At 36.2% G+C, this 68,946-nt stretch overlaps 2 protein-coding genes and 1 long non-coding RNA gene across 3 annotated transcripts in view; 1 reads left to right on the top strand and 2 right to left on the bottom strand.

The window, feature by feature from the left end:
* Positions 1-18,568, bottom strand: part of LOC121389629 — a 20,456-nt gene extending 1,888 nt beyond the window's left edge. The window contains exons 1-3 of the mRNA XM_041521269.1: positions 18,440-18,568; positions 3,809-3,901; positions 2,423-2,530 (exon numbers count right to left, since the gene is read on the bottom strand). Coding sequence (XP_041377203.1) covers positions 2,423-2,530; positions 3,809-3,901; positions 18,440-18,500 — 262 coding nt within the window. The 5' untranslated portion in view covers positions 18,501-18,568. The remainder of the gene's footprint in view (positions 1-2,422; positions 2,531-3,808; positions 3,902-18,439) is intronic.
* Positions 10,345-35,486, top strand: LOC121389630. Its single transcript, XR_005960097.1, has 5 exons — positions 10,345-10,841; positions 24,012-24,095; positions 26,355-26,462; positions 33,806-33,927; positions 35,352-35,486. It is a non-coding gene; the product is annotated as an uncharacterized LOC121389630 (long non-coding RNA).
* Positions 35,487-41,286: 5,800 nt separating this feature from the next.
* Positions 41,287-66,810, bottom strand: LOC121389684 (chordin-like). The gene is made up of 21 exons (XM_041521334.1): positions 66,690-66,810; positions 64,087-64,187; positions 59,094-59,226; positions 55,146-55,238; positions 54,481-54,601; positions 54,089-54,182; positions 53,522-53,663; positions 52,076-52,204; positions 51,667-51,746; positions 51,162-51,303; positions 49,860-50,101; positions 49,206-49,356; positions 48,554-48,789; positions 48,004-48,117; positions 47,174-47,356; positions 46,453-46,665; positions 45,510-45,615; positions 44,694-44,848; positions 43,899-43,992; positions 43,223-43,453; positions 41,287-42,691 (listed from the first exon to the last, which is right to left on the bottom strand). The coding sequence occupies exons 1-21, from the start codon at positions 66,808-66,810 to the stop codon at positions 42,624-42,626; spliced, it is 2,949 nt and encodes a 982-aa protein (XP_041377268.1). The 3' UTR covers positions 41,287-42,623.
* Between the last annotated feature and the right edge of the window lie 2,136 nt (positions 66,811-68,946).

Below are 68,946 nucleotides of genomic sequence, written 5' to 3'. Positions count from 1 at the left end.
ATTTTGCCACCTTAATTGTGGTAAAACTAAATTGCATTGAAATGTGTTGTTTTTATTTATGCTTTAATGTCGGTTCATAAATAAGAAAGATACATAACCACATTGGGATATAATGGCATTATTATTAGTCAGACAGTCACATTCATTCGGTAATTCTCGGACTTCTTCGTTTACAGTTACGTATCCAATGCCGATGTCAATGGAAATAACTGTATATTCTAAAACGCGACCCTCTAAATACCGGATCCTTTCTATACTGGGTAAATAATTAGGTCCCCGACGTGATCCATGTTTGGTGCGCGTCGATGTCGTCGTAACAGGACTACGTATTGCTGAACGGTCGTGGTCGTATTTTGTGATTACGTACAGTTCTTCCACTAACTGGCCTTAAAGGTAGGGTAAACTCAAATAAGAGCCTTATGTGTTGGAAAGATGCATATCCGGACCACCAACACATACTGACACTTTAACAAATGAAAAACGCGTAATTTTAGAGTTAATAAAAAAACATGATTATTCCTGCTAACTGGGGGCAGCCATTTTGTTTCGTTTTTTTGTGACGTCCGGTGGTATAGCTTGGGGCGAAGTGACGTCAGCTCCGTCGAACTCCTCTTAAGCACAGTGTAGACAGATGTTCTAATTTACGACAAGGCACTTCGCTTTCATCAACCTGACTTGTAAAACAACATAAATGACTTGATAGTATAATAAACTATTTAACTAAATATATTTCATTTTGCATCAATAGAACGAAATGAAGTTATAGTATTTTTCTCTTTAAAAAAATCCAAAGAAAAAATGCTTATTATTAGGCCTATTGGTAGGATACGTTCGAGCAAAAACGACCACTCACGATACCCAAGTGATAAATTTCTTTTCTTTGGGACTACTTAATTGGTCAGTTTGTGATTTTAGATGGGAAAGTCTACTTAATGAAGGGTTTTACAGAATTACTTACAGTACTAAAGTGATAATGTCCATTACGAATTTGAGGGGCGTCCGCACGGCTATCAGACAATACCTTGTGATCTTAATAAAAAGAGGCACGTCTTTTTAGTGTGTCTAGACACAGTGTCTGGGGACCGTCTGAATATACACCTGTCAATCAGGAACCACAGGTACAGGCCACGGAAAGAAAAGACCAATTAACCAAGAACACACTCCGGTTATTATTTCAGTACGTGGGTTAAATTATGTACAAAACATAATAGTTATTTCAACACTTTGACAAGGGTGGCTTATTTTGTATTGAAAAATAATATATGTACTTGTTGCCGGCTTACTGGGATGGATATTATTAAAGAACATTGCGATGCATCCGCAAAAATCAGGTGCGTTTTGTTTCTTCACTTCGAAGACTAATTCCTGACGTGACACGTTAGGTATTACGTAACCACCAGCTCGCCAGAGGGCGTTTTCACTGGGATGGTACAAAATGGCTGCGCCCGTTATATATAATAGCCGTCACATTTATATGTTTTATTAATTAACTATACGATAATACTTGTTGATATTAAACAGTAATGTGCGTTATATATCGTTGAATATGCATACCAGGCCAAATGCCTTAATTGTCTCTTCCTTTAACTCAGGGATGTTTTGGGATATCAGAGATGATGTTTAAAATAACTATTCCTTAGGGGTACTAGCCTGATATATGCATTTTACAAACGTGACGTCAGACGTAGGTTCCCTGAATACAGAATATATCTAGTACTCCTAACTGTTGATAACATCTCCGCAGACACTGTACGCTGTTCAGATGAACGGTAATGAACACCACAACGTATAGCAACAATGTTGTGTTCCATTCCAACTTCAAGCATACTAATCTCTCGAAGACATTCATTTTCCGAGAAGCGTGACCTGTCGACAATCAGATACCAACCAAAGTTATTTTATCAGTTACGAGAAGCCATACAATCGTTTTGTAGTTCAGTGTTAAGGATAATGACACCAAACAAGATTACGTGAACCGAACTGCGCATAAGGCAAGTTGTGATCATAAAGCCTGAAGAGCATGTGCAATTGACAGAACACCTCTAAAATATCGAAGGGAATGGTTACCCAAAAGTTGTGTGACTTTCCGTGACCAGATTTCAAGTCAATGAAATTCTGTATTCATTCATTCATTTGGTGCAGAGGAACCTTTCCGCGAGTATATAAAGCACATCACAGCTCACGTCCAGTTTAGAAGTGTGTGTGTGTGTGTGTGTGTGTGTGTGTGTGTGTGTGTGTGTGTGTGTGTCTGTGTGTGTGTTTGCATATATATATATATATATATATATATATATATATATATATATATATATATATAAACACATATATATATATGCAAACACACACACACACACACACACACACACACACACACACACACACACACACACACACACACAGATATATATATATCGTAGCTTACGTCCGGTGCAGAGAGCACATGATAGCCTGCATGATTCTCTCACTTTTTTCACAGAACACATACTAGCCCATTGTCGTGCTATGAAAACAGCAAAGCTCTCGTCGCAATCTGGAAAATATACCGCAAACAGCGTGTCTGATCAACGAGCTTAGTAACAGCATAATAGGTAATTTTTTATTTGTAAAATCAGCAGTGTTAACAGTAATTAAGTACATACGAGTGCTGTGTGATGTTAAGTGATTGTGTCGTGTTAACACTAACTGTGTACAAGTGGTGCGTGCTGTGAGTGAGTAGTTTTAACAGTAATTAACTGTACAAGTGGTGCGTGATGACAGTGAGTAGCTATAACAGTAATTAAGTGTGTACAAATGGTGCCTCCTGTGAGTGAGTAGTTTTAACAGTAATTAACTGTGTACAAGTGGTGCGTGAAGTGAGTGAGTAGCTTTAACAGTATTTAAATGTGCACAAGTGGTGCGTGATGTGAGTGAGTAGCTATAACAGTAATTAAGTGTGTACAAATGGTGCCTCCTGTGAGTGAGTAGTTTTAACAGTAATTAACTGTGTACAAGTGGTGCGTGATGTGAGTGAGTAGCTTCAACAGTAATTAGCTGTGTACAAGTGGTGTGTGATGTGAGTAGTTTTAACAGTAATTAACTGTACAAGTGGTGCGTGACGTGAGTGAGTAGCTTTAACAGTAATTAGCTGTGTGCAAGTGGTGCATGAAGTGAGTGAGTAGCTTTAACAGTAATTAACTGTGTACAAGTAATGCGTGGTGTGAGTGAGTATCTTTAACAGTAATTAGTTGTTTACAAGTGGTGCGTGATGTGAGTGAGTAGCTTTAACGGTAATTAACTGTGTACAAGTGGTGTGTGATGTGAGGTGCGTGATGTGAGTGAGTAGCTTTAACAGTAATTAGCTGTGTACAAGTTGTGTGTGATGTGAGTAGTTTTAACAGTAATTAACTGTACAAGTGGTGCGTGATGTGAGTGAGTAGCTTTAACAGTAATTAGCTGTGTGCAAGTGGTGCGTGAAGTGAGTGAGTAGCTTTAACAGTAATTAACTGTGTACAAGTAATGCGTGGTGTGAGTGAGTATCTTTAACAGTAATTAGTTGTTTACAAGTGGTGCGTGATGTGAGTGAGTAGCTTTAACAGTAATTAACTGTGTACAAGTGGTGTGTGATGTGAGGTGCGTGATGTGAGTGAGTAGCTTTAACAGTATTTAAATGTGCACAAGTGGTGCGTGATGTGAGTGAGTAGCTATAACAGTAATTAAGTGTGTACAAATGGTGCCTCCTGTGAGTGAGTAGTTTTAACAGTAATTAACTGTAGACAATAAATGTATTTATGACACAGTAATATTTTAGAGAAACTCAAAACATACTTACAGTACTGACAACGGAGACCATAATATCCGGTCCTACAAAGACACTGGTGTCTATGCGTACCGCCCCGAATATATCTTCCACCATTACGGCAAGCTGCAAAAGGAAAATGTATTTAAGCGTGAGCTGCATGTACGTTTGAACATGTAGGCGATCAATATCCAAGTATTGAACGACAAAACAGATGTTGTACGACTGTCACATCATAGGTCAATACACCCTTCCAGCTTAGCTTGTATGACTGTCACAGCATAGGTCAATACAGCCTTCCAACTTAGCTTGTACGACTGTCACATCATAGGTCAATACAGCCTTCCAACTTAGCTTGTACGACTGTCACATCATAGGTCAATACAGCCTTCCAACTTAGCTTGTATGACTGTCACATCATAGGTCAATACAGCCTTCCAACTTAGCTTGTACGACTGTCACATCATAGGTCAATACAGCCTTCCAACTTAGCTTGTATGACTGTCACATCATAGGTCAATAAAGCCTCCCAACTTAGCTTGTACGACTGTCACATCATAGGTCGATACAGTCTTCCAAGTTAGCTTGTAGGATTTTCACATCATAGGTCAATACAGTCTTCCAATTTAGCCAGTACGACAGCCACATCATAGGTCAATACAACATCCCAACTTAGCTTGGAGGATTGTCACATCATAGGTCAATACAGCCTTCCAACTTAGTCTGTAGGGTTGTCACATCATAGGTCAATACAGCCTCCCAACTTAGCTTGTAGGACAGCCACACCATAGGTCAATACAGCTTCCAACTAAGCTTCTAGGACTGTCACATCGTAGTTCAATACATCCTCCCAACTTAGCTTGTAGGAAAGCCACATCATAAGTCAATACAGCTTCCCAACTTAGCTTGTAGGACAGACACGTCCTAGGTCAATACAGCCTCCCAACTTAGCTTGTAAGACAGACACATCATAGGTCAATACAGCCTTCCAACTAAGCTTCTAGGACTGTACATCATAGGTCAATACATCCTCCCAAATTAGCTTGTAGGAAAGCCACATCATAGGTCAATACAGCTTCCCAACTTAGCTTGTAGGACAGCCACATCGTAGGTCAATACAGCCTTCCAACGTAGCTTGTAGAACTGCCACATCATAGGTCAATACAGCCTTCCAACTAAGCTTCTAGGACTGTCACATCATAGGTCAATACATCCTCCCAAATTAGTTTGTAGGAAAGCCACATCATAGGTCAATACATCCTCCCAACTTAGCTTGTAGGAAAGCCACACCATAGGTCAATACAGTTTCCCAACTTAGCTTGTAGGAGAGACACATCCTAGGTCAATACAGCCTCCAACCTTAGCTTGTAGGAGAGACACATCCTAGGTCAATACAGCCTCCCACCTTAGCTTGTAGAACTGCCACATCATAGGTCAATACAGCCTCCCAACTGAGCTTGTAGAACTGCCACATCATAGGTCAATACAGCCTCCCAACTGAGCTTGTAGGATTGTCACATCATAGAGCAATAGTCTTCCAACTTAGCTTGTAGGACAGCCACATCATAGGTCAATACAGCCTCCTAACTTAGCTTATAGGATTTTCACATCATAGGTCAATATAGCCTACCAGCTTAGCTTGTAGGACAGCCACATCCTAGGTCAATACAACCTTGCAACTGGAGGAAGGTTCCAAAAGGGGTGGGATGTGTACCTCATCCAACTTCCAAGCGAATACCGACGTCTCGCCAGGGCCGGAGTTGCATTGGGCGAGGTGTGCCGGGGGGGGGGGGGGGAGAGAGGGTGGTCTAGTCCATCCTATCGCCCTATCGGCCGAAATCGCCTAAGCCCTACCGCTCCTCACAAATGTGTCCTCATTGAGGGAAATATTATCTATTTCTGTTTGTGTAGTTATTTTAGAAATATAGGTTATAAATGATTCTCCCACACCTTCAGTTGTTTAATATCTATCCAGCTCTCTCACATCTAGGGTATAAATAGTATTAGGATTAGCACAACTAAACGTTGACCCATACTGAAGGCATGAGACTATAATGGCATTAAAAATCATCATTAGTGATTTTGGTTGGTTCTTTTGTTTCAGTCGGCACCCCAAGCGGTACCAGAAAGGATCCTAGGTACGTTTATATAATATATTGTTTATTAATTTTAACACCTTCTGCAATATGGGTTCCAAAATTAAGTGATTGATCGAAGATGACTCCAAGGAATGTAACTGTTGAAACGTGTTTAATATTAGTATAAGAGTACGGTTAAGTCCGTGAAATTTATGTTTAAACAGCAAACAAACAGTTTTGCTGATAAACAGCTTCACCCTCAGGTGTAAGACAAGTGTTGGAGCCTGTCTACATCAATTTGAATATTTTTAAAAAAAATTAATTTTGGGAAGGCGTAGGCCTGAACGCCAAAGGATTGTGTCATCAGCAAAAAGCCCAATTTCAAAACAAGACCTTTAACGTTTAATTGGCTCAACCATTGTCTCAGCCAAATCGTTTATAAGAATACTAAATAAAGTTGGAGCAATGACTTGTCCTGTATCCTGCTTATTATGTAACGGTAAGGAAGGTCGCGATACGATACGTATTCCGATACTTGAGTCGCGATACGATACGTACTGTGATACTTAACTTTTCATACCAATCATCAATAATTAAACTGTTTAGTTCAGGTTTATGAAACATGATATCCTGAATCAAAATTTAAGACATGACACAAGCTGTATTAAAGGATAGTTTTATTGTGACCTGACAATAAAATAAAATAAAACTGTTTCGAAATACAAATAAATGTAACATACTTGCACAATGCAGTTCAATGGAAATTCAGGTTTTCTTCAGGAAAAAAATCAACTTGTTTACATATCTGGTTTTCAGTGCAGACCGCTGGGCAGTTACATTTCCTGCTGAATTGAAACCCCTTTCGGATGGTACAGACGTAGATGGAACGAATATATATATATATATAGATAGATAGATAGATAGATAGATACATAGATACATACATACATACATACACACACACACACACACACACACACACACAGTTACTGTCAAATAATTTGGATTTTCCTTTTTTGCTGTTAGATTTTGTGTTTATATATGGGTGTAGTGTTAACACCTTGTAACTCTGTATCCAATTAAAATGTGCCAAATGCCCATTTAAAATATCCTAGTAACTCCATTGGTTAATCAGTTAATCGTGATAAAACCTTGTATCTCAGTGATGAAACGGCATGGCGTCTGTTTGCTGTGAGAAAAGTTTGTATTTGTTCTGGACCGAACATTCTGAGGTAAGTAAAATGCTTTTTTAAATTACATTTGATGTTCCATTAAGTACTGAAACTAAAAGACAAACTTTATATGAATTATGATAGTAATTTATTTGGAAGTTTAAAAACTTTGTTTCTGCTAATTTACTGGAGATACAAGGTTTCATTATGACACAGTTTTAACACTGTTTAGATCAATTTAAATAAAATGAATGCTTGTTCAAAACATGAATACTTATCTTTGCTATCGATATTTCCTTTTTTGCTGTCCTATACTAAGTTTTAATATATTTTCAGTAATTTTGACTTGCTTATATTGATCACGCAAAAGAATAAATGGTTGACACAATCCGTGGAGTGTTCTCTTAAAGATAGTAGACCCCAAATATCAACAATGGTAACTAAATAATCGTTGTTTAATTTCAGATAATATGAATAACCTCAGCAGAGGACAGAAAATCCTGCAGCTTAGTCTTGCACAGCAAACTAATCAACCTGAAGAAAAAGTTAGGGAAAATGTGGATAACCCAGAAATACAAGCAACATGCGAAGAATTGCTGGAAATTATTGGTATACCTGTAACTACTCAAGACAATCCAGAAAACAATGAATTACCGAAAACAGATATTGAGACGTTCATGGAGCAAACACTTGATAGGTGGTCACAAAACTCCGAAATCAGTGTTGTGGATGAGCTACCTGAAGCAGACAAGAATCCAGTAGATGCTAAAGAAACAAATGATTGCATACCTGTTCTTACAAGTTCAGCGTCAGAGGATGATTGTCATCAAGAAGACACGTTTGAATCCCAAACACCACCCCGAAAAAAGGCAAAGAAAGGCAAATATGAACCCATGAACTGGAAGCAAAATAAAAATAAATATTTGCGAGAAAAGGGCCTGCCATATACTGGTTAGGCTAAGGATGATGTATCTGGGGGGAAATGTTCTATTGGTAAAGGTGCAAGAAACAAAAAAAGTCAAGATGCTGCAGTCATTTCACTGAAACCGACAGAAAATACATTTTCGAAAATGTTTGGAGAAACATGACATGGGAACAGAGAAAAACCTTTGTCAGGGGAATAGTTGACAGTTCGAAGGTAAAACAAAAGAAGATCAGTGTCATTATTTTATCACCTAAAGAAAGATAACATAAGAAAACCAAAAGACTTAAGTATTCATGTTTTCTTGCAAAAGAATGTTCCTTTCAACAATGGCAATTGGCGAATGGTCAGTTAGAAATTGGGTTACATAAGCTGATGATGGACTTGGCAAGGCTAAACAAATATCCTCTCATAATACAAGAGGCCATGATGACCGCGAGTTGAGAACCCATAATACAATCAATGACCGATCTTTACCGATTATATGAAGAAAAGTGCATGGATTTTAATAAAGCCCCTTTATGCCGGCAGATTCTTCAGGAAGAATTTGACAAGATGCATTTATCCATATATCATCCCCGAAATGATCGATGTGACACATGTGTTGTGAATGAAGTTGGAAATATCAGTGCTGAGGTGTGGGATCAACATATTTCTAGGAAAGAAGCGGCAAGAGCAGAAACAGCTGAAGACAAAAACAGGGCCATAAAATGCACAGTGGTGAACGGATCTTGATGGTCACAATGGATGTACAAGATGTGTTATTATATCCACGGTTGAATGCTTCTGCCCTTTATTACAAGACGAAACTTGCTGTTCATAATGTCACAATTTGCAATATTGCCAACAGTGATGTTGTTTATTATGTTTGGCATGATGATGAGGGTGGTCTTACTGCCAATGAGTTTGCTTCTTGCATTACTGATTTTCTATCAGAAAATCTTCAAACATATGACATCTTCATTCTTTATTCTGATGGGTGTACTTACCAAAACCGAAATGTCGTCTTGGCCAATACACTGCAACATTTTGCATAAATACACAAGAAAACAATCATACAAAATATATTAGAAAAAGGTCATACTCAAATTGAGGTTGACTCCATCCATTCACAGATTGAAAGAAAACTCAGCAACTAAACGTCGAAATTGCGTTTTCGTTGCTCTACTGTGCGTGTTCGTAAGTTCGTAAATTTCTGCTTCAACCTTTTTTTACCAAAAAACTATTAAAACATGAATTTATCGTATTGTATCGTGATACATCTGTCCTGAATCGATGTATCGTATCGTGGCCCTCGTATCCTCATACGATACTGTATCGCCACATCGCTACAGTTCTCGTATATGTATATCTACGTTCACATGTACATGTACATGGCCAGTATGTAGACTACGTGGCTAATAATAGAGTTACCTATTATTTTGAATAAAATCGTTTTGTAACAAAATTGCAAATTGGGTTTACAAAAAAAAAAAACCCCAACCACCCCCCCCCCCCCAACATTTCACCATTGATCACATTGTAAGTGTTCATATGCATACACAGATACATACATACATACATGCAATACATACATACATACATATATATAGGTAATAGTTATACCCACACTTTAGAGGTGTATTGGTGAATATCCCTACAGTTTTGATCAGGACCAAAACTGTTGGGATATTCACCGATACACCGAGTAAGTGTGGGTATAACTGACTTATATCCCACTTAAGTTCGAGTGAATTATTATATTAGTTTTATGGCTAATAAAATTAATAATTAGAAAGTAGTGAATAATAAAACAAAAATAACGGGGACCAGACGTCATGAACCTCACATTTTGTTCTGGTGCAGTAAAACCGTCAATTTCAGTTGTCCGTGCCGCACGTGCAAATGCAGTTTTATCGGTGTGTGTTAGGGCTGTACTGGTATGGAAATATATTAAAACTCAGGGACGTAGTTTATATATCTCCGATGGGAATAGTATGGATAATATTATTAAGTACTAACATGCTATTTCCGATAACATTTTTATATTTAGATCGTATATAAAAAAATTATAAAAATTGTGATATGTAGAACTAGAAATAATATTAACTGGGGTTGTTTTGTTTAAGTTTTGCGAATTTACTGGATAGGGGATAGTTGACACCTCTACCACATTAACTACAGCTCCGCACATTGCATGGTTTTTAACAGACTTATCGTAAACATCTCAAGGAAACTATTGTGAATAAGTGCGCATGTGTAATTTGATGGCTCTTTTTATTGGTTGAAATTTTACGAAAACACAATATGAACTGGTATATGCAAATAATGTCAGCCAGCAAACTATTCTTTTATAGATGGCTTGTTCTATTGGTTGAAATATTACGAAAACATAGTTTGAACTTTCTTATATTGAAATGATGTGTCACCAAGCAACACCGTGTTTGTCTTATTTTGTAACGGCGAATTGTGACACACGGTCATGAGTGTGAGGACTTTGAAGGCCAGAATGGAGATTTGTTTTATTTAGTTAAATGGACTTCCTTTTATGTGCATTTTAATTTGGACAATTAAGAAGATTTTAAATTCTAACTGCAGGAGGAGAAATGTTTTTTGGAGGCAGTTACGCTTCTGATTCCCGCAAACACGTCTAAGAACACGTGGTGTTGTATAAGGTTATGACAGCTCGACATGTACCACAAGTGGAAAATTCATCTATATTTCCCCAATATGGATACCTAAAGAGTTAGTCAAGTGTTGAAGGATTTAAAAGACAATGTGTTGTAACCGAACATCGCAAGTGTGAACGTGTCGGGAAGTGTTAGTAACGGTCGCGCAGTCGTGCGCTTCTCCAAATGTGAACACATGCTCATCAAACATAAGTGAAACAACGGAAATACCTTCCTGATTTAAATGTAAGTTATGATAATAAAAGTTCATTATATTATTCTCTCTTTTTTTTTCTTTTCTTTTTTTTCTCTTTTTTTCAATTACAGGTGTAGTTAAACAAACATACATACAATACATAAACATAAATAAGCATACATACATACATACATGCATACATACATACATATATACATGCATACATCCATCCATGCATCCATGCATCCATACAATCCATACCATCCATACATCCAATACATGCATACATGCATACATACATACATACATACATGCATCCATACATGCATCCATACATACATCCATGCATACATCCATCCATACATACATACATACATACATACATATCTATTTGTGTAACAGTCAATCTCTAAATACAAACAATATATAGATATTCATACACCAATACATACAGAGAGAGAGAGAGAGAGAGAGAGAGACACAGAGAGAGAGAGAGACAGAGAGAGGGAGAGGGAGAGAGACAGAGACAGAGACAGAGAGACAGACAGAGACAGAGACCGTGTTTCGGTATTATCGACATAATATATTAGGAACAAAAATGCATTGTTTGTTGCATAACAGTTCTGTTTTCTTATGTTAAACCATGAGATGCAATCGGCGGTAATCATTATTAAGAAAATCGGAAATATTTATTTACCACTAGACTCCCTTTTTAAGGCATATGATCATACGATTATACCAAAGTAAAGTAAAGTTTGTTTTATTTAAAGACGCCACTAGAGCACATTGATTTTTTTTATATCTTATCATCGGCTATTGGACGTCAAACATATGGTCATTCTAACACTGTTGTTTTGGGTGTTTTTAGAGGAAAGCTGCTGTCGCCACATAGGCTACTCTTTTAGGATAGGCAGCAAGGGATCTTTTATTTGCGCTTCCCACAAGCAGGATAACACAAACCATGGTCTTTGTTGAACCAGTTATGGATCACTGGTTGGTGCAAGTGGTTTACACCTACCCATTGAGCCTTGCGGAGCACTCACTCAGGGTTTGGAGTCGGTATCTGGATTAAAACTCCCATGCCTCGACTGGGATCCGAACCCAGTACCTACCAGCCTGTAGATCGATGGCTGTCACGGGGATCCTATAATACCCGTAACTGAATGAAACACGAGTGTCCAAATATCTCTCCCAACTGTATATCTATTAGATCTCTCTGTAACAGGCAGTTATACCCGCTGGCTCGTCTAGGTATGATCAGAGATAAGATCTTATATAAAGTATATATTATTATAGCACGTTTAGTTCACTAGAAAACACAACAAAAACACAATACACTTTGGAATCTGTATTAACCTACGCTGACAAATGTACTGCCGCAGTAGTTAATTAATAACAACAAATAATAACAACCCAGAACTGATCACTTAATTAGTTAATCTCTAGGTGTCTAGTTTACACAATATGCTAATCACTTCACCGTGACACAACACCCACACGTGTGATAATTGAGAAACGCTTCCAGGAGAACTTAATTAATAAAGGAATTACAACTCTATTCCTAACATCAAGGTTATACAACAGAGCAGAAAATATATAATTACCAAGTCCAAACGGACTAACGTTCCCCCTGGAAGCCTTCCTATGTTTCTCCCCGATATCTCTAAAACCCTAGCTATTTATCATAAACCCGAATATCGCCTGGGGGCACAACGCGGTACCTCACGTATCATGAGATATTTCCCCAACTCCCAGAGACGCATTTTTCTCTTTGAAGACCAGACTTACTAACGCCTAGTCGCCAAAATCACGGTCGTCGAAACCGCACTCGCAGAGGTATTACGTAACTACTGGCCACATGGCCTCCACATCTGGACTAAGTGCATATTGGGATGCACGGTCGCGCGAAGGTATTACGTAACAAGGTGCCCACCTGGCTAAGTGCATATTGGAACTGCACACGGCCCTCTAAAACAATTAATATCGCCACAGGCGAAAACAAAATTAAGAGCATGTTCCGTCACAATGGCCTAACCACGACGCCACCGAGGCCGGTATGACTATACCAATAATAACATATGGCTCTGGAATTTGCTGATACAGTAATATTTATATATTAGAGCGTCTGCAAAGTAATTTCATTAAAATTTGTTTACACTTAAAGAAAAGTACTCCTAATTATATGCTCTATGGAGAAACTTGTAAAATGCATATACGTTTATATATTAACAAAAGGATAATATATTGGTGTACAATTATCTCGGACAAGGACAATAAATAAATATATTTATTATATAATAATATGTTTGTATAAATATTACAATGGCACATGTAAATCTTTATGGTTACATAGTGTTAAGAATATTTTAGATAACTGTGGCTTAAGTTTTGTATGGCAACAACAGTGTTTTTTCAAGTACGGGATGGTTACTATCCACAATGGAAACAAGACTTAAGGATCAGTTTCGGCAACAGTGAAATAGTAATAAGTTGAATACTTCAAAGGGTAAAATGTATATGATTTTATTAAACCAGTATTTAGTCAAGAAACATATATATTTGCCAAACAATTTGACACTTCCATTACTTAAATTTCGTACTGCTAATCATTCATTATCAGTAGAACGAGGATAATGGAGCGACTTCCCTTACCACGAGAGATATTGTACAATATGCCAGAATCAATGTGTATGAGATGAATACCATGCCCTCTTTGAATTCCCTGCATTTTTGATAGAAAGACAATTATATCTTAAAAACGAATTTATTACGAGACCAAATTTGTATAAGTTTACTTTGTTATTTAAACAGAACAGCTGTCAAAAGTAAGGAAACTTAGGAAATTTGTAAGTATTATAATGACAAAATAAAGAGACCAATAGTAATCTATTTGTGTGGATGTATGCCTATGTATATAGTTTTTCTTTCTCTCCTTTGTTTTTTTTTTTTTTTTTTTTTTTTTGGTCATTCACTGTCACACATGTACCACCGTTGGTGGTCTTTATGTGAATAAAGTGATTGTTGTTGTTATTAAATGCACTTGTTGGGAGTCTTATTATCTAAGACATCTGTAGTTGCACGTCAACTCTTGAAGATTTACTATTTGCAGATAATGTTGATGATTTACAGAAAAAAAATTAGATTCTGTATTGTATTGTAAACTATGGAAATTGAAACTGAATGTTGACAAAACAAACATTTTAGTGTTTTGATCTAAGAGAAGTAAACTTCAAAATAAATAATAATAATAATGTAGAGGTAGTCGATTATAATAAATGCTTAGATATTGTATTTAAAACCCACCAGTAAATCTGCTTATTGCTAAAACAGCCATAATGAATCAGAAACAAAACACACAAAAAAAACCCAATGTGCATGCATTTACTTCTCGTTAGAATAAGAAATTTGAATTTACCTTTGGATTACCAGTTGTTGCTTTGAGACCAACCAATACTCCCTATTCTTATTTATGGTTCGGAAATAATATGGTGTTTTAGTAAAATTGACATGATAAAGTTTCATACGGATTTTTAAAAATACATATTGAATGTTAAAAAGAAGTACACCCCGAATATATCTTATATGGAGAACTTGGTACACAGCCTATCTCGGGTATAATAAGACAACAAATTATAATGTATTGGGCTAAACCTGTATCTGACAAGTAGCATAAAATGTCAGTAATTATATATAGTTTATTAAAGCAAAAAACCCGACCTTGATTCTGAATAGTTAAAGTATATTAAAACCTTTAAAAGACTTTACTACTTATTGTTATATAATTTGTACAAAACTGGCACGCCTTAGTGTCCGATTCCCCCAAATCTGTTTTATCGTATTATTAAATATAATATTAATTTTGAAATCAATCTTCTTTTTTTACCTAAAAGAAAATAGACCACGAGCAAAAACGAAATGTACTCTTTGTAATCAAAATGAATTAAGTGATGAATATTATTATACTTATCTTCGACCATTTTGTATCGATACTCGTAAGAAATATATTAAGTCAAAATACTTGTTCAGGCCAAACATTCTAAAAGTTCACGAATTGCTTAATACTAATAGTTTGCCAGTATTAAGAAATCTATCTCAGTTTGTAAGAATCATCTTTAAAACAACCTCGTTAAAAGGACATTCCTCAGTTTTCTGCATTGTAAGATGCTTCCGACTAACAAATGTCTACGATTAAACTTACATATTACATATATTTTCTTGTTTAGAATATCAGCGTCTGTATATTCAGTGTGTTTCTGGTCATCTTAATATTTGTAAAAAGCCCAAACTGGATTTTGTCTTCAAATAATTTCGTACGTACCAAAAAAATATATATTTTAGGAAATAAAATGAAATTTAACCTAGTACAAATATTAGAACGATCAAAAACACGTTTAATATACAGCCACTAATATTTTATGCAGACAAATAGATTTCATGTGTAATTACAATCTTTAAAAAGTCTGTTAGTCGATAACATCTTAAAAAATTGCAGCAAACTCAGGAATGTTCCTTTAAAAAACGTGCTGCATCCCTAACTGCGTTATGCTTCAAATACCGTTCATTTTGTTTTCTCGTGAATGGTTCGCGCAATCAACATCCGATTTGTTGTCATCGGCATGTCGTTCATTTATGAGGTTTTTCTTCACAGTTCAGGAATATTTTCATAAACAATAAAATTCTGAAAAGTAAATATCTAAATACAAAACTTTACAAACCCCTAAAACCATTAATTTTACTAAGTCGTTTTTGTTTATTGCTTAGAATTACCGATATCGGGTCCACATGACTCGTAGACAATGACTTAAAATGGAGAAAGATGAATTAACATTCGGTGCGTGTCACATGACCTCACACGTGCCTGATCAACAAGCCAAAGCATTTAATTTTTACGATTTTTAAGACACCTGTTGTTAGAATGAATTATTACATTCGATCTGCTATATTTGTGTGCCTCTATTGTAGTGAATAGTATTCATAATCCATTTATAATAATTGTAAATAATTTTGAGTGTATAAATTGTGTTAATTATGAATCAATTCATTTAAAAAATGATATTTTACAAACTATTCACTGGTATAAACGTAATGACTATCAGTATTGTGACGGAACATGCTCTTAAAATTGTTTTCGCCTGTGGCGATTTTAATTGTGTTAGAGGGCCGTGTGCAGTTTAATTGCACTTAGCTAGCTGGGCAACTTGTTACGTAATACTTCGCGCGATCGGGCATTCCAATATGCACTTAGTCCAGATGTGGAGGCCATGTGGCGAGTAGTTACGTAATACCTCTGCGAGTGCGGTTTTTACAACCGTGATTTGGCGACGATGGCGTCAGTAAGTCTGACGATCAGAGAGAAATATACCGACGCTAGTAGAGGTGAAATATCAGATGATAGGGGGAGGTACCGCCTTGTACCCCCAGGCCAATTCTGATTTTATAATAAATAGCTAGTTTTTAGAGATATCGAGGAGAACGAAAAGGAAGCTCCCAGGGAACGTAGTCCGTTGGACTTTGGTAAATATCATTTCTGCTCTGTGTATAACCTTGATGTGATTGATGTGACTTTAAATATTTTAATACTGTATTATACCAATATTCTTTAGACAGTGTCTTCGGTCATCTGACGAAGTAAATCGTAGACTTTTTGTTCTAACATTATACGAGTATTTGGTAATATAAAGCTTAGCCAGTCATCCTAGACGACCTAGGTAAACTGTAGGTTATTGTCTTTATTGTGATAGGTACCAGTATTAATTCTGTGTTACAAGATTACTGAATGAGTAGTTAGGGTTAATTAAAAATTAACCCGTTAGGAATAGAGCTGTAATTCCTTTATTAATTAAGTTCCCCAAGAAGCGTTTCTCAATTATCACACGTTACTGAACGAGTAGTAAGGGTTAACTAAAAATTAACCAGTTAGGAATGGTGTTGTAATTCCTTTATTAATTAACTTCTCCTGGAAGCGTTTCTCAATTATCACACGTGTGGGTGTGGTGTAACGGTGAAGTGATTCGCATATTGTGTAACTAGACACCTAGAGATTAACTAATTAAGTGATCAGTTCTGGGTTGTTATTATTGCTGTTATTAATTAACTACTACGGCTGTACATTTGTCAGCGTAGATTAATACAGATTCCAAAGTGTATTGTGTTTTTGTTGTGTTTCTAGAGAGCTAAACATGCTATAAATATATATACTTTATATAAGATCGTATGTCTGATCATACCTAGAGACGAGCCATACTAGGGTTTAACAGCCTGTTACAGAGAGATCTAATAGATATACAGTTAGGAGAGATATTTTGATAATCGTGTTTTATTCAGTTACGGGAATTATAGAATCCCCGTGACAAGTATCGACATCAAGTTTTAGCGATGTGTGTTGATAAAACGCGGACCGGACCAGAACGCTTCACAAATTGAATTTTTCCTTTTAAAAAAAATATTAAACTAAGTGTTCGTCAACTGTGCATAGTTAAGAAACATTTTTTTTGTTCATGTAGTGGACTTAAACATGAAAAATGACGAACCGCACATGCGTGTTACGATACTTTATGCAAACGCATGCGCTTGAACAAAGTTAAGCGACCCTCACATATCAACTGGCGTCCGCGCGATTTTTCTAATCGCAGGAGTCGCCGGGGGATTTCGGGCGAATTTCATGTCTGCGACGTGTGCCCTCACATATTAGACGGGGCCTGGGAGGTGCCCTTTGAACATTGGATCGCAGTGGAGACAGTGCGGACACCAGGGCGTCGGCCGGACGCCGCTAGATAATCTGGCGGGCGCTGGGTGATCAAAGAACAGATCGGTAGGCGTCCTGGCGGAACCCGGCCAAGCGACTGGTGATTGATGTCGGGCTTGCCGGGATCCGTGAGGGGGCAGTAAGGCTATCGTACGTTGGCCGTGAGAGTCCCGTGAAAATCCCACGGCGCCCGGCGGATTTTTTTCCAATGATTTTCGTCAAAATCTTCAGGCGGCTGCCAGATCACCGGTCGGTTTCCGGCAGGCTGCCGGGCGGGGGCTTAGCGACGTGTCTACGAGATTGCCACGACCTAAAATCGCGCTTGGAAAGTCGCAGATTTGGGAGTCAGGTTTTCATGCCCGCGGGTTCGGGCGACCTCTAAAAATCGCAGCGGAGCCCGAAGAAAGCAGTAAATACAAATAGCTTTTACTTTTGCGTTAACAATACAAAACGTGTATATATATATGTATGAATTAGAGTTTATAAACGCTTTTTGAATGTGACAGAATGTAGTCATGTACCTTGTATGGCAAAAGCCTTGCTAGGTTAACGGTACTCTATTTGTTTACACAAAAATGGAATACATAATGATTTTCCTACTATTCCCGTAGTGATAAAAGCAATAACATGTTACTGTCTTAAAATATCGGCTTGGCCCTGCTCAGGTCGAATGGCGAATTCCATATATATATATATATATATATATATATATATATATATATATATATATATATACACATGCATCCATGCATGCATACATACATACATACATAGAACGCAGTTGGTCTGATAGGTAGCGTTCCGGCCTAACAATTGCGGGCGATTGGGTGCCACGGATTCGGGTTTCGGTAACGGCATGAGGAAATTTGTGAAAGCAATGGCGAATTCCATATATATACTTACGGGAAGCAGTTGTGAGACCAAGCGCCAGCAGAAGACAGAACAGAACCAAGATCAGCCGCATGTTGTCGCTTCTTCGTAGTGACGTAATGAACGGTTTGTGTTTCGAGTTTTATAGTCTTTTGAAGTTTTACGTGGCAGCGTCCTTTCAGCACCAGATGTATTTAGATAATTACGAGGTGGCTGATTTTGATCAAACAGGCAATTAAATTATTAATATTAAATTACAGATAAGCAACAGTGTGTGCATCTAGTATACAAGAAATAAATTAGCAAATGAATACATTAAATCGCACAGTGGTTTCAATCTTCACTCCATGTGTATCTGTTACAGCGTAATAGGCGATGACGTTACAGCTGGATACACACGGCTCTACTCTGTAACGCCATCTCGTAGTACTAATCACGGTAGTGGTTAAATCATCGGAGATAAACCTGGCAGGTACTGAGTTCGCATCCCAGTTCCGGCTTCATCCCAGTGCGAGTTTAACGACTCAAGAAATTAACAGTAAAACATTTGATTTTTTTTTTCATCCAGTGTATATAGAAACACCAAAAACTATAACTTCCCGTGATAAAGCGCTCTCCTGATGCGCTGTCGGTCTACGATCAGTCCCCGTCGGTGGGCCCATTGGGCTATTTGTCGTTCCATCCAGTGAACCAAAAGTTTATTTGTTTTCAAGCACCTCAAGCGAGCACTCAAACGACTGAGCTAACCCCCCCCCCCCCCTCCCCCAGTGAACCACAACTGGTATATCAAAGACCGTGGTATATGCTATCCTATCTGTTGGATGGTGCATAGAACTGATCCCTTGCTTCTAACTTCTTAAAAGTGTAGCGGTTTTCAACGTATTTTCCAACAAATACACAGCGAACGTGTTCGCGAACATTTTGATGGCTTCAGAACTTGTAGTAATTCGGTGTAATGACAAAACAGGACAAGACAAATTGTTTATTAAACACTGAGCCACTCTGTATGGACTTAATATTAATAATCGACACACAAAATATATAAATATTACATTAAGACACATTTAAAACATTAAACATGAAATAAAATATATAAAAACATATATCTAACTAAAACCCCAAAATGCAGTTAATAATACAGTAACATACATTAAACTTATATATAAAATAATAGTAATAATAATAATAATAATAATAATAATAATAATAAAAATAATAATATTCAGTTAACGTAAAAACACCATGACGCTATTCTAAAATTAATGTGCATGTCTTGGCACTTAATCTGTTCAAAGTATGACTAGATAAGATATTTGGGGAAAAAAATCTGGGTCTGTAGCAGATATAAAACAATGTCATAATTCTATACATTCAATAAATAAAATATCCCTCAAATCTGTGTATATGGGGCAATGAAGCAGGGCGTGCTGTCCATCTTGTAGACAGTGGCGACAATTAACACAAACTCTCATCTACTGGGGTGTTATTGTAACGGCCGGTTTCTATATGGGGCAATGAAGCAGGGCGTGCTGTCCATCTTGTAGACAGTGGCGACAATTAACACAAACTCTCATCTGCTGGGGTGTTATTGTAACGACCGGTTTCTATATGGGGCAATGAAGCAGGGCGTGCTGTCCATCTTGTAGACAGTGGCGACAATTAACACAAACTCTCATCTGCTGGTGTGTTATTGTAACGGCCGGTTTCTATATGTATAGGGGGAGCGGGATGTAGCTCAAGCGGTACCGTGTCCGCCTGTGAAGCTGTCGGTCATCGGGTCGATCCTTCTCAGTAGACCCATTTGCAGTTTGGGCTAGTTTCCGTTCCAACCATTGATTCACAACTAGTTCATCAGAGGCCGTAGTATGTGATGTCCTGTCTGTGGCGAGGTGTATATAAAAGACACCTTACTGCTTATCGGAAAGAGTAGCCCATGTGGCGGCATCGGGTTTCCTCTAAAGAAATATGTCGATTTGACCATATGTTTGACGTCCAATAGCTGATTATAAGATAAAAATCAATGAGCTTTAGAGGTGTCGTTAAATAAAGAAAACTTTACTATATGTATAGGCGATACCCCACATCGAAACATAGCTAACGCTCTTCTATGAGATTTAATCATATCATTAAGTATAAGGTTCAAGCACGCTCTTCTGCGCACACTTCAGCTATCTGGGCTCTCTGTCCAGGACAGTGGGTTAGTTGTTAGTTGGTTGGTGGTTAGTAAGAGAGAAGAGGGTGCAGTGGCCATAGACCTACCCATCGAGCCATTAAGAAGTCGCTCTGGGCTGGAGGCGGTACTGGGCTGCGAACCCAGTCAGAGCGTGCTTGAACCTTAATTGGATATAAGGCCTCAGACCACAATTAATTTCGCTATATGTTTCTATATAGCCTTAGTGGCTATAATATTTTTATTAATATCAGCAGGCCCGTGAAGTTTTGTATGTACCTTTGCCTGCATGGGGGACACATACCCTGAAAAGGACAACCCCTGTTGTCCAGCTCTTTCTCCCAGCATATTGGTTTAAACAGACACACCCTCTAAACCTGGCCGGAGTACACCCATTTTACACAAAAAGCACTACTTTTGCATGGGCCGGAATTACCACAAACAAGTCTTCAATGTCAACAAGTTACACATGTTTACAAACTACATGCTATCCCCTGTCACTTCAGTCAAACAGTTGCCACTTCATAGCTGTCTGCCATGAAATAATCACAGTCAAACAGCAGACTACTTGCGCGGTGAAACTTCCGGATTTTGGACAACCAAATGGGAAGATAACTGTAATCTGAGGCCTATCAGTCAATTTTTTCCCCTAAAATCTGGCCCACACTAATGCATTCCAATGATATACATATTAAAGCAATGCTCGGTAAGTATCGGTATGTCACCTTTAAACTGAGAGTATACAGAGGCTGTGTTAAAAACACCTACCACAGTGCCTTGCCATGGCCAATTTTAGCAATGGAAACTTGAGTGACACCAACTTCAAAATGTAATAACTTTATCAAATTTTGGAATTTCTTCATACAATGAGCAGCTATTTTTTCTTCTACATATGTTCTATCTGCACAGTGTTGTCTTGGAAAGATTTTGAAATATTTAAAGGAAAAAAAATCAATCATTAGATTTTACTTCATTTTTAATGAAATATTAAACTTAAATTTAAATTTTTGAAAAACAAAAAAATCTAAAACTGTAAAATTTTGCATTTTAGATATGATAAGTGGAGGCTTAGTAAAGATATGGTGACTGAATTCATGATACATTATTAGAAATGTGTCAGAGGGATGGTGAAAGTCACAAAATTGGGGCCATTTGCAACAAATGTTTACACACTAATTTCAGGGAAAATTAGACATGATAGGCCTCATATTCAATTTTGACCTGCTGTATTTACTTAATCTACTTCATTTACTGTATTAGACATGTAGCCACTTTGTAAAAGGCAAAACAGTCCATATAAATGCATATTAATATGAATATGCCCTACAGATATTACTTAGGTATACACCATAATATTTTTTTTGTTGACGACAACTTTGAAAATGAAGATTTTGTCACAAAATGCTGATATAAATCCTACCAAGAGGTACTTGCACCATATTTTTCAGTTTCCAGTGATAACTGTTAACAAGTGTAGTCATGTGCCAGTGTCTGGGATACCTCAGTGTAGTATTTCTTGATTGGAAGGATGTTTGTAGTAATGACCACTGAATATGCATTATGGATTATTCTGCCATCTGTATTACAAGCCAAATGTTAACCTTTTTGGCACATTTTCTGCAATAAACTTGACAAGTATACCAGCATCTGATTACTGAACACAATAAATACATTCAGACAGCATAGAATATTAGCCTATTAGATTTTCTAAGGATAAAAGACCATTTTTGAAAAATTACTGAAGTGTGTAATTTACATAAATGTAGGTGAAATGTATTATTAGAGTACTTAATCTTGTTAAAAACTGTATACTATTTATTTAAAGTGTTTAATTACATTTAGTAGTGATATATTCATTATATTTAGATTTTCTGTCCAATTGCAATAATTGAGAAACTCATTAAAATTCAATATGTAAAAAAAAAAAAAATCTCAATATTGACTAACAAACCCAAGTTTTGCTCATTTTTACCAAATTATTAGCTCAAAACTGTTAAAAAATATTGCAACAACCTGTAGTAACATCAGAGGTCATTTTATGCTATTTTGGAGGATACTGAAATTTAAAAGTTGAAAATTTTAATTTTAATTTTTAATAAATTCAAAAAAAATGTTTTTTAATTTAATAAAATATTTAGAAAATAAATAAATTAGTTTTCATATTCCTTGTGGTATGCACAATCAGTCTGTGTAATTTCACCTCTCTGGTTATAATACTTTCATCAGAATCAAGCATTTAACCGGTGTAATGTGTGAACTATATCAGGCCTCAGACCACAATTAATTTCGCTATATGTTTCTATATAGCCTTAGTGGCTATAATATTTTTATTAATATCAGCAGGCCCGTGAAGTTTTGTATGTACCTTTGCCTGCATGGGGGACACATACCCTGAAAAGGACAACCCCTGTTGTCCAGCTCTTTCTCCCAGCATATTGGTTTAAACAGACACACCCTCTAAACCTGGCCGGAGTACACCCATTTTACACAAAAAGCACTACTTTTGCATGGGCCGGAATTACCACAAACAAGTCTTCAATGTCAACAAGTTACACATGTTTACAAACTACATGCTATCCCCTGTCACTTCAGTCAAACAGTTGCCACTTCATAGCTGTCTGCCATGAAATAATCACAGTCAAACAGCAGACTACTTGCGCGGTGAAACTTCCGGATTTTGGACAACCAAATGGGAAGATAACTGTAATCTGAGGCCATAAGCACGAAAATATGTTGAAATGACATTTAAATAGATCACCATCACAGAATACGTGTGGCATGTAGCCCGAGTACTCGGCCGTTCAAGAGTCAAACGGTCATGATCGCTCTCAGCCAAAGATAACTGCGAAAACACGGAATTGCTGTCTACCACCCGGTAAGCAAACATTCCCGCTCTAATACAGGAATAAGCCTATGTTTAATGATAAATACCATTACATTGATCATCTTCGAGTTCACCGATAACAAATATTTCACATGGTGACCACTAATACACACACTACAGGAAGAAACCCGACAGCACCCGATTTTTATCAAATAAAATACATAGGTGCTGATGGGTTTATTCCTGTAGTGCGTGGATATTAGTAGCAGATGATTAATAAATCAGTGTGCCCTGGTGGTATCGTCAAACAAACCAAACTTTAGATCCAGCTTTCAATACGCTAATGGAAGATTCATAACCGCCGGGTATGTTACGACTAATAACTCACACTTTATAATACAGTTGAATCCCGTTGGTTCGAACCTCATCGGTGTTCGATAAAGTGTTCGACCCATCGGGTGGTTCGACCTAACCATTCGGTTGATATCGTCTAAGCGTTGCGGTGTATGCGACCCTCCAGAGATCAACCCAGCGATTTCTACTGTAATGTATTTAAATATACTTTTAGTTATTTTAGTATCTTGCATGTTAAATTACTTTTCATTTTTTAGGGTGCAAGCATGGAGGCGAATACAATTTTTTAGACGGACGTTGTGTGTGTTCGGACGCATATTATGGTAGAAGATGTAATTTTCGTAAGTATGATTTTAGTTTTACTAAATTGTTACTGTGTTATACGGATAATGTCTTGTGACCGACATGTACAGGCTCCCTTCTTTGTTAATTATATACACATATTTGCTTTAATATATATATATATATATATATATATATATATATATATATATATATATATATATATATATACACACACACACACACACACACACACACACACACACACACACAGACAAATACGTTTTAAAACCGGACATTTTACGTGGTCCCAAGGGTTTCCGGTTTAGAGGGGTTATACATACACACATACATACACACATACATACATACATACATACATACATACATACATACATACATACATACATACATACATACATAGATAGATACAAGTATACAGTGAAACCCCTCTAACCCGGACACCCTTGGGACCACGTAAAAAAGGTATATAAATATAGATATAGATAGATAGATATAGATATATATGTATATGTATATGTATATGTATATGTATATATAGATATATAGATATAGATATAGATATAGATATAGATATAGATATAGATATAGATATGGATATATATAGATATATATTTATATATAGATAGATATAGACCGACATGTACAGGTTAATATATATATTAACGGAAATATGTGTACATAATTAACAAAGAAAGGAACCTGTACATGTCGGTCACAAGACAATATCCGTATATATACATACATACATAATTGTACTAACACATCTCACAACACTTGTGCACAGTTAAGTACTTTTAACACGCCACCGATGCACTTAACATCACAAAACACTAGTACAGTTAATTACTGTTAACACATCACGCAACACTTGAACACAGTAAATTCTTGATAAGAAACTGCTGACTCACTTCACAATACACAACACTCATGCACAGTTAATTACTTTTAAGACATCACACAACACCTGTACACAGTCAACTGCACGTAACTCGATACAGACTAAATTAACATCACACAACACCTGTACACAGTCAACTGCACGTAATTCGATACTGACTAAATTAACATCACACAACATCCGTATACAGTTATTTACTTCTACTTATGTTTTTGCTTATATCCAATTAAGGTTCAAGCATGCTGTCCTGGGCACACACTTCAGCTATCTGGCCTGTTTGTCCATGACAGTGGGTTAGTTGTTAGTGGTTAGTGAGAAAGAAGAGGGTGTATTGGCCTTGCACCTACCCACCTAGCCCTTAAGAACTCGCTCTGGGTTGGAGCCGGTACTGATAACACTTCTGACTCACTTAACATAACACAACGCACCTACGCAGTTAATTACTGTTTTAAAATGCTGACTACATATTTGTGTATGTGCGCGTGTGCTACTGTATACATTATGCAATAACCTATAGTGACTAGCAAGCTGATAGGTAGAAGACCACGGTTATTGTGAATCTTTAGCTGAGATTTAAGCATGCCAGCCCCAGGCATCCTACATTCCCACCTATGCTTTACAAATAATGATATGGTATGATATAGGGATTAACGTGCACATTCAGAGCAAGCTATTTTAGCGGACGCCTGTCATGGGCACATGTGCCTGCCTCGGCCGGCTCCTCCGTGCAGGATAGGAAAGGGTTGGGGTGGGTGGGAGAAGGAACTGGCAAGTGCAAGAGAGTACCGGCGGCCCGACCAGGGTGGGAGAGGGGGTTTGGTTTTGAGTGTTATGGAATTTGGAACGTCCCGTAGGATTAATGCCAAAGGGGAAAAGGTGTGCAGTTTAAATGAAGGAAATTTGGCGTATTTTTTATCGGTCCGCTGAACTCGAAAGGGGAAGCTATATATGTGTTGGAACTTAGTTGGCCGAGAGTAGCTCGTTACTAGGACCTAGTTGTTGTTAAGATGTCTCCCTAGGTTGCCCATAGGGTTATATTAAGAATTTACTTCATACTCCAAATAATTACCCTTCATTCATTTCAACTTATGTTCGTGCTTATATCCAAGTAAGGTTCAAACACGCTCTTCTGGTCACACACATTGGGTTGGTTGTTACTTAGTAGTGGTTAGTGAGAGAAAAAAGGTGTAGTGGTCTTACATCTATCCACTGAGTCAATAAAACTAGCTCTGGGTGAGAGCCGGTATCGGGATGCGAACCCAGTACCTACCAGCCTTATGTTCGTTGACCTAACCACAACACCACCGAGGCCGATTTTATATTGTACACAAGGGAGTTAACTGTATACTGCTATCGTATATCAATCATGTTTGTTTCTTGTTGGTTTATCTTTCAGACTGCCGATTGAACTATGTTCGAGCTGTAGGATACAAATGGCGGAGGACTTGTTTATCGAAGGCAATGAAGGCAAACTGCAGGAGGATGTGTGGTTTATGCAAAGGATGTAAGATACGAAGTTTTTTTTTATATATATATATAATATTAAACTACACAATTCATGTAAATTACGACGTGATTTATATACATGTAGATATAAAACTAAACTATACTAGTCATGTAAAATACAACGTGTTTTATATAAATAATACTAAACTACACAAGTCGTATAAAATACGACGTGTTTTATGTAACTAATACTAAATATAGTCGAAATATATATAATTATATAATACTAAATTACACAAGTGAAATAAAATACAACGTGTTTTATATAGATATAATACTAAACTACACAGGTCATGTAAAATACGACCTGTTTTATATAGACAGTACTAAACTACACAATTCTTTTAAAATACGACGTGTTTTATATGAATATAAAACTAAACTACACAGGTCATGTGCATGTACAATACGACGCGTTTTATATAGATATAATACTAAACTACACACGTCATGTAAAGTACGACGTGTTTTATATAGACAATACTAAATTACACAATTCTTTTAAAATACGACGTGTTTTATATAGATATAAAACTAAACTACACAAGTCACGTAAGATACGACCTGTTTTATATAAATAATACTAAACTACACACTTCATGTACGATACGACGTGGTTTATATAGATATAAAACTAAACTACACAAGTCATGTAAAATATGACGTGTTTTATATAAATAATACTAAACTGCACAAGTCATGTAAAATACGACGTGTTTTATATATATAATAATAAACTACAGAAGTCATGTAAGATACAACGTGTTGTATATAGATAATATTAAACTGCGGAAGCCATGCAAGATACAACGTCTTTATATAGATACTACTAAACTTCAAACGTCATTTAGTATACCTGTTATTTCAAACTGTTTATTGTTTCTTGGACCATTCCCTTGTTGACAAATGTCAAACCATGCAAAGGGAGATAACATGGGTTGTTACAGTAATTATATACATAATTTATACACACATAATGTAGCTATTACTTTATAGGCAGAATTAATTGAAATGATATATTCACAAGGACCTGTATTTAAAAAGTATCTAGAGTAAATGAAAGCAACTAACGCAATATGAGAATGAGAGTGAGATAGAAAGAGAAGGGGGTTGAAGAAATATTCACACACACGCACACACACAAAGAAATATATATATATATATATATATACATACACACACAGAGAGAGAGAGAGAGAGAGAGAGAGAGAGAGAGAGAGAGAGAGAGAGAGAGAGAGATGTTATATGAGAATGAGAGTGAGACAAAAAGAGAAGGGGGTAACGAAATATTCACACACTCACACACACACAGAGACAGAGACACAGAGAGAGAGAGAGAGAGAGAGAGAGAGAGAGAGGAGAGAGAGAGAGAGAGAGAGAGATGTATTATGAGAATGAGAGTGAGACAAAAAGAGAAGGGGGTAACGAAATATTCACACACTCACACACACACAGAGACAGAGACACAGAGAGAGAGAGAGAGAGAGAGAGAGAGAGAGAGAGAGAGAGAGAGAGAGAGAGAGAGAGAGACGCACTCATGCGCGCGCCCCTGCACTCGTTTTGATTGTGTACATAATATGTATCATTATTTATAACAGCATTTCAGTGGTCTGTAAATAGGCATACAAATATGAAGGCGTTTTACGTTACATCAATTCCATGTGACCTACTGGTGCTGATGAAAACAAATGGATGAACAAAAGTAATATTAAGATTGGATATCAAAGAGAGAATGGTACATTGCCCACTTGGTAACGAATTTATCAAAGCAGTTTTTACTGTAGTGAATGTGTTGTCAGTCAGATATCTTTGTTTAACTTCGTTTTGGAAATGAGTAATGTTTAACTGTACATTTTGCACTTTGCATTTACATGCATATATATATATATATATATATATATATATATATATATAAATGCGTAGCTAATAATAATAATAAATACAAAATATTATCTGTCTTAGTAGTATCTTTACATCCAAATATAGCAAGTTCAAGGTATAAATTTAGATTAAATATATGATTACCAGATTTTAATAACTAATTCAAAAAATTATTCCAAAAAAGCTGAACTTTATATTCACGAAATAGATGTTCTATAGATTCCCGCATATCACGAAAAAGTACACATTTCACTGTCAATAAGTTTTAGTTTATAAGCAAACGTGTTGTTAGTCAGTATTCTGTGTAATATTCTATATAGGAACCATCTTAATGTTATTTGGTGAGTGATCACAAATGGCTTTAAATAGATTACAGACCAGTTAAGGCTTGAAGTGAAACGAAGTTGCTATGTTAGTAAAGCAGTTTTCGAAACTTTCGACAACGTTAATGTGTAAAAAATATAATTTTGAGCCGTTGAATCGGAGAATCGACTAAGGACATATTTGTTTCAACATTTTTAATATTTATTTTCCTAAAATATGACTTGAACTGAATTAAATACGTCATGGTATTCTAGAAAAGAAACATCTAACTCGTATATATCATTAAATTCATTTAAAGTGGAAAAATGTCCTCGCTCATTAACGATATCGCAGATTTGAGAAATGCCTTTCTCAAACCATTAGTTTTTTTAAATGTTTTCCTGCCAATTTTTATTTCGGAATTATAAAAAAATTGGTTCAGATAAGAATAAGAAATCCTTAAATTATGATACTTTTATTGCTGTCGAGAAGTCATAAAAAGTCTGAATACAGTCCTTTCAAAACAGTTTATTTAGTTTTAAAACATGTAGAGGAGAAGACGTTACCAAATACAGAAATATTACGAAATTGAGGAAAAACAAGCATATAAAATAGGTTTCCATTTTGAATCTTTTGCTTCCAAGTTTCGAATCCACATAATCTTTAACGCCTTGCTATAATTAAATATATCTATCATACCTCTCTCGATGATAATACTCGATGCCTCTTTAACATGTTTCCATACAGTTAGTCTTTTCATCCTATCTGGTTTTTGGTTCCATACAAACTTGAATAATATTTTGTTTAATTCACATTGAAACGATTTGGTTGTGTTTAGGTATTAATAAGGCTTTTATTATCGCTATTCTGCCAAGTGTTGTTACAATAGTATCCAATAGTATCCAAGTTATAGACAGATGTGGCATATTGTCTCTTAACATTAGAAATAATAAAAAAAATATATTATTGACATACCGTACATGTATAAGATTTATTTTTAAGAGTGATTTATTAAATTTCCAATAGGTGTTGTGCCTTTCGTTTTCATTCAATACGAATTTTATACTGATAATGGTATGGTCAGTTTTATATCCACTATCTACATTGGGGATCAGTACAAAAGAATACAACATTTCGGATGTTAGGAAAAAATCTAATCGGGCTTGTGTTAGTGGGTTATTCTTCCTCCATGTGTAATTACGTAGTTCGGGAGTATGATCTCTCCAGATGTCCACAAGATCTAATTAAACTATTATAATTAACACTTCATTGAGAGCTTTTGGACTGTTTACATTTGCTTTGTTATATGTATCAACTTGTGGGTTTAGAACAAGATTCCAATATCCACCAAAAACATAATATTTATTTTAAGACTTTTTATTCTTGTAGAACTTGTAAAAGTTTGGACTATCTGCATTTGGACCATATAGGTTTACTGATGACATGCGTGTTTTCTAAATAGTTATATCAACAATAAGTAAATTTCCGCCGTCTTCTCTAAATACTTTATGCATTTGATATTCAAAATTGTTATTTAGTAATATAGTCACGCCACGAAGTGGGCTGTTGTTAAAATTATAAATACATTCATAGCCCCACTCCGCGCATATAAGAAGTTCCATCTCTTTAGTAAAGTGAGTGTCTTGCGGGATATAAACCGAATATTGTTTTGACCTTAAACAAATTAAACACATCTATCATTTTCGTTACATCAGCAGTTCACCGAACAACATATAAATCCTCTATCCATTTTCAAATATGAATATAATGCATAGTAATATATATAAGAGATGTACATTAATTAAATACACTATACCGTATACATTACACAGACCACTAACCAGGAGTATATAAACAATTATGTCACAATATAATTGCCTGCACATACATTCACCATAGATATGTAGATTACAAATACGTAAACATGTATAACAAATTAAAAAAAAAAAAAACCTACAGGATCAGAGGGAAACATTGCAATATTCATTACGACCTTACTCCACTTTTGTTATAATATCAACTGAAGAATGAGGAAACAAAAGTGAGAAATAATAGCAGCAATAGTACATTTAGTGGTGTTAGTAACAGTAAAAACTATTGTAAAACAGTAAAAACTGTGCTTAGACTAAACCAGGCTAAACACAGCCAGCTTAAAGTACCGTAATACACACTAAGAGTAACATAAGCATAAATAATATAAACGGTGACATATTTTAGCAGTAGATCTAACATACACACATAAAAGACACATACATACATACATACACACACATACATGCAGACGCACACACACACACACACACCTAACACAAAGACGCACACACATATATACATACACACGCGCGCGCGCGCGCGCGCACACACACACACACACACACATACACAAACACACACCAGGAAAAACACCCGATAAATACTATGTACTAATATGTATATTGACACGAAAAGCACACAAATAAAATATTGATGCAATAATACCCGTAAATAATCCAGAATAAAAACAAACAAACAAACAACAACAAACAAAAAACCCAACAACAACAACAACGTATTTGTTTTATATAGATATTAATAAACTACAGAAGCCATGTAATATACTAAGTGTTTTATATATATAATACTAAACTGCAGAAGCCATGTAATATACGACGTGTTTTATATAGATATTACTAAACTACAGAAGCCATGTAATATACGACGTGTTTTATATAGATATTACTAAACTACAGAAGTCATTCAATATACGACGTGTTTTATATAGATAATAACCGGCCTCGTTGGCGTCGTGGTAGACCATCGGTCTACAGGCTGGTAGGTACTGGGTTCGGAACCCAGTCGAGGCATGGGATTTTTAATCCAGATACCGACTCCAGTCGAGGCATGGAAATTTTAATCCAGATACCGACTCCAAACCCTGAGTGAGTGCTCCGCAAGGCATAACTGGTTCAACAAAGGCCACGGTTTGTGCTATCCTGCCTGTGGGAAGTGCAAATAAAAGATCCCTTGCTGCTAATCGGAAGAGTAGCCCATATAGTGGCTACAGCGGGTTTCCTCTCAAAATCTGTGTGGTCCTTAACCATATGTCTGACGCCATATAACCGTAAATAAAATGTGTTGAGTGCGTCGTTAAATAAAACATTTCTTTCTTTTATATAGATAATACTAAACTACAGAAGCCATATAAGATACAACGTGTTTTATATAGATAATACTAAACTGCAGAAGCCGTGTAATATACAAAGTTTTTTATATAGATAATACTAAACTACAGAAGCCCTGTAATATACAACGTGTTTTATATAGATAATACTAAACATACGTCATGTAAGCTACATGTTTTATATAGTTTATACTAAACTGCAGAAGTCATATAAGATACAACGTATTCTATATAGATAATACTAATCAGCAGAAGACATATGATACAAAATACAATATGTTTTATACACAAAATATTAATCAGCAGAAGTCATGAATTACATTATGAAATATACAACGTGTTTTAGATAGATAACACTAAACTACAGAAGCCAAGCCATGTAACCTACAACTTGTACATATAATGACGTGTTATATATAGATAACACTAAACTGCAGAAGCCATGCAACCTACAACTTGTACATATAATGACGTGTTATATATAGTTAACACTAAAGTGCAGAAGCCATGTAACCTACAACTTGTACATATAATGACGTGTTATATATAGTTAACACTAAAGTACAGAAGCCATGTAACCTACTTGTACAGATAATGACGTGTTATATATAGATAGGACTAAACTGCAGAAGCCATGTAACCTACAACTTGTACATATAATGACGTGTTATATATAGTTTATTTTTAAAGTTTTTTTTTTTTTATTTAACGACGCCACTAGAGCACATTGATTTTTTATCATATATCGGCTATTGGACGTCAAACATATGGTCATTCTGACACTGTTTTTTAGAGGAAACCCGCTGTCGCCACATAGGCTACTCTTTTACGACAGGCAGCAAGGGATCTTTTATTTGCGCTTCCCACAGGCAGGATAGCACAAATCATGGCCTTTGTTGAACCAGTTATGGATCACTGGTCGGTGCAAGTGGTTTACACCTACCCACTGAGCCTTGCGGATCACTCACTCAGGGTTTGGAGTCGGTATCTGGATTTTAAATTCCATGCCTCGACTGGGATCTGAACCCAGTACCTACCATCCTGTAGACCGATGGTCTAACCACGACGCCACCGAGGCCGGTTGTTATATATAGATAACACTAAACTGCAGAAGCCATGTAACCTACAATTGTACATATAATGACGTGTTTTATATAGATAATACTAAACTGCCGAAGCCATGTAACCTACAACTTGTACATATAATGACGTGTTATATATAGATAATACTAAACTGCAGAAGCCACGTAAGCTACAACGTGTTTTATATAAATTATACTAAACTGCAAAAGTAATGTAGGATACAGCGTGTTTTATATAGATAATACTAAACTACAGAAGTCATGTAATATACAACGTGTTTTGAATAGATTATACTAAACTGCAGAAGTCATGTAAGATACAACGTATTCTATAAAGGTAATACTAATCAGCAGGACATATATTGCATTATGTAATATACAACGTGTTTTACATAGATAACACTAAGCTGCAGAACTGTAAAAGCCATGTAAGATACAACGTGTCTATACAAATAATGACGTGTTATATATAGATAACACTAAACTGCAGAATCCATGTAATCTACACCATGTTTATATAGATAATACGAAACTGCAGAAGTCATGTAAGATACAACATGTTTTATATAGATAATACTAAACAGCAGAAATTATGTAAGATACAACGCGTTTTATTTTTATGATACTAAACTGCAGAAGTAATTTAAGATACAGCGTGTTTTATATAAATAATACTAAACTGCAGAAGTCATGTAGTAAATAATACTAAACTGCAGAAGTCATGTAAGATACAACATGTTTTATATAGATAACGCTAAACTGCAGATGTATAATATTATATGCAGTGTGAACTAGTGCATTTTGTAGAAACAGACCCCTGGTCCTATCGTTTACGCTGATAAAATTTCATTTGCATTACTGGTGGAGTACAATGTGTTGTGAATATCTGGGTTCACAATGTACGTATATTTACAGCCAGTTGCAGGAACAAGAACTGGAATTATTGTAGGCGCATGATCAAGAATATACCTGGTAAAGCAAAAAAGCTGTTGTGTAAAGCAGCGAGAGGCAACTGCCCGAATGAATGCCACTAGAATGTGAGTGCCTTATTATATTATTATTTTATTTTTACGCAGATTTATTTTAAATGTTTGGCATTTAGGGGTTACTCAGGCTTCTGACTGTCGATCATACATGACATGATTTTCATAGCTGACTTTCATACCTTGAAATATAGATAATACGATATCGTGACAAATATATCTATATCTATATCTATCTATATCTACATGTTTGTTCTTTCATCCGTCCATCCGTCCGTCCGTCTGTTCATGCGTTTATCCATCTACTAACACACTCACGAAATCCACCCATCCATTTACCAAAAAAAACGTTTAACATCCTCTCTCTCGTGGCGATACAGTTGTTGGAGAGGATCTTGATGTAGATTGTATCCGCCATTTGAAGCAAGGAAGGTGGATTGTTGCCTGTTGCGGATCAGAGTTCTAGTTTCTCTGTAAGATAGATCTGAGAGGAGCTGGTCTTTTTTGCTCCCCAGCAGCTCGGCGATTTCACTGCAGAACAGTCATTGTTGATTGGGCCAGTTCATTGAACCATCGAAACTCCGACCACTTCATTTGATCTTGGTGCAGGACGTAGACCAGGAGTAAAACATTCGCCTGATGAGCTGTCTTTCTAAAATAAATCAAGTTTGCTTTGTTTAGCTACACTACTGGAACATTATTTGAATGTCAAACATTTGGTAATTTTGACATATAGTCTTAGAGTGGAAACCCGCTACATATTTCCATTAGTAGCAAGGGATTTTTATATGAACCATCCCACAGGCTGGATAGCACATACCACGGCCTTTAATATACCAGACGTGATGCACTGGCTGGAACAAGAAATAGTCCAATGAGGCCACCGACGGGGATCGATCCAAAACCGAAATTACATTTGACAGGGTTCTGGTTTTGTCAGTGTCCGATTTAGACAGGAGTCACTATACGTGTATTCAGAAACGGTACATCGTGAAAAATGCAAGTAAACCATTGAATATTTCCGCATTTGTGAGGATGACATTTACTTGTAGAATGCAGGAACTTGAATGTCTGGACATCTATGTTTCAAAATTTCCGGCGAAGCTGGCCCCTAACCCCACCTAACACACCTAGGTTATTGGAAGTTATTATATCATTTGATCCACTAATTTGTTATTGGCATTGTCCGATTTAGATTGGTTTCAAAACACACACACACACACACACACACACACACACACACACACACACATGCATACAAACGTATACGCATACATACATACACACATGCATGCACATACATACATACATACATACATACATACATACACACATACATACATCAATAATACATACATCAATTCACACACACGCGCACGCACACACACGCATACACACACATACATAATGGATTTCATTATTTTGTGAAACGTAATACAAATGTAATGTTTTCATTTTATTTTTTGTTCTGTTTGCAGAAAAAAACATCTGAAATGATATTTACAAAAATATCAGAGAGATCAAAATTGAAAAATGGAATATCATCGATTTCAACTAAAAGTTTTAATTATTGTAATGTCTATAATATTGGCACGTTAAAATAAAACAATCTCAGCAGTTGCCATGTTCGTTGTTGATCTTTAACGCATAACAGACAAACATGACTCCATATGGAGTGGCTCAGTGCTATTTTACATTGTATGGTGTTTAGTGATGTTTTATGCTTTAACTAAGATGAGACTTTAAAAAACAATTTGTCTTGTCTTGTCTTGTCATTTAACCGAATTACTACGTTTTAAACCCATCAACAAGTTCGCGAACGTTACCGAAACGTTCGCTGGCTGCACTTGTGCAGATGTTTTTCGAAAATACGTTGAAACCCGCTACATGTTTACGATAGAAGCAAGGGATCAGTTCTATGCACCATCCAACAGACATAGAATATGCCACGCTCTTTGATATACCAGTCGTGGTTCACTGAAGCTCAGCCGGACAACCATGGTGGATCCCTTCAACTGATTGGGGGTTTTCTCGTTCCAGCCAGTGTCAGAGTCCCACAACTCATCAAAAGCCGTGGTATGTGCTTTCCTGTCTCTGGAAACGTGCACATAAAATATCCTTCGTGCATTAGGAATAATGTGGCGGGTTTCCACTGATGACTACTTGTCAGAATTTCCAAATGTTTGACATCAAGTAGCCGATGATTAATTAATCAATGTGCTCTAGTGGTGTCGTTAAGCAAAATAAATAAACTGTTGGTTCACTGGTGAGAGAGAGAGAGAGAGAGAGAGAGAGAGAGAGAGAGAGAGCGAGAGAGAGCGCGAGCGCGAGCGCGAGCGCGCGCGAGAGAGAGAGAGAGAGAGAGAGAGAGAGGGGGAGAGCGAGAGCGAGGGAGAGCGAGAGAGTGCGAGAGAGCGCGAGAGCGAGAGCGAGGGAGCGCGAGAGAGCGAGCCAAAACTACAATTTCCAGTGGTAAAGCGCTCTCCTGGTGTATATGTATATGTATTTTCTATCATCTATCTATCTAGATAGACAGACCGACACATAGACGGATACATAGACATATACATACACATACACATATATATATACGTGAAAAAAATTATATATCATATTTAATCTAATCTTAGTTTTATCTGAGGTGAGACTTTAATAAACAATGTGCCTGTCTGTCTATCTGTCTGTCTGTGTGTCTGACAAAGAGTGTTTTCGCCTTAAAGTCAAATATGAGCCTTATGTGTATCCGACACATACTGATACTTTACGAAATGAAACTGGGAGCAGCCATTTTGTTTCGTTTTCGTCCCCCCTCCCCCAAGCTAGATCCCGCCCAGAGATCATCATTAACAGAGAACAGCACAACCCTCTCCAAACATCCCTCGAAATGCCTTAACTTAAACATGGAAGGAAGGAAATGTTTTATTTAACGTCGCACTCAACACGTTTTATTTATGGTTATATGGCGTCGGACATATGGTTAAGGACCACAGTTATATTTAGAGAGGAAACCTACTGCCCTCACTGCATGTGCTACTCTTTTCGATTAGCAGCAAGGAATATTTTATATGTACCATCCCACAGAGTATAACACATACCACGGCCTATCGAAAACCAGTCGTGGTGTACTGGCTGAAGCGAGAAATAACCCAATGGGTCCACCGACGGGGATCGATCCCATACCGACCGCGCATCATGCGAACGCTGAACTTAAACATGGGGACAATGTCAGGATATCTCCACACGGCAACTCCCCAAAAATGGAAAAAAAAGAAAGAAAGAAGTGTTTTATTTAACGACGCACTCAACACATTTTATTTACGGTTATATGGCGTCAGACATATGGTTAAGGACCACACAGATTTTGAGAGGAAACCCGCTGTCGCCACTACATGGGCTACTCTTCCGATTGGCAGCAAGGGATCTTTTATTTGCGCTTCCCACAGGCAGGATAGCACAAACCATGGCCTTTGTTGAACCAGTTATGGATCACTGGTCGGTGTAAGTGGTTTACACCTACCCATTGAGCCTTGCGGGGCACTCACTCAGGGTTTAGAGTCGGTATCTGGATTAAAAATCCCATGCCTCGACTGGGATCCGAACCCAGTACCTACCAGCATGTAGACCGATGGCCTGCCACGACGCCACCGAGTCCGGTCCCAAAAATGGATGCATCTAAGTAAGACACATACCTGGACGGTATTTAGCTCAGTTGGTTGAGCTATCGCCTGATGTGCTTGCGTCGCAGGGTCGAACCACCTTAGAGGATTCTTTTAACTGACTTGAATTTTTTCCTCGTTTCAAACAGTGCACCACGACTGTTCAAAGGCCGTGGTGTGTGCTTTCCTTTCTGTGAGAAGGTGCATATAAAAGACCCCTTGCTGCATTAGGAAAAATGCATCGGGTTTCCTCTGCTGACTACCAGTCATAATTATCAAATGTTTCACATCCAATAGCCAATGATTAATTAATAAAAAAAAAAACAACAATAAATGTGCTCTAGTGGTGTCGTTAAACAAAACAAACTTTAACTTTAACATATACCACAGATAATAAGAGAGGAAGCCTGCTGGGTCCATGGATTGGTATACTCTTTTTGCAGCAAGAGATATTTAAGATGCAGCATCCCACAGACAGGATTGCACATACCATAACCTTTGTTAAACCAGTTGTGGATCACTGGCTGATACTAGAAACAACTCAAATCGGCCCGCCGACGGGGGTCGATCCCAGACTGACCACACATCAGGGAAACGCTTTCCCACTGGGCTATGTCCCACATCTCACTGCTTACAAACGCACCACGAGCCCAAAATCGAACAAAGTAACCAGGGCCCCGTTCTACGAAAGAATTGTAGCTACGGTTATATTGTATGAAATGCTTTTAATTTTATTGGGTGTTTATGTTTTAAAATTGATAGGTTTACAAGCGTGCTCTTTTAAGTTGTTTTAATTTATTTTATACGTGTTTTTAACTTTATTGAGATAGAGGGAAATGGGACCCTGTGGCGGCTGCTTAACCTCCCTTAATCAACCTCCTACTAAATAATAATAGGGCTAAAATAAAACGTTTCTGTACTATTTGTACTTTTGAAATGCTCGTTCTAAATTAGCGACAAAGTTTTAAATTAAATTGATTATATATTTTATATTAATTATTATTTTTGGAATTGCGCAAATAAAAACTAATTATATAATATCCGTATTCCCCATTGGTTTAATTTCAAAATTGTCCTAAGTAATTTCTGTCCCGGATTGGGCCTCTGGTCTCCAGAGACCGAGCCCGGGGTGGACATGCTCGAAGCCTTAGTGGTATAGGAGCATGGAAAAGTCTTCACACACTAAGGTTAATTGTGGTGACTTAGGGTGAGGTTTACAACTGGCACCGTAAACTTTACAGCTGTTCCACAAAGCAATCTTACGGTAGTCGTAAGTGCCCCTTTAATTATTAATATATTGTTTGCAAAGAAGTGCGAATTAATGTAATAATAAACTGGTTACCGACTTTTCGGAACACCTTCGGTTTATTTATTTGTATTGGATATCCATGAAGTAACTTTTTCAGTTTGTGTGCTAAGCGAAAATTGCCGAATGCATAAAACATGAGAGTTATCTCCCGTATTTTCCTGTGAAGGTCGTATGGCCTAGAATGTTTCTGATGGAAAGCCAAGTTTCATAATAGGCATTTGGTATGAATTAGATCTATTTTTACATAATAAGTTAGTATCTTTCTTAGAAAATTATCAAATTATCATCTAACTGCCATTTGACATCTACGTCAGTGGCTTACAACTGCCTCGTACCTATCGTAAATTTTGACAGTAATTTCATGGGCGTACATAGGATTTAGGAAAGGGGGGTTCCAAAATAGATTGCAGATATATGGCATATATTTCTATGTTGAGTAAATATAATAATGTCAGATATCAATGTCAGATATATTAAATTATAAAAAAAACGATTTCAGGGGACGGTCGGTCGAACCCATCGAACCTCCCCTATGTACGCCCATGACTTTAATACGATAGTAAGCTACGCCGCGTCGTGGAACGGGCTGGCGATCGTAGACAAAAATTAAGGTCGTGATGATAGGTATTTACGGCGATAGTAGTGCTGGGATCGCTTCGTCTAACGGGGCCCAGGGGTACTAAAACTTACAGACAGAGGAACACTACATGTATATCTGAGAAAGGTGAACGATTTAGCTAACAGCCAACCTCTGTTGGTAACACTCATTATTTTTCCCGTGCCTGCATGTAGACTAATGCTAGGATCAAACTCAATTGTCACGACGAAGTTGGCCAAATCGACTGTTGTGTGGTAATTTCCCCAACTAAATGGCTGCAATTTCCAGACTTAAGACGGGTGCGCTCAGATTAACAACGAATGGGTTATATGTTGTAAGAGCGCACAGACAAGCAATTGGACAGTCGTAGATATCGTGAGAGCAAAACGTTGGCTATCTTTGTTCTGACAGTTGATAGTCTGACCCTAGCATAATTCTAACCTATTTCGATATGAGGTTTACTTTTGCTTTAAAGAAAAACGTCGGGCGGGACAAAGCGCTCTCCTGATGCGCGGTCGGTCTAGGAACGATCCCCATCGGTGGGTCGATTGGGTTATTTCTCGTTCCTGCCAGTGCATCACGATGTTATATCAAAAGGCCGTGATATGTGCTATCCTGTCAATGGGATGATACATATCAAATATCTCTTGCTATTAATGGAAATACGTAGCGGGTTTCCTCAATATAAAAATTGATCGGGGGCAATAATAATAATAATAATAATAATAATAATAATAAATAGCGGATAATTAATAAATCCAGTGATGTCGTTAAACAAAGCAAACTTTATCTTTTAAAGCCAAAACAATTCGTGACATAATATATTGACTGAAATGTTTGCAGATTAAGTCTAGATCCGCTACTTATTACAACGTCTAGCCAGTGTTTTTATTGTCTCGTCTATAGTGGATACTCCACAAAATGTTAATGACTAACAGTATTTATTATTTTTATTTGTTTAACCTTGGGCTCAAAGACAACAAAATGGAATGCATCCAAGCCTGTCCCCTCATTTTGCTTGATGGTGGTGCAAAATAAAACACACCGTTCTTTCATGCAACCATTAAAGTGACAGACGCTAGATTTTAAACACTACAACGCATGTTGTCCAGTAAAGCCGGTTAAAATAAAAGTAAGTTATTTTTTAGAATATTAATGTTCGTACACCTGAAGTGGTTCTGGTCATCCGGGATTTTGCTGTACACCACAATTCTGAAAACGCACGTTCGTCCAAGACGTTATGGTTATCGAGACAAGTTCTATTTATTTTTAAACGGCATTTCCCTATTTAAACATCTCAGATTTTAGCATGTCTCTGTTAAACTTTGTCCAGCTGTGTGTTGCAGGTTTGTAGATTAATTAAACTTAGTGTGCATTTTCACGGGCTGAAACTAAGGTGTGTGCTTGTAATACGTTGGCTAGACCTATACTTCCTACTGTTTTACAAGGTAACATGACAGAATGTGATTCGCTGCAATCGGCCATCTTGAATTTCAATATGTAGGACATATTAAACCCAGTTCCTTTAATATATTCACGAATGATAGATGGAAAAAATAACAACTCTTTGAAACACCATTGGACTATTTCTCGTTCTAGCCAGTGCACCACGACTGCTTTATTAAAGGCCGTGGCATGTAAAATACCCTGTCTGTGGGATATAAATGTCGTCTTGCTACTAATGGAGACAGGTAGTGAGTTTCATTTCTGAGAATATATCACAACTACCAAATGTCTGACATCCAATAGCCGATGATTAATCGATCAGTGTGCTCTAGTGGTGTCGTTAAACAATAAAAAAAACGACGTTAAACAACAACAACAAAAACCACAACAACTAAAAGTGACTTTTAAATATTTATTTATAAAATGAGCACCTTTGTTTTGATATGAATGTATATACACGATGAAAAAAGATAAAAGGTTTTAAATAACCAGAGATATTCACATATACATATTTTACTTAAAGCATATTACAATATAAATGATAATTAATTATTATTTGGAAAGAATAAAAACCCGGACACTTGGCACAAAGCCAAATCTCTAAGTATTAACATTTAGTATTTTACACAACACCTCATTATTATAATCATAATCAGTTCTTACTTTGTAATTGAACTGAGTAAATAGAAGGACATTATTACAATTCTACAGTTTATTTTACTTAATTCAATATTTACTGACTAAAATTCAGTTTCTCTACAGAAACAATCTGTTCTACCTGCAGAAAACAATACTAGTATACGAATGGATCAATGTCGGGTATATCGGGTGGCTACAACCACCACCCCCACCACCCCCAAACCAACCCACGCAAAAAACAACACACAAAAACAACCCCAACCAACCATAACCTTACTGAATATGGATTTAGGAACTATGGGGACTGTAACTTTGATATCTCACCCATTACTATATCGATATTTGCCACCGTTGGGGAAAGTTTGAGGAGAGATATTATTAAAATAGCAACAGATTCAAAATTGTAAGTAACAAATGCGACACTAGACCGTATGTCATAAGTGAAAATGAGCGTCGCAGTTTGAATATTTAATATAAAGGGGGCAAAAACCTAATGATTAGCTGGAAAATAATTTCTAAATTGTTTGGCTGGTTGGAGAAAGAATTCCATTCCCCCAACCCCTCCCGCCCCGCCCCGGACAATCGATCATTTGTGGAACATTGCACAGATCTATTGTACATATATACAGGTATGTAATAACTTAACAACGATAGATACATCAAACGACAACTACACAAAGACACAAAATATAAAAACAGAGAAGAAAAGGAAGCACTGATGGAAGTCAAGCATACGCTAGACTGGTAATAAGATTTACCACACAAAACAACACTTACAGAAACATTGTCAATATTGTGGGTTCTGTTTGTAGAGTTTAACATTCTGTATAAACATGTACACAGTCAAGTTTATCACACATTGCGAGGGGTTTTGTTTTTCTTTTCTTTCTTTCAAAGTCACTTTCTTTTAAGAACAAGAAAACAAACACGTGGGATCTGTAAATAGAATCATCACAGCTTGAGATTGGGAAATTCCATGCAAGGCATTTAAAAACAAAAATGTCCTTCGCCATTTGTATCAAAACTTTCCATTGGTCCACATATCTCACGTGACACACATAGCACTTTGTTAATAACTGTCATCGTTTTCTATTGGCTAAATTCAGTCCGCTTTAGAATTCCCTCGCTTGTTCTTCTTGTTTCTTCTCCTTGATTTCTGTCTTTTTCGTTCTAAAAAAAACAAAAACACACACATAACGTTATTTGTTCAAAATTAAAATTAAAACATGTGATTTAAAAAAATGTTAATAGCAAATATATAACGTGATGAATTGATGCGAGTCACAGGTATGTTCAAGTTCTGAATTGTTACATGTCAATTGAGATTTGTTGTTATTATGATGACTGTTCATCCACCCAATTTAACCTCCCTCTCCATTGAGGAAAGATATATACGAAGGTGTAAATTGTGAAAAGTTTATAAATTGATCACACCTTAATAAAATAATTAATCAATCGTAAAGCAGATCAATGTCATTGACCTTTTAATTTTATTTTTTTGTTTAAATTAGAACATAATTACAAATTAAAATTAAAATTAAAAATATAAAAATATATATTAAAATAAAAATCAATATTAAAATCATAATCGAGATCATAATCATTCAAAATCAATCAAAACTTAAAAATTACAATTGAATTTTGTTTTTTAAACAAATGAATATATCATTTTTTTTTAAATAATAATAATTAAACACTGACCTGCACACTGTCGACAACACGGGTCTGTGCTGAAAGGATCTTTGCACTTCCGTTTTGGACACCTAAGTCTGCATCTGACGTTTCCTTCTTTACACTTGCAAATGGCGCACCTTCCGTTACCGTTTGGAGACGCTGGTGGCCGCCATTTTTCTCCTTCGTTATACCGACGTCCTCCGAATTCACAAATAGCTTTGTCGTCTTTCTTTGACAAATCTTCCTCTGGCTGATTGGCTGGAATGATAATTTAATGACAATAAAATTACGATTTGATGATAATAAAATTATAATCTGATGACAAAGCTCGTAATGACTAACTAGTAATGATGCCAGAATCATGGTTGGAACAGAAATGACAATATTGTGATAATACTACTACTACTACAAATGAAAAAACCCATTGATAATAAGGAGATATGGAGATGAAATAATAAATAATCTCATTTCATTCATGTATTTACCTTAGTTTGGCACCCAACAGCCGATGCATTTTTCGTGCTGGGGTGTCATTCATTGCTAAATTCTTAACATCAGCTAGCAGCATATGATAGTTATGCACCTACTGTGATCTTAGCGCTAATATCGCTTGCCCATGGCGTTAGCAGAAAATCATCGTATGTAAAGTGTATAGTATTCCAAATCCTTGCGATTGTGCCTTTAATCAATAAGTATTACTTACATGCACACAGACTGCAGCAGCTGTTGGCTTTCCTGATCTTTCGTTTACACGTCAGTCTGGGACACTTCTGACGTCTGCAGGTGTACTCTCCATGCTAAAATTAAACAAACACATTTTTCATTATTAAGAAAACTATTATAGTAACATAAAAGTGCATTTGATATACGTGTTATACCATGTTTAATACTATTATCATATATCGTAGTTTAACGTGCTTTTTGACACATCAGTCGTCACGGCAGAAACTTTTCTTTTTAAATTAGGAGTCCATTTAAGGTATTGCCATATCGATACGATATAAATTTGCATGGATAAAGGGAGTTAAATATGACTTTCCTGGATCGAAGATGTAGCGATAGTGATATCTCCATTTTCAAGGTCGAGGTTTGTCACATCATAGTAACTGTTATATTCGATTTCATTAGAAAGAAAGCGAATAATGGTGGAAGTACATAACATGACTTATTACCAACTTCTGCAGCAACTTATTATGTACTAAAAAAACAACCTAAAAATATGAAAACGGTGACAATGTGGCGAGTGATGTATTATTCAAAGACACAGGGAGATGGGGTAATTTTGTCACCTTTAAATACACGTCAAATGACAACAACATTAAGATGTACTACACCTACACACTGAGTCGTTAAACTCGCTCGGGGTGGGAGCTGGTACCAGGATGCGAACCCAGTACCTACTAGCCATACGTCCGATGGATTAACCACTACACTGCAGTACACTACACCATCGAGGCTGGTTATATTTCCAAATAAGAGTTTGTCTTATAATACTTACGCTACAGCGACAGTTGACGCATTTCATCTGACCGAAGGGGGCGACTCTTGGATGCCATTTGGAGCCGTGCGGGAAGACGCGCTGCATGAACGTGCATGCGCCAATCATGTTGATATCCTTCAGCAGCTTCACTTCCGGTTCCGCCACAATAGACGCTAAAACGAAAAAGAGAAGGCATGTAAAGATCGTGACAATATTGCTTAAGAATGTGTTACATTTGAAAATCTAAAGACGTTTCGCATCATCAAGTAATATAACTATTGTTGTCAGCAAAATATGGTACATATACATTAATTTACAGAATTATAAGCAAAATCACAAAATATATATTTTCTTCAGACTTAATAATATATTAATATTATTATATTTAAACGGTAAGGTTTTCGTATGTTATTACTATTGTTAACAAGTTTAGTAGCATATGTGTTACAACTTTTAACAAAGATAATGATAACACAGTTTTAGCTTGATTTTTGGTATATATCACCAATTAAATTGTTCAAGAACGATATACTGGGCACACCTCAGCTATCTGAGCTATCTGTCTATCTAGGACATGGCGTAATGGTTGGCTGCTTAGTCCTAGAAAAATCTATGTACTGGCCTTAGAATAAATAATTAACAGATGTTGATGTGGTGTTGAGATCATCATCTTCATCATCATCATTACCATTAGTATAATTTACCATCATCAAATTCATCATAGATTATCAGGCCAGTCCGCTGCAGCCACATAAATTATTGTTGCTACCAATTAGCAAGAACAAATTACATTTTTGACAGGGCAGCACATACCCGATTGCTTCAAACACTTACCATCACAAATCTGACAGCAGTCGTCTGACTGACGTCGAACTCGCTGAATTGACGGACATGTAAGCTTCGGACACGGAAGACGGCTGCATTCTGGGATAGCACCAGGCTGAAATAATAAAATAAGGTCATGTAAAGATCTGAATTTCCACCACTTTTATATGGATTTATAAATACTTTTGACTGCCCAAATAAATATAGAGACGGTTGAATTTGTTATGATTAAACATTGTAAAAATAAATTGTGAAAATACGAAAAGAAACAGAACCATTAAAGGCATATTGTCACAGACCACTGACCTATTTAATGGTCTAACAAAGTATTACCTGAACAAATATAATTTGATTTGTCCCTAAATGTACTTTATTCAACCTACTTCATAACCACCATATTAATGACATTTTGTAATTGAATTATAGCAATGGTCTATAATTCAAAAATTAAAATTGCCGAGAGGGATGACATGGATTTCACTCCATCATGGTTCAGTTAAGGTGATACGATAGCTAGATTTGGTTTCCAACAATTAATGTAATCTTTATTTATTATCTATTTTTAGAGAAATAAGGTCCTTAAATCTGTGACAGTATGCCTTTAATTTCTTTTGGAGAAGGCCTAGTAAGTTGTGTAACTTGTGCCTAATCCATTTGTTCTTTGAAAAGCAATAAAATGTTTCAATCAAAAAAGAAACTAAATTAATGACTATTATATAGCTTATTAAAAGTAATGGTAATAAATGATTGAATAAATAAATGAATGAATGAATGAATGAATGAATGAATGAATGAATGAATGAATGAATGAATGAATGAATAAAATGAATGAATGAATGAATAAATAAAATGAACGAATAAAATGAATGAATTAATCAATAAATGAAAGAAAAACAGAAACAAAAATAAATAATACGAAACGGTGGGCTATGATATAATTATAACAAAATACCTTGCATTGACACATGACGCATTTCGAGAATCCAATCTGAGGTAGGAACGGGTGCCACTTCCGGCCGACTGGGTGTCTGCGCAGATCGCCTTCCAACTTACAGTATTGTTGACCTTCATCCGGGCAAGTTGGGCAACAGACGCCATCTTTGGTGACTGGATTGAGACAGGCCAGTTCAGGACAGGGCAGGTGATGGCAGTTCACGGAACCTTTCTAGTAAAATAAGATAGATTTGAAGAATGAAGACACTTTATGAAAATTACTATATTCTAAGGGAACAGGATCCATTGTTCTGTAAAACAAAACAGTATCTACAAACTACAAATCACTATAAGAGATAAATGTATTTAACGACACCGCTAGAGAACACTTAATTAATTGATTAATTAACTACTGGCTATTGGATGTCAAACATTTAATAATTCGGACACTAATTCTTTTAATTTCTTTTAGTGGTAAATGTAAAGAATGCAATCGTATACCACTGCAACGAATGACAAATCGCAGTTCTTTAACTAGATACATGTAATATAGCGAACTAATATATTAACGATTTTGTAGACCCAAACTGAACATTATGCACTGGTAAATTACTAGCTCCTTCAGTTGATAGAACATTATGACAGACAGACAGACAGGCAGAGACAGAGAGAGAGAGAGACAGAGACAAGAAATAATCAACGTACATGGTCTTAACATTGTTAATGAACCAAGTACTTACCACACAGCTGCACGTGTTGCACGTTGAATTCTGCACGGGGAGCCAGTGGTCCAGATCATCGTAGTACCGCCCCTCATAGTAACAGCGCATCTTGAGTGACGGGTCGACCACGCCCTGTTCGTCAACCAGGATGTCCGTGTCCACGTCATTGGAGTACTCCCAACACGTGTTGGGCAAGCTGACCTGAAATTAGAATAATCGTTGTGTACATGAATATGTAAATGATAAATTTAATAATTCTGCGTCGAAATATAACACTGCGATAAAGATAGCGAATTCTAAAAAGAAAATTCGTAAACATTGGCGAATAAAAGGGGACTTTGGCGATCAGCGGCCATTAGGTGTGGGGGTGTGGGGCTACCGAGGACCACTAATTCCAATGTATTCTTAAGAGCTACCACCGGCAAGGTAACCTTTGGACCTGCCCTAAAATGCAGCGCAATGCCTGAAAAACAGGTGTCCTTACTAGCTAATATATATTAGATAGGGCCATTGAGCTATTTCTCGTACCAGAGAGTGTACCACGACGGCATATCAAAGGCGGTGGCATGTACTATCCTGTCTGTGGGATGTTGCATATAAAAGATCCCTTGCTACTAAAGAGATAAAAACAAAAATGTAGGGGGTTTCCTCTCTTAAAACTATATGTCAGAATTACCAAATGTTTGACATCCAGTAGCCGATGATCAATAAATCAATGTGCTCTACTGGTGTCGTTAAATAAAACACACTTTAACTGTTTAATTAATATTTAATACCAAATGAGCAAACACAAGTTTTCTGATTTAAGATGTTGTCGTCGCTGATGATGTAATTAACTGTATACTTACATTAGCCACGAGGACGGCGTCCCCGGTGCTGCCCATGTTGATCTGTAGGTACGCCTTCCCCTCGTCCAGATCTCGCAACAAGTCATCCGGAACATCACCCACACTTCCTGAAGCCTGCAGTAATCAATATTCATTAGTTATAACAAATGAATATTAATAAGTTCTAATAAACATAATGAATATTTAAAAGTTACTAGCGTTACGGAATATGAGTTACAGATTTCGAAGTTACAGATCTATAAACAGTAAACAAATATATTTTAGTTCGCCTTTCTACCAGGGCCGCACCGAATAAGGTTTGGAGGGGTGTTCTAAAATACCCCTTTTGTCTAGTTGGAAAGGAAAGAAGCAATGTTTTATTTAGCGACATGCTTTGAATTTTATTTTTTATTTTTTTATGACAGAACACGATGATATCAGTCAAATAGTTCTCGAACGTTTAAACGTTGATTATTGCCAAACGTAGGTCAATTTTATTTTTACACTGATCTATTATTGATCGACATATGACAGAACATTTATTGAGATGGTCAAATAAACGAAACGTTACCTTTTTTGTTTCAAAGACTGTGCTTTGTCCTAATCCTTCCTCCGACCCAAGAATTGCAGATCCTTCAAGACGGTTGCTATGGCTACCAAGGAGAATGCTGAACGGACTGACATTGTTCTGGAAACCAGACACAAAGATCTCATAACGCAGACGACAGCCAATTTCCATTGACAACCACGCATGCGCAGCGGCACCACGGCTCTTTGGCGTGAAAGGTGTCAGGGTAACAGGGAACGCTAAAAATAAAATAAAATAATTAATCATTTGTTAACATTATCAGCTTTAATAAATGCACTCGTTTATTCTTCAGGATTCTACTTGTAATTTGGCCATTATTTTTCATCGTTTGACATCGTGGGTCTGTCCATTATGTTATATCAGGATTAGGGATATCTATCTTAGCTGTTTTTTTCTTTGTGACAGAGATGTGTCATATGGTTATCTAACATGAAAATCCATTGTGTGACACCCAATAGCCGATGTATTTTTCGTGCTGGGGTGTTGTTAAACATTCATTCATTCTAACATTCTGTTTTGGGCGTTGGTTTCACGATATTGTTAACAAATAATAGTGTTTAAATAGAGATTCTAAGAATCAGTTTTCATACTGCTTTAAACTAGTTCTTGAGGAATATACCAATAAAAAACTTACCTTCGTCTTTACTCTCTTGGTATGGCAGTTCCATGACACGTCCCCTCAGCTCGCTGATCCTGTGATTGGTCGTAGCAACGTTGATGTACAGCTGATTGGACAGCAGCATAACGATATCCTCCGCCTTCATCTTTTTAAAAGTTCCGTTACTCTGAATAAACAATATTTATAAAGACTTGTAATTTTTCTGCATTTTTTTTTTTTTATCAACATGGAAGAAAAATTGCATATCTATAAATCTCACATATGAAGGCATTTAATCTACACCAATACATTAAAACCCTGGTACTAACTTATTTGTTTCCTTATTTAAAAAGAAATAATAATAAAAATATTGAAAAAAAAAAAGTGTTATTCAGAAAGTATAACAAATGCAACATTTCCAAAACAAACACACAAGCACACAGATAAGCAACAGATAAAGAAATTACAAAAGGTTTGTTTTGTTTAACGAAACCACTAGAGCACATTGATTTATTAAGCATTGGCTGTTGAAGTCAAACATTTGGTAATTTTGACAGTCTTAAAGAGGAAACCCGCTATATTTTCCATTAGTAGCAAGGGATCTTTTATATGCACCATCCCACAGACAGGATACCACTTACCACGTCCCGCTCTAGATAAATAAATGAATACACAATAAACAATACACACCCATCCTGAATAAGAGCCGAAATCCTTGACGAACGTCTTGTGTACATTTCCAATAACTCGTCGCCGGTTGTTCTTGCTTGCACTTCCCTCTATCCTGATGCTCGTGACCTCGTCCTTGACCCCGCTGACCCTTATTTGATAATCAACGACTCCCTTTTCTCTGAGCTCCAAAACGACCGATCCAGCGGCTGATGTTCTAGAAGCTTCTAAGGCTTCTGAGCCTGACAGGAGAGCTTGGAATACTGAAATAGAAATGTTTTGGATTAAAGAAAAATGACGTCATATTCGTAGTCTCGGTCTCGCAACTTGCGTCATGTCGATGAAAGAAAAAGAAAAAACATGGTCTCTTATCATGCATAATAAAAAAATATTATTATGTGTTTGGGGTTTTTTTTCTAGTAAAGGTAAGATATACTAGCATAATCCATAACGAGGAAATGGCTATTACGAATATTCCATAATGAAAATGTTTTAGAAGGTTGGAAAAAATAGATTATATGTAGTAAAAGTCAGTGCCCAATTTGGTCAAAACATCGTAAGACTAGTTTTGAATGTAAACGTAAATCTACGACCAAACCACTATTCTGGTACTACTAACAGTTCAAGAAATATCGTTTGAAGTACACATATATCATTTTCTTTCTTCCGTAATGATGCTACTTTCTGCATGAAATGGATGCCAAACACATGTACCGGTAAACCGATATAACAGCTAGTCGCAGACGTAGACTTACGATTGCCATAGCGCAAGTTACGGACTAGTTCCCCGATACCCACCACAATAGGGTTTTTTTAATTATTTTTAATTAGATGTATTTGCTGTGAAAAAAACAAAAACACCCACTATGTTAATGTCCTCAGACTATTCTCCTCACAACCCAGTCGTGTTGTGAATGGAATCATGAATTAATTAATGTTTAACGACACCCCACAGAGGTGGATCTAGAAGGGGGCCCCAGTGGCCCGGGCCGCCCCTAAATTTTGCGACAGTTATAATTTTATTATATATTAATTTTCATTTTTTTTACGACCCCCTCCAAACCTCCACCAAAGTTCCATTGGCATTCCGCCTGTCATTGCCCCCCCCACCCCACCCCCAATGGATTTTCTGGATCTGCCACTGCTCCAACTCAAAAATACACATCCGTTATTGGGTGTTACAAAAGGTAAGTATAGAAAAGAAATATATATATAATACAATAAACAAAAATATCAAGCTAAGTATATTTTTAAACTGTGTATAGAAAGCATAGTGTTAAGTTTTAGACAAAGAATTGAATCTAGTGAAGAAGACGACGTTACCTCCACAAGTTAGCCGGGGTTTCAGGTCGCCGCTGATTGTGGCGCCATTTCGTGATGTCAGACGCAGGAGCAGACGACCGCGCGCGAGATACTTGGCTTCCCTTTTTCTGCTGAGCTTCCAGAATCCAGAGATCTGATTGACCTAGACAGAATAGAATTGTTGAATATATTAATAAATTATGACAATGATGCGGATTAACCATGAACAATAATTATATAATATGAAAAATATTCTGATTATTTTTGATGAGGTATCAGATCCCAGTGATCTGATTGGTAAAAAAAAAATTTAATCGAATAAATATATAATTTTCCTATTTGTTGGATAGAAAAAGATTGTTTCAAACAATCACAATATGTAAAACAGATTTACTTAATCTACTGTCAAAACCGATACTAAATAAGGCTTATAAGGCTTATTGTATAATTTCTGCAGAACGCGCTTGTGTCTGTTGTGATTTTATTTAATTAATTATAATGAGATATAAGAAAAAGCTATAAGTACCCGTCGAGTGATTTTGCCCATAGACTGGTGCACAATCTTCGTGTTGCGCTCAATCGTAACGTAATATTCACCATTGAAATCTGCAAGAGACAAACAAATTATAAAACTACGAAACTGTCCAAGTGTTAAACGTATTAGAAAACACTAGAAAATAGGAGCAAGTACATATCAGACTAAAATAACCAGGGGCCTAATTCACATAGCTCTCGTGGGTTGTCCAATGCTAGGGTCAGACTACCAATTGCCAGCACAAAGTTGGCCACACACACACACACACACACACACACACAGACACTGCTGGCATGTTCCGTCGTATATAATGTCGACAACAATTTGGATCAAAATACAGTGTCTAATAGAAAGCTAAATTTTTATTCTAAAACAACTATCTAAATAAGTGTCATCTTACGTTTCTGATTAAAAACTCCGTCAAATGTGATAGCGTAGTTCACAACACGAGTCTTTGGGTTGTACTCAAGGGACGCAACTCCGCCGATCCCCTCTGCTTTCGTGGTATGCAAAACAGATCCAAAAGTCTCTGCAAACAATAAAAGCAAATTATATATCATAAAACAAAATAAATCATTTTAAAGATCCAATATTTCTTTTGTACAAACGACTTTCCAACTATAATATATAGGTAAGGTAAGTTTCCATCTTTCTGATTCATGCACAGATATAATTTATTGCACGGTGTACTACAAAACACGTGCAACAGATTTACACAACATGGCCATAATATTTCACAGGTAGTCTGTTACTGATACACTAATCATATTTCCGACAATCGGTCTAGAGCACCGACTTACGAAGCAATCTTAGCCCTAAAATCATCTTAATTGTTTAGCTACATAATGCACTTACGGTGATCTCAGCGCTTCGTAAAACAGGGACCCGGAGAACTTTGGTTGTATAGACGTGTGTATTTAGGACTGCTAGCATAATCTGAGTGTAGTAAACGTGTTAGTTATATTACTAAAAAATGCAAAATAAATTTATTTAAAAGGCGACAAAACGGCTTTAAGTGTTGAGTGCGTTGTTAAATAAAACATGTCCTTCCTTTCTTCCATCAATTTAAGCTGAATCATCCCTAGCCCGGGTCACAAACAGATTGGGGTCCCGAGGTCGCACGAGGATGTGTATCACGTCGCGGGCCCCATTGCTAAGGCAAACCGATAAGAAGATAGGTGTAATTATTTCGGGAAATACCGCACGCGACCCGCAAATTCCTACCACATACACATGAAAAACGATATTTGAGATGTTCTAATTATTTTCATTAAGGAATTCCGTCGTCTCCTTCAGATGAGATGGGTGTACCGAAAAAGTGTTAGTGAGTTCAATGAGAATTGCGCGGGAATTCCTGGAATGTCGTCTGTTTCGAATGGTTTGCATTGTTATATATGTTCGGAGGAAAGGAATGTCCATCTGGTGACACCTCAGCATACAATTTATTCAGTAGGTTCGATGTTTTCAAATCACAAAATGATATAGAAATTCCACGTACACTTCATCCCTTTTATAGCCATATAGTTTTAATTAGTGGGATACACTCCAATATACATGTGTATACATAGCTGTACAAACATAAACCTATATTTATAGACAAATGGTGAAAAGGAAATGAAAAGGTAGTATCTCTTTCATTTTCCATTTTCATTGCTTTCCAAATGAGTATTTTAATGCCCCATCAAGCAAAAAGTATTCATGTTATTAGAGGGCTGATATTTTATTTAATGGCATGTGGTATCAAACGGCGCGTTTCATCATATCACTGTATACAATACTTAATTTATAGTAAGGTTACAGAAAACGAAATATAACTGAATAACATTTTTGTTAGTATGTAACTTACCTTTATGGACATTCGCGTTGGGTACTACTCTTCCAGCGACCAATCCCTTTGGGTAGCGGGACGTGGTAATCACCGCAAAGAGCCGTTTTTCTCTGAAGTACTGGAGGTACACTGACGGGATCTTTTTCCAAACACCACATAGCTGAAAATAGATAGATAGATATAGATAGATAGATAGACAGATAGACAGATAGATAGATAGATAGATAGATAGATTAGATAGATTAGAAAGATAGATAAGATAAATAGATAGATAGATAGATAAGATGGTACACAAGAGAAAGTATTATTTTGAACACATCTATATGAAACATATTTAGTAAAACCTGTATTTTATTCCGTAAAACACAACAGAGAAAATACATCATTAAATTACTACTGTAGTGTTTAGTTTCAATCATTAAATTGTAACAAAAACATATTTTTATGTAATAAATAACTTGTAGTTCGGTTTTTATTATTATTATTATTCGTTGGTTTTGCTGGATGTTATATGAGAGATACAATGTAGTGTAGATATTACATTCTTTTTTCTATTTGAATTATTCCTAATATTTGAAATCTCACCTTTTTGTCTCCAGATCGTTTCTTCACAATGGGACTCTCAACTAATATGTTTCCGTTAGCATCCGTAATCTGCAGGAACTTGGGATGATCCAGTCTATAATATCACATAAACGAATAAACGAATAAATAAATAAATAAATAATTTGCTTTTACAGTGACCACAAAACATCTGTTTACCTTTATGATAAGCAATAATCTCAATGATTGATTGATTGATTGAATGAACGAATAAATGAATAAAAGAATAAAAGAATAAATAAATTAACGTGTGAATAAACGAATAAATGAGTAACGTGATAAACATTAATTAATTCATTAATTCATTAACTGAATGAATGAATGAATGAATGAATGAATGAATGAATGAACGAACGAACGAACAAATAACTTACCGAGTATAGCGCACAGAGTAAGTCAACTCGCGGTTCTCGACGGTTATCCGGACCACGGCCACGGACCGGGTGGTGACAGCTTGACGACGGACATTTCTTCCAACGAGTAGAGCAGTGAATTCTAGATAAACAAACAACAACATATTAAACATTTAGCATAATAAACTGTACTTGGTGGCAACAAAATTAAACTGCATATGGACATAACGCCGGATTTCCACTTATTACACCTTGTAATCTAATCTTATGATGAACTCGCAAATACCAGTAACGTGTATCGTCATCATTAAAAAACAATTAAATTAAAAAGTAATATACAAAAAAACCAAACGCCTATCCACTGTAATCGTGCCATTGGCGAATAGAGATGAGGTCAGGTGTCCCTCAAACAAGTGTGAAATTAACACTGCCTTTTTTTATTTTATTGATTGAAACATAATACAGTACTTATTTTATTGCATAATATTAACATGTAATAAACAACTTACTGCCCCCCCGCCCCCCCCCCCCACCAATTACAAATATCATAAATACCATAACAATAACGATACTGGTGACTACCACGTTTTTAAATATAGCTGCCTTTTGTCTAACAGAAGACACCTGTGCCCCGGTTTTTCCCTGCGTAGGTTTACTGCGGAAAATAGAATTTCTCAACAGCTTACCGGCTTTACCAATCTGTTCATACTGGTCTCCGCTAAGGGTAGATTTCTTCTTTTTGTCCGAAGCAAAGGAAAAATTGTCTTCAAAACTGTTCACTGAAAAACAATAATAAAATTAATGTGGGTGATCTACTATAGTAATTATGTAATAAAAGATACTCTGATAGACAGACAGAAAGACAGACATTTCAATAAATACATAAAAATAATAAATGAAATGAATAGAATTGTATTGGAATCAAAATAAATCAAATCAAATCAAATAAGTAAATAAATGAGTAAGTAAATAAGTAAATAAATAAGTAAAATGAAATAAAAATGAAACGAATTGAAATAAAAATGAAACGAATTGAAATAAAAATGAAACGAATTGAAATAAATGAATTCAAATAAAAGAAAAGAAAGGAAATTAAATAAAATACATTAAAATAAATAGTACAGCTACTAAAACACCGTAGCATAACAGACATCATTTTGCCGTGACGGCGATGTGCATGGGGGAATTGTGGTGTCACAAAAGGTTTATTAATTTTTAAAAATAAATATTCCTGAATATTTTTTAAACAAATATGATAATATGTTCTAAAACCAGTTCACTTCCTCATGATCCTCAACCTAGCAGAACCCACTTTGAATTACGTTTTATATAAAATAGGCAACTACACCTTCCTGTGTCACATCTCTGTGTGGGTTTATACATTACACACTATGTATTTAGTTTTATATAAAATTAACATTCACACCTTCCAAAGTCATGTTTTGGTGGGGGTTTATTTTGGTATGTATGCTTTCCCCACATAATCCGCCTTATTTCTAAATATTGATAAATGTTAACGGATAATTTACCTGCCACGATCCCCAGGTATACATTGAATGTAGTTCTACGTGTACGTATCATACGGAACGTTACCCGCGGAGCAGGCGGCGCCAAAACGACCGGAAATAGCGATTGGCTCCAGTGACACGCTTCCAGACGAGTCAAACATAGCAATTATAAAGTTTATTTTGTATAAACCAAACATGAAACCCAGGGACTATAGCCAACCGTTAAAAATAGTTTCCTTAAAAATCGTGATGTATTTTGTTTATGGACGTTAGAAAATACCAGCAACAAAGAGATGGGGCTGTATATGGTCTGAATTTCAGGCCCGGACGAAGGTCAACGGTAAACGCTTTCCTGATGCTGGATCGATCCCCGTCGGTGGGTGCCTTTGGGGTATTTCTAGTTGCAGCCAGTGCTCCCAAACTGGTGTACGTAACATCCTATTTATTGAATAGTGCATATAAAAAAGCCCTTGCTGCTAATCAAAAAGTGCAGTCCACGCTCTATATAACCATAAATAAAAAATCGCTCAGTCTGACAATAAACAAAATATTGTTTTCCCTTGCATTCGTTGTTCTTGTTATTATCAAATACAGTATTTCATTTGTTATCAAGTATGGCAGCGCGTATCGCCGGGCTAATAGCAAATGCTGTGAGATTTCGATTAACGTTTTATTCGAAACTTTATTTATCTGTATTGTTTATGAAATACACTAAAATTATCTTTATTATTACCACTATCACACACGTTCGTGTCAAAACCACGTAGGTCACAATCAGAAATTGTTTTATAGGTAATATGGTATTTCAAGGTCTAAATCATTCAGTGTTCTTGCGGGAATTATGTTGCATTGCCAAATCGTTTAGCGGTTTGTATATATAGTTCTCTGGCTTGTATAACGTCGTGTGTTGCCGTGTTTGTATGTGGGGAGTTTATATGCCGTGAGGCCTACTGAAATAAACTGAATTAAAATAATAAAAAAGAAGATTAATTATGACGCTATGTTGGCACTATAATCCATTATTTAAGATAAAATATTCCAACATTATGTGCACATCCAAGAGAGGGGGTGGGGGGGGGGGGGGGTGGGGGGGGGAAGATAAATAGATAAATAGATAAATAAACAAACAAGCACACTAACAAATAATATATGATCAGAACATTGAGACATTTATTTACTGGCGTCCGGATTTTGCACATATCGTTAATGATAACAATTTTTAAAACTTGATTCTGATGCTTGTCTACCTGGGACAGGTGTTAATGGTAGTTAATGAGAGAAAAATCGGCGTAGTTGTTTATACACTCACCCAGAGGGCCCCTAAGACAACTAACTTTCGGTGAGAGCAGGTACTTGGATGCGAACCCAGCACCTAACAGCCTTAATTACTAACGGCGTAACTACTAGGCGACCGAGGTGTGTACAATGTTGTAATATGCTCAGTATTTCTTTTGGTGAAGCTATAACCGCCAGAAAACAGGCGTTACGCAGGGTTTCGATTACTCAGTATAGGTTTTTATATATATATTATTAGCTATGCACTACGGTTCAGCATTAATATTTCCTGTATACAGAGTAATTACGCCACTTGAACCCAACAGGTGTATTGTACCTGATGCATGGAAGTGGTTATCAACGAAACACCTAAAATAAATCTTTGCTCCGTGGCGGAATTCCACATAGCGATGCTAATAAACGGCAAAGTCTGGCTCATTTCCAGATTTGTTAGTACGTATTGAGCGAGCCATTGAGCGTTCTTATGTAAGAAGACAGACGCGGCGTGTCAACATACATTCAAACCCGATTCCACAAAGTTACCGATCGTTACAATGGAACCTGGCAAGATACTCGTTCTTATTTGATACACTTGAGTAAAACTGAATGGGTGTAGGACTAAAGACCTCATTCTCCTTTTCACAGACTCGAGTGGCTCTTTCAAGACGGAATCATACAATTTCGGGGGTGTCGGTTCTCAGAGCGGCTTGTTCCCGGGTAAAGCAAACATCGCCATCTTTGATGACGCGTTAATTTTGTGCGGTCCTAACAAAAGATGGCGGATTGAAGTGGGATGAAGTGTCGCCGGCTTTTCACCCGTTTGGGCGGCGAGTACACTGAACAGCATTAAAATCGTTCTATAATGAGGCGTTAGTGGGTGGTCTTAATGTTATTTCTGGGATCGCTTGCAACCAAATGAATTTCAATATGCGTACATATTCTTTGCACATTTATAAGTCGCCTAACGGCATTTCTCACAAAATATTATATTGAATTCACCTCATTATGGCAATTAAATTGTATAATAAGAGTGATGAACTAAATAAATAAATAATAAATAATTGATACTGGTGGTACTTCAGTGTAATATAATTAATAGTATTTCGTAAAATGAAATAAAATAATTTAATTTAAATATAAATAAATTAACTACTACACACGACGTAGCAAGTTATTTTTCTTCTTTTACTTTCTTTTGTTTTTGTTTTTGTTTTCTTTTTTAAATCTCTACGAAAGCAAAAAGCAATACACACTTTGACAGACAAAATCCCGTGAAATAATTGTCAACTGCCACGACGGAGTTGGCCGACTGGCCAGTTGCGTTTTACTCCCGTACTCCTTTCTCTGGCGCGCTAAGGTTAACAACTAATCGGTCGTAGAAGTTGTATACGACGAGGGTGCTCAGACTAGCAACTAGACAGTCGCAGAAGAGATAGGCGAGTTGGTCAACTTCGTCGTGACAGTTGGGAGTCTAATATTAAGCTGATACTACTTCATGCTCATATATATAATAGTGTAATGATATTTGATATATGGGCTGGAAATTGCAATGGAAAGATAGATCTTTATCGTAGTATGTGCGGGATGTAGCCGAGTGGTAAAACGATCGATCGATCGATCCCCGTCGGTGGGCCCATTGGACTATTTCTCGTTCCAGCCAGTGCACCACAACTGGTACAAAGCCGTGGTATGTGATATCCTGTATGTTGGATGAATCATCCCTTGCTACTAAGGAAAAAATGTTGCGGGTTTCCTCTCTAAGACTATGTCCAAATATTTGACATCCAATAGCCGATGATTAATAAATCAATGTGATCTAGTGGTGTCGTTAAAAATAAATGGTTCACTAACTTTGATCAGGGCAGGTCTTGCAGCACTTCCCCGGCAACAGGATGGCGTTGCTGCAGTCGGGTTTCGGACAGTCCAGTTTGATGTTCTTACAGATGATCTGGCCTCGGTGAAGCAGCACGCCTTTCTTCTCAATCTGAAGGAAATAAAACGATAATATAATGTCATGATTCATACTGAGTTGCTAGCGTCGCAAGATCGAACTACCGTGTGTCCGTGGTGTGCTTTCCTGAATTAAAGAAAAGGAAAGATTGCCGGCTTTTGAGTGTCGATATGACGAACCTAGTGGAAACAGAAATCGGATAAGTGTGTGTGTGTGGAGGGAGGGGGGGGGGAGAGAAGTAGAACATAACATTATTTAAAAGTATTTAAATCGTTCAATGGAACAGCGAGAACTGCATCAAACTGGACTGTCCGAAACCCGACTGCGGCAACACCATCCTGTTGCCGGGAAGTGCTGCAAGACCTGCCGTGATCAAGATATTTTGGTTCTAAGCAAAAGGGTTGTTCTTTTTGTTTTATTATTATTTTTCTTTTTAAATGAGATACCTTTGCCCCCAGTTTATGACTACTAAAGCTGCAAATTTTATCCAGCTGAAATCAACTTGTTTATTTTAGTACAGTGGTATCGTGAGACCATAGCATAGATGCAGTCTATATATACTAGTAACTATCTGTACATGTATATCTGTTTGTAATTTGCTATGGACTTTGGAAGATTAGCGTTTGCGTTAATCAAAATTAAACAACAACAAAACTTGTTTATTTTCCTCCAAGCTGACGATCTTTAGAACAAATTGGCAGTAGAAAGGACATAACTAGTCGCATACGAGTGACTTATGGCGCATGCGAGCACGTGACTATCTTTGTTCTACCATAAACGTGTCGCTCAAGTTGCTAACAATTTACAAATGAAGATCGCTTAGCAGCACGTGCAATCAGTTGCCATCCGGATTTTGCACAGCCGGTGCAATACTGCGATACAGCGAATAAAACTGATAAACAAAGAGGGCGCTTCCAAACGTTGTTATTTCTTCAAGGGAGGTAACTTCCTCCTCCCAGTGTTTCTAGTCACGGCCATGGTAGCCATATTTTGGTGTTTGTTGTACTGGGGTTTTATTTTTAATTTGTATTTATTATACCAAAGGAACACTTATATGCTACATTAATATATGAAGTACAGTACAAAGGAAGACGAAAAATAAAATGTTATTGACTATCATAAGTGATCAACAATGAGATCGTACGATCTTAAATGAATACTGTTTGTTGTATGTATACTAGTAACATATAAACATAACAAATTACAACTGAGAATGAAAGAGAAACTATCGGTGATTTGTGTTTAAATATATTATTGCGGGGAAAATGCTTGAACATATTTTAGATTCGTAAGAAACGATCCGTAACGAAACAATGCAACGAAACGTATTTTAAAGTATGTTTTTCTTTTACGAACCTAACTATTGACGTAACTGAATCCACAAATTATTCTACCAAATTTTAACAACTATTTAATGCAATACAGGCACTGTAACAATTCATATACACTAAAAATATATATTTAATCACAACTCATGACGCTTTATACGCGGAGTGATTAAATATATTTTTAATGTACACGAATGTTTAATACTGATATATTGCAGTGCATGTATTGCATTAAACAGTGTTGCCATCATATCTATTTAGGTTCGCTTTCGTGTGAAATACAAGTATGGATACGGATATACGTACAAGTAGTACAGACACTTATGTCGGTGCAAATTAGAATGCAAAATTTAGTTAATGAGTGGGAGAAGTGCAGATAAACCACGAATGCACTCTAAACAACCACTTGTGGTTCGAGTGTACAACACGTTGTGATCAAACATTCGGATTACTGGTTTATGATGTCTGACACGTAGAAACCGATACACGACTGAATGAAACTAATATTATAACGAGGGTACGAAATAGCGCATAATAATGTATCTAGGCTACAACATGGTTAAGGTTAGGGGAAACCAAATTTTGGCACAGGCGTGGGGGTGCGTGTGGAGGACATGGCATGCCCCCAAATCATTTTTATTATTATTATTCCAGAAGAAACAACGAAGAACAAATCCACCAGTCTTCTCTACTAAATGTTTTTTTAATTTCTTTTATAAACACATTTTTTCAGTATTGCAGGGTAACGTTTAGTGCTGTACGTTCTACATGAAAAACTGGGGTTTGCATTAACATAAATTAACATAAATTCTTATTTTAATATACAATAACTCTCAATAACTTTCAATGTGGTTGCTTTTTTTTTTTTTTTTTTTTTGTGTGTGTGTGTGTTTTGTTTTTGTTGTTGTTGGGGGTTTTTTTTGGGGGGGGGTTCGGGGGGTGGTGGTTGATGATGAATTTGATATCTATATAATTTATTTTGGAACCTCGTTGTGCATACACTAACTGGCAAACAAAAATGCCTACAACTGAAATATATAACACCCCATGACCAATTCGCACCCACCCACTAAACCAGCACGCACTAGACGGTTCGGGTGGCGTTCATTCACGCGACATAACACGAGATTTAAAAAAAAAAAAGAAGTAAAAATGATTCGAAAGGTTAAACATGCCTATTTGAAAATGTGTACGTCGTCATAGAAAACTCATGAACGGGATGAAAAGCACGGCAATAGGCTAATCCCGGAGATTACGGCGTTTAGGGGGGAAGCCTTACTTTGTCAATTGAGCAAGACCTTTGAAAACCAAATAACACGAAATCTTTTCTCCGTCGACACCGTCGTAATCCGCGCGTTCCATTCCGCGGTGCGTTTCACACCTCGACGTTGTTAATAAACAGGGAGAGAGATGTTATCGGGGCGGCCATCTTTCCGAGCTTAAAGGCGAAATGCAATTACTCACAGTAGACAACGATAAGAGATTTTACTAGGCTAAGGAGCGCTACCTGACTTTGGGGGAAACCACAGAAGAACGAAAAAGAAAGGAATGTGGGAATTTGTTTTTAACGAGCGCTACCTGACTTGGAGGAAAACAATGAAGGGAAAATCCAAAAGATATCCACTCGGTTCTAATGAGCGCAAACTGACGTAGAGAAAATGAACGGAAAAAAGATCGGAATGCATTGGGTTCTAATGAGCTCTAATGAGCTCTACCTGACGTGGATAAAACCAGCAGATAAAGAAAAAAGGAATGCGAGAATGTAATAAGCGCTACCTGGCGAGAAAAATATTAATTGAAACAATAAAACACCTGCACTATTTTATTTAAGAAAAGAGCTTGTTAACACTTTGCCTATGCCGGGGTTTTTTTTTTTTCTTGAACGTATATTATTACAAGACTAATACATATACCTTTTTTCAAATTACAAATTAAAAAATGATTTATCAGTATGGTAACTTTATATGAGAACTCATGCCCGTAATTACAAAAATAATCCATATAATTTTTCAAATTACAAAATAAAAATATTTATCATGTGAGACACTGCACTGAGTTAGATTTTTCACTGTGACTGTCATGTACGTCACTGACCTTGAGTAGGCATGGGCATGACAAAATTACTTGGAAATGGAACTGTATTTAACATTCAATCTCTTCACTGTGACACATATTTTTGTTTTTGATACAATTCAAGTATTTTTGTTTTGTTCTTTATGTATTTAATTTCTGTCACCAGGCGAGGAAACTTAGTCAAGGATTTGCGTTACCCTATGAGCGATCGGGCAAACCTGAAACAGTATTAACGTCTTTTTCAACTCCCCCACCCGTCTACCACCACCGTACAACTATTAACAGAACATCCCTTGCAATGAGTTGTGATTTATCTGTACCCAACGATTTATTATCCACCCACATTTATGGTTCTTATAAAAGTCATAGATAAAATAAAATAAAATCACAGGGTTTGTCGTAATGATTTACACCCACGTTATTACAAGACCACACACGGCGGAACACCCCCTGTTAGAAGTGAACACCCCGACCCTATTCACACCCAAGGTGTCGTGATTACAAGAGAGGTATTTGAAAAACATTCTCCGGCGAAATAAATATCTCTTGGCTGGTGTCGGATTTGAACGGATCAAGTAGTAGACTACTGAAGTGTCTACTTTTATTACCTACGTACATACATACCGCTCAGTTCAAATGTATCGGCGCGCAGTGAATAGTTGTCAAATTCTACCGTGGATGAAAAACGTTTTGGTGCATACGTAACACATACTCGCATTGTGTATTATAAATACGTTTATTTATATAATATAATATAATATAATATAATATAATATAATATAATATAATATAATATAATATAATATAATATAATGTAATAAATATAATATATAATGTATAAATAAACGTCTACGTATGGTAAATACCGCTTAAGTTAAAATGTATCAGCGCGCAGAGAATAGTTTTCAAATTCTACCTAGGAAGAAATGCATACGCAGTACACACTCGCGTTGTGTGTGTGTGTGTGTGTGTGTGTATTATAAATATAAATAAATATAAATATTATAAATATACTTGTGTATGTTATGTCGTGTGTGAATTTATGCATGCATGGGTATCGTTTGTTTTAAATTAAACATTTGTACGAGAAAAATATCTCAAGTGAGGAAACAAACGAGACATTATATTACAATATAAATATTAAGACTATTAAGTACATCACGTTATTTATTATAGTGCATCGCATTAAGAATCAACATTATAATTCATGTATTTTATAATAATTTAATAAATTAAATACAATCCCTACTAATACACAGTTGTAATATTAAAGAAAACATATACACAAAAAACAACAACATACGTTATATATTTTATATATGTACCATGGGAGTGACATTTAAAAATATTAAAATTAAGCATTATGTAATATATATCATAAAAGATTAAATGCAGGTGCAGTGCATTTTGAAGCATTTAATAATTTAATTGGTTCGGAACGGCAGTGAAATCCCTAACGCCAGGAACGGGTAAATATTTGACTGCTACTCACCGGAATACACTGACACTTGACGCAGTGCATCGTTCCGTGGGGCAGCAGTTTCGGACTCCATCTTTGTTCCAGGTGGTAAAACGTTCCGCCTAACCAACAACCTGCAAAGAAGAAAACAAAATAAATAATTTGTTTAAAAGATTTATTCTATAAAAGTTGCCACAGATTTCAAAGTGTATTACTTTTATTATATCCAAATTCGTATTACCATGCAAATTCGTCAAATTGTACTAATTATGATCCAGATTGTTTTGCCATTATAACAATGTTTACCACTTACAGATCCTTTTTTTCATGATTAAAATCACATATTCTAAACAAGAAAATACAATTAATGTTTAATTTTAGTAGCAAAAATGGTTCTTTTACTGTTAGTCAGAAACATCTTACAGTGCCTGCAAACTCTGGACAGTCGCTTTAAACCAAACCGTAGGTTCAGTCATGCCCAATATACGTATTTGATGGGTATTAACGTGTTTATCATAAAATTAATTTAGCCCAAACCAAAGCAACAACAAAAAATCAACACAAGTGTGCCAATTTAGGGTCATCGTAGCCTGTGGAAGTGTAAAGATAACGGAATTAAATAAATAATATTATATTACCTACAAATATTAGTTTAGTGTGCTTGTTTCGGGTTTATTGTTAAATATAAAAATGGGTGTTACTTACAGTAAGCATACGATTGGTTTAGACGGGGCGGATAAATGTATAAATTATGTAGAATTGTTTAAAATTTACTCTTATTTTCTAACTTGTCAATTTTTAACATTTATAAGTAAGAAGGAAGTAATGATTTTACATTGAATTAAAAAAGAAAATATTAACCTATATCATAATTTTATTGAACATTAATTAATATTTTACCATGTGCAAATGATCCTTTCTTTTAATATTTCATAGTTTAATCCATATTTTGTTTACAATACAAAGTGTTTTGCGGGTTAAGAATGCTAATAAAGTTATAATAATTAAAATATTGTTAATAATATGCAACCAATTAATTATTTAAAAACAACTTACATTATAAATTGTACATGATCAATATTATTACTTGTATAGACATTGTATTGGTGTGTTTCATAAACGTCAAGCCTACATGTTTTATATAGCCAACACTATCAACGGCACAATATTTTGCCGTGCTGTTTATTATTCAGTTGAATTTATTGTATCAACCAACCAACATTATTTATGATATTGTTTTAAAATTATTTTAAAAACGCATGATCCTAACTCGCCCATGTTTTGAAAATGAAAATAGATTTTATTTATTGTATAAATTTTATATTAAATAATCATAATATTAAAATGTAATCTGTGCTATCCTAACAGAACACAAAGCGAATATATAGAACATCGGTTCCGCTTGCCAGATGAAGCCATCTAATCGTGTTTTGTTTACTTTACTGCAATTTGTTGATGCCGAAAAGGGTTATCGGCAATACCTGTCTTAGCAGCCTTCAAACGAAGACGATAACGGGTAAAACAAACTCGCCATAGACTGTTTCAGAATTGATTGGGTGTGTGATTGATAACATTTATTGAAATAATTTGGTTCCATTTGTACTTTTGTATTATTTGCTTCATGGAAGCAAACTTATATATAGTTGTCCTTTTTAAATAATAATAATATATATTAATAATATGTATTAATAATATGTATTATGCATTAATAATATGTATTATGCATTAATAATATGTATTATAATATGTATAATAATATGTATTATAATATGTATTATAATATGTATTATAATATGTATTAATAGTATGTATTATGTATTAATAAAATGATTATGTATTAATAATATGTATTGATAAAACAAAATTATTATTAATACTAGTATTAATAATGATAATACATGTACTAACTCTAATAATAATAAATCTTGAAATAGGTTTAACATATTCCGTGATTAGTGGTCTATAATTTATTTATTTTCAATGATTTTATGGACAATTCTAACACAAATACAAATACATTTGTGTACGTAAGAGATATAAGGAAACCTCCGTCTCACAATGTCGTAATCAATTGTCAATATATTATTTACTGTCTTCGTGCACAATTCTTAATACATGTGCATTTGTATATTTTATCATTTCACAATCACGCCTAAGAAAATATTACAGGTTTTTTTTTACAGGAATATAACTTGAACGCGTTTACGTCATCAAAATAAAATGCAGTAATATTAATATTAATTAACCATACGTCATCCTGAAGGCATATTATTACATATAATTATTTTATATATTTCATTCTTATCCAATATCCTGCCACGTTAACCACGTTGGAATATATGCATTAATGGAAATTCTTACTACAGTAAGTAAACAACGTAAAAATATTAATTATTATTTGTTTAAGATCCCATATCATTGATGAAAAATCCACTATGTAAATTTAAAAAAAGGTTTTATGAGAAGCAATTCATTCCGATACTACGTATAATGGAACACACAAACGCCTCGCTTGAATTGAATGAGCGGAAGAATTTATGCTAATCCGTTTCACACAGCTATGTATGTAACTGGAGATATATCTAAATAATGTAAGTAAACAGATACATGGCGGTAAATAGATCGGTTTCACTCACCAGGCGTTCTGCTCTGCTTTCGTTCGATCGCGTCTCCGATCAGCGGGATGTTCGATCTCCTCGCACCTGTCCAGGTAACCGACATGGCGAGGAGAACAAAAAGCGGTAAGACGAGATCCATAGTCCGAATGTTGCAAATCAAAAACGACGAGATATACAACACGACGTGTATACACACATACACGTGAACAATAACTAGCACAATAACACTCCTCTAGCTGCGGAACAAACTATACAGCAAACAGTAAAAAGAAAAATATGTATGATATAGCACGAGTTTCGATATGTTTTCCCTCTGAATGATATTTTCAATTTGATAACAGCACACGGGGCATGCCGGTTTTAAGCATTCCCTGATTGGACCCATAAATGAGTAAAGGGCCGCCTAATTCGGCCCATGCGCAGCCCTGCATCGGTGGCGATGATAATCCCTGAGTAGGGGAGAATAGGGGTCTCACAGCCCCTTTCTCCGGCGGCGGACATCAAAGGTTACTTGCAATTAATCTCGATTAAAGGTGTTCGGTTTTTAGCGGGCCCGACAAACTGGCCTCATCCGCTCCACGCTATATTCCGCGTTCTTACTAAGTAAACTCGGGCTCACCCAATCGCCGACAAAAGACTCCGCTTTACCGTTCGTGAGTGTTTCGTCTTATTGCTGGGGCAGATCTAACGAGAGCAGAGGGTGTGGGTGGGGATGGAGGTGGGAGGGGATGGAGGGTGTTACGGGTTTTTTTTCTTGTTTATCTTTTTTTTCATCTTTTATCTTAGTAAATTATAACACTAACTTTGTTTTACTAACAAAAAACCCCAAATTATTATTATAGAATAAAATGGTCTTCCATTGTCCGGCTAATATTATGGGTACAAGAAATCCCTACCTTTCTTAAATTTCATATTCCCTACCCCCTCCCTCCCCCTCTTAAATCCCAGAATCGCCCTTGTATTGTGGAGAAAAATAAAGCAGAAAAAATCTCCCTTAGTAGAAATGTGATCCATGTCGATTAATTTTATTACATTGTACACGCAACTTGTCCTCCTAATACCGTTTAATACGAACCTGGCCTGTTATTACCGTCTTTGGTGGATTAATGTGGATCAAAGTTGAGAAAATATCATGTACACACAATACACACATGTATGTGTATTGAGAGCGTCTTTTTCTATCTTTTTTTCTTTTTTGTCTTTTTACTATCAAATACTCCCCCCCCCCCCCCCCCCCCCCCGTTTTTGGCGTTGTTTTTGGTATTCGTTAAAAACAAGAAAGTAAAAGTTTGTTTTGTTTAACGACACCACTGGAGCACATTGATTTATTTGTCATCGGCTATTGGATGTCAAACATTTAGTAATTTTGACATATAGTTTTAGAGAAGAAACCCGCTAAAAAAAAATCATTTTGGGCAAGGAATTGTTTATATGCAACATCCTTCAGACAAGATAGCACACACCGCGTTCTTTGATATACCATTGTGTATACGATCAAAAACGAGAAATAAAAAGGTTTAGGGTAAGTTATAATGTGATTATTTATTGTTATGCTTTTTTATTATTTATGTTACACAGAAATAGCTGCACAATAAGCGGAGGGGGGGGGGGTATTATGGGGTCCATTGACCACCCCAACCCCCACACCCATTCTGAAACAAATCTTCGCATTCGAGCAAAATGAGCTGGCCTGAAACCTTTTCACCATATACATATTTCCATCATTCTACTCACAGTATTAGTTGTGATCCATGTAAAAATGCATAGTGTTTCGTTTGGAACTCTGTATAGATGTTTGATAGTAGTGCAAATATGAATAAACGTTGCTATCAAGATTTTGGCCATTTTATTTTAATTCAAGCAAAATATCAGTCTGCAACCCCAACCCACTACAAATATGCTGCAACAACATAACTCCTATTCACTAATTAAGAAACTCCATCATGATACTGTGTTACAAAATGAAAAATCATTATTGATGTTTCTGTTTTATTTTTATCACTATTAGAATTTTTATTTTATGACACATTATAATATTACTTTCCCACAATTAACGGAAATATAATAATTTAAGCCAGTTTGGTAGATCAACATATAATGTGAACAAATTTATATTATTACAAATAATTAATCATATCTATGACAATTTTCCATAGATGCGCATTTACATGGTATTAACGGACTGGTTCAAATAATGGAGGGGGGGGGGAGGAGGGGCGGATATCGAGGGGACCTGTCGTTTAAATTGATGTTTTGTATAAAGAAAATATGGACT

This window comes from Gigantopelta aegis, chromosome 15 (assembly GCF_016097555.1).
Source record: "Gigantopelta aegis isolate Gae_Host chromosome 15, Gae_host_genome, whole genome shotgun sequence".
Classification (NCBI taxonomy): domain Eukaryota; kingdom Metazoa; phylum Mollusca; class Gastropoda; order Neomphalida; family Peltospiridae; genus Gigantopelta; species Gigantopelta aegis.
Note: the sequence above shows the minus strand (reverse complement) of the source record. Positions and strands in the feature narration are given on the sequence as shown.

What these genes read in the sequence shown, in the direction of transcription:
- LOC121389684 (XM_041521334.1), bottom strand. Translation starts at nt 66,810, where the DNA reads ATGGATCTCGTCTTACCGCTTTTTGTTCTCCTCGCCATGTCGGTTACC. An exon ending in TACTCTGTGCGCTATACTCG is followed by an intron (nt 54,183 to 54,480) that starts GTAAGTTATTTG and finishes GTGATATTATAG; the next exon opens with ACTGGATCATCCCAAGTTCC. An exon ending in TCGGCTCTTATTCAGGATGG is followed by an intron (nt 49,357 to 49,859) that starts GTGTGTATTGTT and finishes TTGTTTATTCAG; the next exon opens with AGTAACGGAACTTTTAAAAA.